This window comes from Triticum aestivum, chromosome 6A (assembly GCF_018294505.1).
Source record: "Triticum aestivum cultivar Chinese Spring chromosome 6A, IWGSC CS RefSeq v2.1, whole genome shotgun sequence".
NCBI classification, from domain to species: Eukaryota; Viridiplantae; Streptophyta; class Magnoliopsida; order Poales; family Poaceae; genus Triticum; species Triticum aestivum.
In genome coordinates, this window is record NC_057809.1 from 23,615,957 (window position 1) to 23,688,045 (window position 72,089).

Below are 72,089 nucleotides of genomic sequence, written 5' to 3' on the forward strand. Positions count from 1 at the left end.
TTTTTTTTAGGGTAAAGGTAAGGTACAGTTTGCACGTACTGAGACAAGCATACTGAGATTGAAGGGAACTGATCAGTCTAAGACAAAGTTTACTAGAGCTCTCGCTTGTGCAAGAAAATAGACACAGACGATCTTCACTGGTTTTCAGATCAGATTTTACTAAGCCATGCATAACTGCTTATTTATACTCCTGTTTAGGTACTGTATTATCTCTTACAAATGTCTATAGCTATGTAGATCGAATTGACAGATCTTATGGTATGTAACTCTAATGATTATGATCTACCATTAAAGGATGGTCCATCAAATCGAGGACTGTTTTCAATACATCTCACTGTTTCTTTTGTATTATGTATTTAGTGTACTACAATGGATAGGTAGATAGATTAGATCTTATACACCGCTAATTATAAAGTATATGAAGTCCTGTCCGCGGACTAGGACGAGCGATACGAGATTTGACGGGCATCAAATAAGGTTTTTTTAGACAAGGGCATCATAATAATAAGTAAGTTAAAGGAAATAGAACCCAGGACTTGAGGCATCGATATATACATACATATGTGAAGATGTGTGTGCAGATCGGGCAGGGAAATGATCAGATCTAGAAAAAGGACCTGTGTGAAGCTTGAAGGACAAAGCTATTCATTGGATTTATAGTCTGCGTATGCATCAAGAAACAGAGCTAGAACAGGAAGGAATCTATCAAACGAAAACGATAACAGCAGCTTGCCGCTGGCCACTTGCATAAGGGGATCATCAAACACAAATTGGGCCACAAAAGATGCTTAATTTAGTTGGTAAAAGCACAGAGTTTGCATCTACCTGCAGGAGATCCAAGATTCCAAGGTGCCGCCAGGGGGGGGGGGGGGGGTGTATGGAGCAGGTCGAAGAGTTTGCTAGCACTTATACAAGCATGATCTTTGTAGTGATTGGACTACATTTTCTCGTTCAATTTATTCTGCGACAATTAAGTAATTTAGCAGCTGGCTTGGTTAAGCCGTCGACGCTGCCTCTTGGAAATTAGCTGATCTGAGGGTAATATGAAAGTACGACTTGACCACGATCGGGCCAGGCCACTTGTAAAAATATGAATATATGCTCACACGTGGCCTGCGCTAAGATAAGAACTAGACTTGTAATATACAAAATGCAGGCCGGCATACACGACAACAAGACAAGTCAAAAATATCATCCGTCAGCTCTTACCGAGATATCCCCTAAAAAAAGGCTCTAACCAAGACAGAGAGTCTGTAGATAAGTTCTTTTTTTTCTGATAAATAATTTTTAAATTTTTTTTGCGAGAAAAATAGTGTTTTATTAACTAAAAAAATATAACATCAACAGGCTACAAAACCAGTTAAGATGAGTAACTTTCCATCTCTGCATAGTTTAAGATGTACATAGTCAAACATCAAATGTCCGACAAAAGAAAAGATAAAAACCCGAAAATATGGGCAACCGTAAAGCAATATAGGACCGGCACTATGTCATTCATATTGGGTAAAAACCTCTATAGCCAACCGCATACACATTGCATTGAACATGGGTTAGTACTCTGTTGGGTGTAGCGTAAACCACGTACAAAGACAATGCGTACAGCGAAAAATTACCTTCAAAACAGTAGAGTTTTTGCAACTAAAAATAATATCATTTATACATTGGTACAGCGATCATAATAAGACCGAAGCGACCATAATAAGATAGAAGCAACCATCATTGTTAATGTTTTCAACCTATTTGCAATTCCGTTCACCAAGTATCATAAATATTGATAACAACACAAAAATGAACTTGCACTAAAAGAAAAAGTGTTTGATTGTCTTGTCGCGATTACAGAAACTACAGTTCTCGCTTCATTGCCAATTGCGATGAGTGAGATTGTCTTTAGTTATTACGAGTCCCCTTATTAAGACATCACATATAAATCTTAACTTTTACTGAAATCTTTGACTTCCAAATTTGATTATTATTATCCATTAAAATCTTTGAGTGCGTAAGTGCATGGTACATAGAGTTGATTATGAAGGACATACCATAGTGAGATACAAGCAAAACACACCTGATCATTGTGTCGGGCTAATCAGATCCAAACGGGATAGAAGATTTTTCCATGACATAAGGCGGGGGCAAATCAAATCCCACCTAAATGATATATCTGACAGGATGAATTGAAAACATGCGGAAGAGTACCATTTTTATCATGTACAATGTGGTTCAAGGTTGGATACTATTCCCAAAAAGTGACGTCTCCTAGCCAATTATCCTTTCAGAGTTGTATCTCCAAGCTATCCTTTATCACTAAAGATCCAAAGAAAAAGGTGTTTCTTTTCCGCTATCAGACCAGCCCAAAGTGCGAGTCTTGAAGTTTTCAATATGCCTGAGACACAACTTTTTGCTCTAGATACTTATTGTGCAACAAAGTTGGTTAAATGTCATCCTGAGTAAATAGTTTGAACAACCATTTACTAAGTAAGAAATAATTCTTTTGCGGGAATACTTTTAATCTATTTAATTTCAATCATGGTGGTACAACGATCAGAAATAGTAAAAATTAAATCGAGAACCGTAGACCACCTAGCGACGATTACAAGTACTGAAGCGAGCCGAAGGCGCACCACCGTCATCTTCCCTCCCTTGCTGGAGCTAGGCGGAACTTATTGTAGTAGACAGTCGGGAAGTCGCCGTGCTAAGAACCATAGGACCAGCGCATCAGAACAACAACCGCCACCGATGAAGAGTAGCGTAGATCAAAATGATCCAACCTGAAGACACATTAACGTAGACGGACGAGTACTAGATCCGAGTAGATCCACCAAAGATAGACCTGCAGGAGACACATCTCCGCACGCCCACTGATGATGCTAGACGCACCACCGGGATGGGGCTAGGCGGGATTCTCTAAGTCGGACACAAGTAAAAAGTAATTCTTAACCTGAAGGTCATGAATGCCTAGACCACCTTAGAGCATCTCCACTAGCCCCCAGGACATCTTTTTAGACTCAATTTTAGGCTCGGCGCTTTTTACCGAAAAACGGCCCAGCCACGCCCCCAACGCCCCTCAGGGCATCAAAATAGCGTCGGCAAACTCAGGTGAAATCTGACACGTTGGGGGGTCTCTTGGGGGCGCCGGCGGAAGTTTCGAGTCTCACCACATGTTCTTTTTTTTGGCCCACTTAATCATTCTCCTCACAAACTTTTGCTTAGGGTGGGGTGTGACTGGGAAGATGCCCTTTTTATTTCGCCGGATTTCACCGGATAACCCCTAAGACACCAACTTTTTTGATTCGGTGATGTTTTTGGGGGTGCCAACGGCTAGAGATGCTCTTAGTCTTTCGGTCTACTAACCAGGCTCCTTTTGCTAAGCCTATACGGTTAGACCCATGGTCGGACCATCATCATGGTGTTTCCAGATGAGAGGGATAATATCATCATCGGGTATGAAATCATCCTCCTCAAGCACGAGTGGAAAGCTGTATCCATTTAGCTTGACAATAACCCCGACAGAGACCGAGGTAATTCCAACATTGCCGTTGTTTCGAAACATGTTTAGATTTAGCATATCCACCTGAATGTGTACAATGGCACGGCGGCGCAGGAAGATCAAGTCAACCTCGCGAGTTGCATGGTTGACGGATCCCACAAATCAAGAAAGTGGCGAATTGGTGATGAAACCTCGGTATCGTGTACCCAAAGTAGTTTCAACAGACTATATCGCGGCCTCAAATAGGATTCATATGGCCATTCACGGATACTCCTTTCGTTCCTAAATATAAGTCTTTTTAGAGATTTCAATATCGACTATATATGGATGTATATAGACATATTTTAAAGTATAGATTCACTCATTTTGTTTCGTATGTAATCATTATTGAAATCTCTCAAAGGACTTATATTTAGGAATGGAGAGAGTAGCAATTATGGACATTGTGAGATTTGACCTTGAATATCCAACGTCTGCAAATTCTCCATAGATGGGAAAGTGGCTAATTAGCATGAGGAACGACTTCTTTATTCTTGATTGCAATTAAACTCAATTGTTTTAGTGTGGGATATAGATGTATCCACAATTCATTTAGAGATTCTTGTTTAAAAGAATGAAAAAAGTTTAATAGAGAACTCCCCTTCCATGGAATTAAGACCGAGGCGATTTTAGCAACCTCAACCTCCACAACGCCGGCGATCACCAAACCTCCAGATATCATAATCGGACCAGTCGGAGAAGAAGTTGGTGACAGGTGCTCCTTAAAAACTTAGTTCGACAGGCATGCTCCTTAAAATACGAATCTGTAGATAAATTCCAGAGGGAGCAAATAATTGAGAATCTTCAGCGTTATGCAAGATAGCATAGGCCTTCCACAGTGTATCATTTCCATCGATGCAAAACTGTACTTTATCCTTACTCCGCACAAAGACCAGATTCATCCGAGAAGTGAGGCAAGCAATGATACACGCAAGTCGTTTTTCTAGACGAGCTCATCGCCTGCGAGAAATCGCGAATTGCACTGGGCTGTAACAGCGACGGGCGATCCATCCAGGCAACCGCATACCCTGCCTCGAACCTTTAAATCCATGCAGGCACATGCATTGTAGAGTTTCACATGTAGTTCATTCATACATAATTCTTTATCAGTTTATTTTATTTTTTTATTTTTTTTCAACACAATATAAATTTTTGGTATACATGTGGAACATTGTTTTGATAAATGTTGAACATTTTTTGAATCACAGATTTTTTTTTCAAAGACATGTTTTCAAGATTTTTGTCGAATACATGATAAACATTCATCAAATACACAGTGAACATTTTTTAATGGCACGAAACATTTTTCTCAACTACACAAATATAATTTTTACATTGTACAAACGCTTTCTAAAAATCTCATGAACATATATTTAAAAAGCACGAACATTTTTTAGATGTCGCATACACTTTTTTTATGCTACGAAATAAATTTTGAATTTCCTGAAAAATTATTCAATATTTTAATGTTATTACATTTTTTGTGAAACAACTGAACATGTTTTTTTAATTAAAAAACATTATTCAAATGCTATTAATTTTTTAGAGCTGCTTGAATATTGTTTACACTTCATGAACAATTTTAAATGTGGAATGAACTTTTTAAATTTTGGTAAACAAATTTCTTGAATATATCTATTTACAATTTTTCGAAAATATGAACAAAAATAAAAAAGGAGGTAAAAAGCCGATACACAACTACAAGACACACCCACACTATGATAATGGGCCGACCACTATAGCCTCGCTTGAGGCCAGGCTTGCCCCAATTTCCTATTTGACGCTTGCAGGCTATTCTACAAACAGGTTACAGCTTCTTGATCCTGGGCTCGGCTCATTTACATTTTCTTTATCTTTTCTTCAACTATCAAAAAATGGGCGTACATGAGATAACATACTTGCACACCTCACTTTTCATGCCTACTTACTCTTTTTTATCTTTTCTGTGCGTCAAAATGTAACTCTACAAAAGGGACTCTGGTTTCCTTTTTCTTTCGATATGGTTTGGATGGTTTTTCTATGGTTTATACACGGTTTTATTTCCTTTTTTCTTTTTCTATTTGTTTTTCCTTTTTAAATGCATGACTTTTTTTCAGATTGATGGATTTTTTTTTCAAATCCGTGAGCCTTTTCAGTTTTCCGCTAACTTTCTAGTGAATGTTTTTTGTAATTTTTATCAATGAACATTTTTTCAGAATCTATGAACTTTTTAATAATCCCTATTTTTTTGAAAATAGATGATTTTTTTTTCAAATTCTCAAACTTTATTCAAATCAATCACTTTTTCGAATCAATGAACTTTCTCAAATTTATGATTTTTTTAGAATTGACGAACATTTTCAAATCCATTTTTTTCAAATTTGATGATTTTTCTTCAAATCACGAACTTTTTTAAGAAATTCCTGAACATATTTTTTAATCAATGATCTTTTACAAATTTAAAAAAAATTCAATGGTGAAAGTGGTCAAAGGTTCAATGGTCAACTTTATTTGAATCTCTTCATCAACTGTCAAGGTACTACAAAGAACCCCAGAAGTAAATTATTCATTCAGATCCGTAGACCATCTAACAACAACTATTAGCACTGGAGGAAAGTCGAAGGCCACAAAGGACCATCCATCACCGGAGCACGGCAAAGCTTGTTGTAATTAACAATTGGAAAGTTGTCCTGCTAAGGCCCCATAGGGCCAACATACCAGAACAGTATCCACCACCAATGAACAGAAGCGTAGATCGGTTCTGCTAAATGGGCCAGCCCAAACAACCTATACGTAAGCGTTGCCGGGCCGAGCAAGCGCATAAGGCGCGGACGAGGTGCTCTGAAGCTAGTCTCCCCGATCCTATTCCACACACGTGCGTCCGCCGCTTTTTTTTTTGAGAATCTGGACCCTTTATTAAATCATAATGTTTCTAGGGATACAAATTATATCAGGCATAGCTACTGGCCACACATGGCGCCCAGATGGAAGAGAGAAAGCCGCCTTGGCAAGGGCGTGAGCCTCGCCATTGTATTGACGCTTCTCGTGGACGAAATCGATAGCTTGAAAGAGGGTTTGCTGGTGCTTGATCTCCCGCAAGACAGTGACATACCAGCATGAAACTTTAGGTGCTAGGTTCGCCACCACTTCTGCATAGTCGGTAGCCACAACTACTGAAGCTAGGTGTAAATCAAAGGCAAGCGATAGAGCTTCTTTGCATGCTTGCGCTTCTAGGGTAGCCGGATCGACGAGGCCATCAAACACCACGGTTGATGCTCCGAGGTAGCGACCATCCTTGTCTCTGCATATAACTGCTGCCACACCTCGAGCTCCGCTCCTAGCCAACCAGCCATCAACATTCATCTTTGCAGCGTGGCTTGCCGGAGGTAGCCAGGAGCCTCCGCCGCTTGGTTATAGTGTATTTCCGTTACTCGCGCACGCTCCTCCGACTGAGTGGGCCGGCCCATTTAGGAATTGTACTGTTTTTTATTCTGGTGTTCTTCTTTTTCTCTTCCTTTCATTTTCCATTTTTTGTTCTTTTTGTTCTTTTTTACTTTTATATGCACAAACTTTTTACAAATTAAAAAAAATTATCTAAATTTATGAACCTTTTTTAAAAAACACATGAACATTATTCAAAATCCTGAACTTTCTTTTGAATCCTACAATTTTCTTCAAAATACATGAATACATACAAATTCATGAAAAATTACAAAATTTATGAACCTTTTTTCATAACCAATGAACATTCAAATTTGTGATTTTTTTCGAAATTGTTGATCTTTTGTTTTGCAAATTTATGTACTTTTTACAATCCTTGAACATTTTGAAAACAATGCGATAAAATTTTCAAACTCGTGATTTAAAAAAACAGTGAACCTTTTCTGAATCCGTGATTTTTTTTACACTTGTGAACTATTTTCAAAATCTTCAAACATAACCTAAATATGTAAACTTCTAATCGAACCCATGGAAAATTTCAAATCCATGAACTTTGTTTCAAAATCCACATTTTTGTTTCAAAATCTATGAACTATTTTCGAATTCTAGAACTTTTTGTTTCTATCGATTATCTTTTATTTCAAATCCTCAAAATTAATTGCAATGCATACCCACCACCGACGCTACATACATTTTGGCAGGCCAAACTATCTCCTTTTTTATTTTTGGAATGTTCTAGATGCTTCCAATACCTGGTTATTATTATTATTTTTTTCTTTCTTTCCTTGTCTTAATTTTGGGTTTTTTTCTATTTTTATTTGTTTACCTCAATATTTTTATTGCTTTTTCTTGTCTTTCCTTTTTTTATTATTCTTTTTTTCTTTTCCGCTTACCTTTTTTTTTTGTCTCTTCTTCCTTTTCGGTTTGTGAACATCTTTGATATTCTTGAATATTTTCAGAAATTGAGAGCATTTGATTAAATCATGAACATTTTACAAATTCACAATGTTTTTTGAAATCGTGAGTTTCTTTTTTAAAATTAAGATCCTTCTTTAAATTCATTATATTCTTGGAATTCATGATCATTTCTTTACTCATTCACGAATATTTTTACGAAACTTGTGAATATTTCTTTGAATCAGCAAACATTTTCCGAATCAACGTATATTATTAGAATTTTTGGAACATTTTGTTATATTCGCGATATTTTTCATTTCTATTAACATTTTTAAAGGCATCTATAATTACTGAATCATGAAATTTTTAGAGAACATTGTTTGAATGGATGAACTTTTTTGAAATGTGGGAAAAAAATTTAAGTTCACGAACATGTTTTTTTGTGTGAACAATTTCTGATTACACAAACATTTGTTAAAATTCACGTACCATTTAGGAGTAGGCAATTATTTTCCAAATTATGATTGTTTTTATATGAGAGCATTTTTTTTCAAAATCATGAAGATTTTGAAATCTGTGAACAGTTTATGATTTCCTGAACTTGTTTCAAAATCATGAATATTTTTATAATTCATGAACATTTATAATTGCTCAAACACTTTTTCTTTAAACATTCGTATTTTTTGGAATTTGGATATTTTTTAAACTTGGAAGTTCTTTGAAATCATGAATTATTTTAAAGTAGAAAAAGCAAAACAAAAAGATCAAAACTGAAAAAAAAACAGGTGGCGTCCAGCCTCGCAAATGGGTGGTCCCAAAAAGACACGCGTGTGAGGGGATGCACATTTCATGACTGATGAAAGCAATTTCTTGTTTCTCTTCCCATCCTTAATAGAAAAGACATGCAATGCTCTTGCGTGTTCTTGGAAAAAAATACTTCTGAAGTTGCTGACACAGGTGCTGAGCAACTTAATTCTGAGAGTTCACTTCTCCGTATTATGAGTATAAATACCATTCATAAGAAAATTTTAAGTGTACATTTTGTAGTGTATGGTTTATCGTGTGTTATAAATATACTCTGATATAAACTACTGGTAACCGAAAATCACGAGCAAATACTGAAAACAATTGGTAACAGAAATTGTCATTCCTACATGTCTAATTTCCACACAATGAAGACGTGCTCTAGTGGTCAGGTGTGCAAAATCGAACCGAAAACTAAAAACAGAACCAAACAACCAAACCGAACCGAAATTTTGGTTTTTCCAGGTTTCAGTGTCAGTTTTGAAATATGAAAACCATTTGCATTTCAGTTTTTTCGGTTAGAAACCGAAAACCATTTGGTTAAACCGAATTAATCGAAATTGAGGATTTTTGGGTTCAAAAGCGTAATGGGTTGCTATAGTATAGTACTCCCTCCATCTCATAATGTAAGACGTTTTTTGACACTGATTAGCTTGATTGTTTTATCCAACGTCCCTTCTTTATCCTTTTCTGATTGTTTTTCCCTTCCTTAATGAAAATCAAAAGGGGAGAGCCCTTCTTTTATAAAAAACATAAAAAAAATACATGGTCTATGAGCTCAGAACATCTTGATTGTAAGCAACATAATGACACACTAATCAACCACAAATGATCCACACATAGATCTGGACGTGGCAGAACTATGAACAAACAATAACTGACCACACATGTATTCTGAATTGGCAAGAACCAGACTGAAGAAACTGAAAACACAGTGGTCTTGTTGCATCCAGAGCAGCAAAGACGGGTGCCAAAACTGAACATGCTTGTCTTCCAGCTGAAGAGCTTCTATTCTGACGGAACTTACCGCCCGGTAATGTCCCAATGACAGCGAAGAACGCTGGAGGCGGTGACAACCGGAAGAGGTAGAAGTGAATTGGCCAAGAAATACAAGAATGCCCGGCGAGACAAGAAAGAAAGCTCAGGGTGCCGTTAAGGAAGAAGAAAGAAGATACATTAAAGCTGCAGGTTGTGACTCAAAGATAAATCAGGTTGTGACCCATCGTGGTGCCCTTCCATTTCCGCCAGCAATAGCATGATGTTACACCACACTTCAGGGTCTGCCGGCACCGATGTCCAGGCCAGTGCAGAGCACTCACACCGGCTGTGCGTGATGCGCCGGAAACACTTGACTTCCTTGCTTCTCATCATATTGTCATCTGGGTTGATGTTCACCACGAAGATGTCGCCGTAGAGCCGCACCCCATGCATGGACATCGGCAACGAGTTTCGGTCCACCGACACTGCCGCCAGGTCCATTGTCACCGCAATGCTCCTCCCGTCTGGGCTGAACACCGGGCAGTGCACGTGACCGCGGTAGCCATCCAATCCATTTATCAGTTTGATCACCACCGTCGGGTCGTACGCCTTCACCAGGTACACGGAGAAAGACCCCGGGGCCATGCTGTTCTCCCCCGGCTTGTCACGCGTCGATGAGAAGGCGACCCAGTCCCCTCTAGGAGACCACTGGCAGTGGGTGTCTGTCCACGACCCTTTTGTCAGCCGCGTCACCCAACCTTCCTCGGATCCCTTGTCGTCTATCTTCAGCATTATGTATAGGTTCTTGTGCTCTTTATCGACAAACAGATTCTCGTGCTCTTTATCGACAAACAGATTCTTGTGCTCCTGCTTCTCCCTTATATTCCTCATCGGCCGAGATGTTGATTTACCCCCAAAAGACTGCTGCTGCAGTGAGTTGACCTTTTCTGCAAAAAAATCCCTTGTGGACTGGAAGACGAATTTGTTCCCATCTGGGCTGCTCGATGGGAACGCATTGTTGAACCCGCCATAGGTGAGTCTCTGGACCTGTCGCTGCACCGCGTCACCAGAGGCGTTACTAATGGCGTAGATCTCCAGCGACTTCCGAGCATTCAAGTAGGTGCTAGTGCTAGTGCTAATGCAAACGTAGAGGATGTCCTTGTCAGGGTTCTGGTTCCACACAGGGGAAAAGATGCTGTCCGGCTCTCTTGTCTCGTACACGATGCGCAACCCTTGGCTGTCAGCAATCCACACAGCTTTGAACTCTTTATCGATGAAGGCGAGCTTGGAGCCGTCCTTGGAGATGGCCGGGAACACACCAGACACCCGAAACAAACCAACGTCCTTCACCGGGGACTCCAGCCTGTGCAAATTCCTGGGGACGTGGTCTCCGTGTTGTACAAGGTCACTCCCACTCCTGCAGCGGTGGTATCCAATGCGGCCACCACAGTCCAGCACGAAGGGGTTGTAATGGTCGCTTTCCGGCCTCATCGTCTGGGTGATGTGCACCGGTGGCAGCCCATTCATATCGAAGATATCAATGTGCCGGTACTGTGTCATCATGCGGGCACTGCCGACTAGGGGCCAGCGGATGGTCGCCACAACTACCTTTGTCTCGTTGCTGGAGTCACCGCATTCGACATCTCTGAAGTCACTCGGACAGTCTTTTTAGTGCTGATGTTGTATCGAAACACGCCCCAAGTTGGGAAGGGGACGGGCTGTTGTGATCAACTTGAAGAAATGAACGTGGCCTTGATGTGACATCTCTGTTTGTCTAAAAGTCAGGGTGGACTTTGTGATCAACTTGAAGAAAAGAAATGGATGGAGAATAGAGCGACAAGCGAGATGGGCGGACTATTTTCTGTATGGCATAGCAAATTGAAAGGCGATTTGGGAGGCGATGGCATTAGTAGTGCTCAGGGGAGCGGATGATCGGCCGGCGCTGTCCTTTCCTAGTCCCCGTGCCAAGGGACTCGCGGCGGTCGGTGAGCTAGAGCCTAGAGCCCAGCGAGGAGGACGTGGGAGAGGACCTTCCAAGGGTGGTCACCGCTGAGTCTCGTCAGCGGGTCACCTCGGATTTCATTGCGGGAGACGGGCAAGCTTGCCGGCTAGGAAGGGGAGGTGACAATGGGACATCGGCGGCTTCGGAACTAGGGTTCCCTCCCTTTGTGCATTGCATCAAGGGTTCGGGGCTTCGGCCATGGGAGCGCCTATTGGGGCGTTGGGCCTACAGAGGAAAATTGAGCGTTAACCTTACCTACCGGCTAGTGATCTCGTGCGAATCAACCTATGGTTAAGATAGTTAGGTGAACAGTGGTATCCCTAGCGCATCAGGGTTCAAATCCTGGTGCTCGCATTTATTCTGGATTTATTTCAGAATTTCCGGCGATACACTTTCAGTGGGAGGAGACGTTCCTGTTGACTACGAGGCGCCTACGATGACTTCGTAAAATCTTAATATGATATGCTGCCTCAGTCTCTCGGAGATGCTCGTAGGAGTAGGGATGAGTGTATGCGCGTTTATATGAGCGCTTGCGTCTGTACTGGGTTAAAAGAAAGCTAGTGATCTTGAATTGTATATTACTTTTCTACAACGTTTATGAAATATTGGTATTTCAGCAGCCGGCCCATCACGGTACTTCACATGCAAGACAGGCACAGTAATGTGGCAGACCTACTCTCTCTTCTTCCACACAATAAATTCAATATTTTCTTTCACCTCTAATTTAAAGCATCCAAATCTTTTAAATCATAAAACTTTTTTAGGTTTTCTTTTTAGGGTTTTTATCAGTTATGCCATCGGTTGTGTCCCACTACTCAGTTTTGCCACTAGAAATTTCAACTGCTCAAAAATGCCATCGCTTCATTAGACACATGCTCAAAAACGCCACTAAACATCATTATTGTTATCTCAAATCTCTTTTGCCATGTTATAATGACATAAATACCTATGAACCAACATGTCAGCTCTTCCTCTATCTCACTACAATAAAGTATGGGTCCCACTTGATCCCAACAGCGTTCTTATTTTCCTATAAAATTATTTGCTTGGTTACTCCTAACAAGTGGGGCCACACATCATTATGAGATAGAGAGAACTGACATGTGGGTCTAGGCTTATTTTTGTCATAGAACATGGTCAACGGGTTTGACGTAAAAATAACAATGTCTAATGGCATTTTTGAGCAAACATCTAACAGAACGATGGCATTTTTGAGATATCTAATGGCATTTTTGAGCAAGCATCTCACGGATTGATGGCATTTTTGAGCAGTTGAAAATTCTAGTGGCAAAACTGAGTAGTGGGACACAACCGGTGGCATAACTGATAAAAACCCTTTTTTTTAATATTTGAACTCCTTGCACCAAAACCTTTAAACTGATACCAATATTAACCGCCTTATTCGGTTTGGTGTTCAGTTTACACCGAGCAAACTCGTCGAATGTGTTGCTTTGTGTTATGACACTCCGTTGCATTATATAGCAAAGCTCTGTGCCCCATTTGGGGCCATTTGACGGATGTTGAAAAACAACATGCTTTCAAATAAACTATGGTTTGAATGACTTTTGACATCGTATGTAAGTTGCAACACGTCTGGTCATTTATCGACATTTTTCAGAGAAAACTCCAGAAAAGCTAAACTTTTTGAAAACTCAAATAAATTGGCATGGTGCCTTGAATTGGTCATACAAGGCAACGAAAAAAATTGGGGACATTTAAGAAATGTAGAGAAACGAGGTGCTCCCGAACGAACCCTTCTCGCCTACCCGAACACTCTCTGTTGAATACATTATTTTTTTTAGAAATCTCAGGACTGACCTCAAATTTTGCAATCCGGTGGGCATGCACATGTTAGGTGTCCTTGCACGTCTGCCCATTTGTTGGCCTTTTTTCACCAGGAAAACTCTAGAAAATAAAAAATTTGTGAAACACTCAAACAACTTGGCATGCTGCTTTGAATTGGTCATACAAGGTCATGTAAAAAAAATTGGGGCCATTTCAAGGATGTCTAGATACAAATATGCTCTCAAACGGAGCCTTTTAGCCTACCCAGACACCTGTTAACACATCCTACTTCCGTACATCCTTAAATTGAACCCAACTTTGGCAGGAAGGTGGAGGTGGACATGCCCATGATGGGAATCCATGCTAGGGTTGAACGATTTCTGACACCATATGCAAGTTGCGACACGTCGGGCCATTTATCGACCTTTTTTCCCGGGAAAACTCCAGAAAATGCGAAAATTATTGAAAATCCAAACAACTTGGCATGATGCCTTGAACTGTTCATACGAGGCCATGAAAAAAGTTGAGGCCAGTTCAATGATGTCGAGAAACAACATGCTCTTAGATAGAGCCTTATGGCCTACCCGAACACACTCTGTTGAACACAATCTAGATTTATCATTCTTGAAATAACTCCAACTTTTGCAGGAAAAGGTGTGAATGCCCGTGGAATGCATCCATACCAGGTTTGAACGATTTTTGACACGTATGCAAGTTGCAATACGTCCGACCATTTATCTACCTTTTGTAACCAAGAACACTCTAGAAAATACAAAATTTCTCGAAAAGCAAAACAACATGGCATGGTGCCTTTAATTGGTCATATAAGTTAATGGGAAAAAATTGGGGTCATTTGGTGGAAGTTGAAAAAAATATGCTCTCAAACAGACCCTTCTGACCTAACCGAATACTTCTGTTGAATATGATCTATTTTTGGACATGATTGTAAAAAAACATCTCCATTTTCTTAAAATGCCCAGTTTTTAAAATTACTTCACAAATCTAAAAATTGTTTGCGTTTCATAAAACATACACGTTTGCTTAAAAAATGTTTGGCGTTCGAAGTTTAAAAAAAATATTCTGCGTGGGTGATATCCTTAAGGCTTTGTAGTGCTATAAAACCATGAACGCTCACTAGCTGAACTAGTTGTAGCACGTTTGTCCATTCAGGAGACCCTGTGTTTGTCAACAACGCTAATTAATCCCCTTTCCTGATTTTCAGTGGGGTGGGGCCGCCTCTCTCCTAATCTCCAATCAAAAAGCTCCACCTAATCACAGTCCATTGAATCTGTAAAACTACCCCGTGTGTGTAGCATTGCTCTTTTTTGCAGGGCTACAGTGTGCATCCACTGTTGAACGCTAGTTCATGGGCCGGCCCAGTTGGGCGGCCTCCTGTGCGTGGTGTCGTCTATTTGACGCTATCCCCCAAACTTACGAGAGCTCCTAATTAGCGATTGTCGCACTTGGTAAGCTATTCGGTGCTCAGATGGTGTAGTTTTTGGGCCGGTCTAGCAAACCGGCACTCACACGCGAGCGGCCGAGCAGGTGAGCGAGCGCGGGTGAGCGTATGAACGCATGGATTAGGATACGTTCTTGACCACTGAAAAATATCCCATGGGCTCATGAATTTTTTTAAACAATCATGATAAAAATAAAATCATAGAGTCAAAAAGTTCATGAATTTGATATAAAATCGCAGAGTTTCCCTTAATAACAGTATGGTATTTTTTCAATTTTTTAGTGAATTTTTAAAAAGGTCACGAGTTTGGAAACATTTCATTTAAAAAATTCATAAATTTGGGAAATGTAACGAATTTTTAAAAACTCTGTGAATGAAGAATATAAAACAAAAATAGAAAGAAATAAGGAAAAAAGAAAATCCACAGAAAAACGGCCAAACTGAAAAAATAAATCAGATCCATGTTTTTTTATATTAGCATTATATTTCAATAACAAGGAGGAAAGAAGGTTTATGGCACAACAGTTAAACTATCTCAGTGGTTAGCAGCATCACTTATAGAGGTGGATCATCTGGGGTCCAATCCCACAAATCACAAGTTGTACTTTTTGAACTATCCCAGTGGTTAGCAGCATCACTTCTAGAGGTGGATCATCTGCCTTCGAATCCCAATAATCACAAGTTGTACTTTTTGAAGTTTAATAAAAGAAAAAAACATAAATGGGCCAGGCCCGCCCAAGGTGCAAATAACACTGACGCCTAGGCGAACATATGGCCACTGTGATTTGAGAAATTTAGGTCCTCTTGTCTCTGGCTGCCATCTTGGCGCTGAGAGGTGGGTGTGTGTGTGTGTGGGGGGGGGGGGGGCGCCTTGGATCTTCAAGACCTCTATGTTCTACGTCTAGTGATCATCATAGTTTTGTGTGAAAATAAATTTTCTCTCGTTTCTTCTCACGATGCCATGAGGTTAGAGAGTTTTCTGCCCTCGTAGATCCAATTATTCGAATCTGATGAGTTTATGTTGTGTCAATCTTTTTTTTTGTTGATCTAATTCTTTATGGAGGTGAAATCTTTCATCGACATCATGATGAAGATATATCGATTTGATGACCTGCTCTTCTAGGGGATCATCCTCGGCCCAGTACATTCGTAGATCATGGCTTCACATCTTTTCGGATGGGCGACTCAAGACGCTTTGAAAAACCATTATTGATATAGTTCGTGTGGGTGAAAGAGTAACACTATTGTTGCTTCAGTCCAATTGCAGCATATTTACCGAAGTTTTTAGAGTATTTCTTTGAGAAGAGACTGATACCGCGAAAAAGTTGCTTTCAAGATATTTCGTGCGTGTTCGGATCCCCTCCACTCCTTCGAATCCTTGACTCCGCTCCCTGCTCCTGGATTGTTCGCTCCGCCCCCAAAAATCGGGAGTAGCTATCACGTTTGTTAACTAACTCCACTCCCTACACGACGGGGTGTGAGGTTCAGGTAGTTGTTGTGCGCTAGCGAGAGAATAGGATCAAGCGAACCCGTAAGTTTTGTGGGAGAGGCCCGGGAGTGGCATGCGGAGCTCGGTTGCAGCGACTCTGCCGGATTTAACTACAGTCTGCTCCACTCCGCTCTTCTGACTCTGCGGAGTAGTTGCGTTCGGCACCGCTCGCCCCGCTCCTGGAGCAGAGTTGTGGAGTGGAGTGAATCCGAACACACTCTTCATTGTAATTCTTAGTCATAGGAGTTAATTTGTCTTTTCTTAGATCTTTGTATTTTTCTTAGATCTTAGGTCCAAATAAGTGTATCTGTAATTGTTATGAGTACGAATAAAATTATAGGTGTTTAAAAAAACCGTGTACCATATGTCAAAGGTTCATATTACTCTTTATATGTTTTTCGTGGGTGTACCAAAGGGGAACCAGACTTGATGTTGTATTCCTAATCCTATTTGATTGACTAGCAAAAGAGCCCGTGCGTTGCAACGGGAGAGAAAACAGAACACACACTCTTAACTCAACAATCATCACTCAAGACCACAATAGGTCCATCTTCTTTATTTTTACAAGGCATCATATTTGTGTTGCCGTTTATCCTCCTTCTCACCCTCGCCAGTGATGGCCTCGGTATTCACACAAAATAAAAAAACGTGTTTGAATATGGTTAATTCTAAGGCGTCTCTCTCTCCCTCTCTCTCTCGCTATCTCTCACTCCCGCGATGAGAAATCTATTGTTTTCCCCTGTGACATTTTTTAGAGGTATGCATGTGTAGTTAGCGATGTTTTATTTTCCCTACATAATTGTAGTGGGGTGTTTATTTGCAATCCTGGTCGCCGCCGGTATGAAAGAAAAATGGATTTTGCGCCATAAATTATAAGTTTGCTTCCAAAACAATATTTTAAAAATATTTAAAGTTAAAATTAACGACATATTTAGATTTCACACATTTTTCTAATAAAATTTCATATATAATATGTTAAAATCGAAGTTACGGTTTAAAAGATACGGATAATTTAGAAAATCATTTGTTTGACTTAAATATATTCCAAAATAATATTTAAAATACTTAACAAGTAAAAATAATCTCATATTCATATTCTACATATTTTTCTAATCAAATTTTATATATAATATGTTCAAATCGGAGTTACGGTTTAAAAGATATGGATGATTTTAAAAAAGCATTTGTTTGACTTAGATATGATCTGTGGATGAATTACCTAAAACATCAGGGGGATTTTCAAAAAAGTAAAATAACGGTTCGAGTGTGACTTAAATCCAGACCGCGGATTGATTTCATCAAAACACAAAGACTTTTCTGAAAAATGCCATGACGGATGACCGAAACCCAATTTGCTTTATTATTATATGTAAAGAAAATATTTAAAATACTATAATATGACCAGGACGGGACGAGCAAGCAAGCCTCGTCCGACCAAGTGAGGGACCGAATAGGGAGGGGCTAGTTTCCTTTTAAATCCCCACACTGCATGCTATAATCTTTCCATGTAATAAGGCTGGTTGTAATGGGGAGTATCATATACTAGTATCATGCATATGATACTAGTGTATGATACTACCTCCCTAATGCATAGTATCACATATTAGTATCATGTAGTACTCTATTTATTGCCATGCATGACACAAAGTAGCATAGCATTTATTATGATACGGTATCATGATATGATACTCTACCCTTTTTTTTCCATTTAATACTATGACACCTCATCAAAATTGCCTAGTTGGCATGCATGATACTAGTTGTGATACTATCATTACGACCAGCCTAAGGCTCCATCTAATCTCAGCCCCCCTGATTTTAGGGGTGGGCCATCCTTAATTACCTATTAAACCTCATATAATCTCCGCCCCCTGATTTCAGGGGTGGGCCCTTTGTTTTTTCCTATTAAACAAATGTGATGTGTTCTGCACTTTCGGCTGGTCGGAAACCGCGCACTAGCGCGGGCACGCGCGTATTAATTAGTCATTTCTTAATCCGACTAGAAGAACGCCCATGCGTTGCAATGGGGCCACATTAACTTTAAGAGTTCAATATTAATCATGTTAATAATACATTTAATATTCTCATACATATCAAGTGACACTGGCGACCTTTTTTGTCAATTTAGCAACGGGCTCAGTTCCATCGGGCTCTTTATACATATCAGACAACTCGCTACTACTTAAACTACAACTTTGGCTATCAATATTTTTTTGTCAATTTAGCTCAGCAATAGTGCCTGGCTTAATAGACTGCTTTGCATTCACCCCCTCAGAAGACAAAGAGAACCAACTCAACATGTCAGAAGATTAACAGAAATTTCATTTGTATGGCATGAACATATAGCTGGAGCACCAACACATAGATCAGCAGAGAGCAGAGCACATCATGCACACACTCGGGCCATCTATATCATACACACACAACAACACACACACGCATCACGCTGGCATACACATACAGAAAAGCAGGCACACACGCATCATGCGCATTGGCCGGTGTGACACACGCAGAGCAACTACGTACGCACGGAGAGCAAGCTAGCAAGCACGCACGCGTCCAACCCCGCCGCTGCATGCGCTGGCAGAAGGTGAGACAGCAAGGGAGACTGCACATTGAAGCTGTCCATGCAAGGCTGGAGGTGCTGGGCCGGCCACGGCGGTGTCAGGACGGCGCTTGATTCATTCCCGGTGGCGTGGAGCTTGGGACGGCAACACGGCGATAGCTAGTGCTCGGGGATGGGGGTTTGGGGCGAGGGCAGTCGACCCGATGGCTGGCGAAGTTAACGGGGTCGGGCGGCTGGAAATTCGGCGGGTGGCGGCGGCACAGCGCGAGGATGTGACAGGCGAAAAACCTAGCGGGCGTTCAACTACCAATACCCACGCCTTTTTTAGAGGAATTGCTTGTGAAAATAACGTGCGACGATGACTTAGCGAGCGAATTCCCTTAAAAAAGACATAGCGAGCAGATTCCCTTAAAACTGATAGGAATGGATACGATTGATGACGTTGATAAATAGTGGTGAATGTTGGCCTAATTTACTATCATCATGCATGGAAACAAATCATCAAGAAAAAGAATACTTCCTATTACTACACTCATAGGAAGCTTCCTAATCTCTGCTGCCAAACAGTTTCTGCCCAAATAAGAAAGGAAAGTTGTGGACGTGATTCGGAAGGAAACAAACGTTATGAAAATTAATTGTGATTGATTCTTTTACATAAAGACATTACTAAATAATTTGCGTTAGTATGGAAAGTTCTGATCCGTTCAGTTTTTTTTTCGTTGTGTGAGAGGGTGAAGTGAAAATAAACCGATGAAGTGGGGGAGGCGACGAAAAAAATCTACGACGGTTAACCTACGAAAAAAACCGAACGAAAGTGGTGGGACGAAAAAAACTGGAAGCGAGACTACCAACTGCTAGGAATGGATACGATTGATGATGTTGATAAATAGTGGTGAATGTTGGCCTAATTTACTATCATCCTGCATGGAAACGAATTATCAAGAAAAAGAATACTTCCTATTACTACACTCATAGGAAGCTTCCTAATCTCTGCTATCAAACAGTTTCTGCCCAAATAAGGAAGGAAAGTTATGGACGTGATTTGGAAGGAAACAAACGTTATGAAAATTAATTGTGATTGATTCTTTTACATAAAGACATTACTAAATAATTTGCGTCAGTATGGAAAGTTCTGATCCGTTCAGTTTTTTTCGTTGTGTGAGAGGGTGAAGTGAAAATAAACCGATGAAGTGGGGGAGGCGACGAAAAAAATCTACGACGGTTAACCTACGAAAAAAAAGGACGAAAATGGTGGGACGAAAAAAAACCTGGAAGCGAGACTACCAACTGCTCCATTAAGAATAGAGACTAATGCACTGTGACGTGTTGTGCTTAAAAAAGCAAAGTACACGCAACTAGACTTTGTTTAATCCGGACATCTGGATCTGGTTCACGACAATTGGAGCCACAGATCGGCCGAGCTTCTCCTTATCCCCAAATTGAGTATCGTCGACCAAATCGACCAAGAGGATCATTCGTCTTACTGCGGTGTGGAGCTGCATCTTCAGTTCTTTGGTAGCTCCACACCGACCTAATCCTCTTTCCTGCTGCATCGACCAAGAGGTGAATGCAGGACTTCATTTTTTTCAAGGTTAATGCTTTTCCTTTTGGTATTTCTTCCTCTCATCTATCTGCTACTGAGTTTACCAGTGTTACCCGTTTGCCGATGCTCCATGAGCTTCATATCAAAATCTGGTTTGCATCCTGTGTAAACCTGGTTGTTTCTTCTAGCTGGCAGGACATGGACCGTGCAAGAGTGGCGCCTAGGCCCTTACCATTCCATTTATTAGAAGAAATCACGGATGGTTTCTCCGAGGAGCGAAAACTTGGTGCTGGTGCGTATGGAAGTGTTTACAAGGTAAGAATTTTCAGCCACCCAGCTTTTGTACAAAGTAGAAATCTATTGGGTTTGGTTTCACCTCGGTTATACAGACATCATTTGCTTCCACGGGGCTGGGATGGGGAGCGGCTGGCGAGGTGGAGCAGGACCAGTCTTGCTGATGCCTTCTGTGGCGCTGTCAATTACTGCCCTGCTGAAAACCCCAATAGATTTTCTTGCTGTTTTGGTTTCAGAGTTGAAATAATGTTAATCCCTCCGTTTCCAAATATAGTTCCTAAATATAAATCTTTTTAGAGATTTCAATAAAGACTACATACCGATCTATATAGACATATTTTAGAGGGTAGATTCACTCATTTTGCTTCATATATAGTTCGTATTGGAATCTCTAAAAAGACTTATATTTAAAAACAGAGGAAGTAGCTGTAGTGGAACAGCTTTAAGGGAATCTGATTCGATACAACTTGTGAGCTGAATGGTTGCATATATTTGTTTGCATTGAATAGTTTAATGAGTTGGAGCTCGAATCATGTTTGAGTCATAATTTCCCCCCCTTTTGGCTAGTTATGACTGGAATTTGCACAGTTCTTTTTAAACAACGCTAAATAGATAAGCCCGCCATAGCTGCACTATAGCCTTTCTTAGCTTTTGAAAATGTTGCTGCTAAATGCAATAGCCCCCTATTTTAAACAGAGATTATACTAACACGGGACGTGTAGTCTTCATGGCTGTTACCTTTTCATCCTTGGACTTGAAAATCATGGACTCGCTAGTGATAGCTTTCAGGCATTGTCTTTTACGTGTTGTACCTAAACAAGGTAATTGCATCTAAGAAAGATGTGATAACCTGATACAACTTGAATCATCAATTTCCAAACCCCCGTGTCGCTCCCAGGAGGGGCGGCTCGGACGGACTCCTAGAGCCGCCGCCTCCCCTTCCCCTCCGCCCCCGCTCCTCCCACCGCAGCAGCAGGATGCCGCCGGTTAAAGGCCGCGGCTGACGGCGGTGGCGGGCTCTCATCCCCGAGCGCAACTGGTAGCGGCAGGGGCCTCTTCCTCCTTGTGTGGAGGGATTTCCAGCCGGAGCTTTGGGGTGGCCCTGGACGGCACGACTAGTCCGGTGGAGATGGACGCTGGGGCGGCGGCCTCGGACTTATTCGGTGACCTTGGCGACCGTTGTGGCCGCGAGGGCGGCACGACACCTAGTTCAGGGGACTCAGTGCGGCTCAGCTCATAATCTCCGTGTGGTGCGGGTGGTGGCAGCAGTGTTCGCTAAGATATCCGACCTGCTATTGGGAGCCGGCGGGCGGCGGCGTGTGGGCCTGCCGTTCGGCCTAATAAAGGAGGTGGTCCTATGCTTCTTCTCGTACCAAGATGGTGTTCTGCTTGATGACTACTCTCATTGATCTCTCCGATAATGAGTTTCGGAAAGCTCCGCCGTTATCTCCATTGGGCACCTGATGCCTGTAGATTGTTGGATCAGATGAGATTTGGTCGTGTGCACCCATATTTCTTGCCGTGCTGCTTCAGGAGGGAGTGATGCGAAGCTTCACTCTCTGATGCCATCATGGGACCTATCGGCGTTTTGATTTCCATGGTGAAGACAGTGGCAGAGAATGTCATGGTAGCAGAGGTCTGAGATCTAGTAATGGCGGACTGAGTCTTTGGGGCGATGAGGACTTTGCTTGGTGTTTCTTGACTTATAGGAGTGGCATCGGCAAGCGGGGCGGCAACATAGGAGGAGTACAGAGTCATATCTTTCAGGGTCAAAATCCAAGGTCTCGCCTAAATTGGTTGTGCTTGACAATGGCCTTGTTGAAGACATTGTTTTGAGAGAGTGAACTTTCTTCAGGGTGAAAACCAAAGATCTTTAATCGGGCGGGGACGATGCTTGTGCATTGTTTCCTTCTTAGAGGCATCGCTTTTGGAGAATTTGGATTCCGGGTGCTGTCTTGGTAGTGGTCTGTTTTGCAGCTACAAGGTTTTGATCACCGTAGCAGGATCTTTTGTTTTTTCTTCTCTTTTTTGTTGGGTTGTGTGCATCCGTGATTTCTTTAGAATAATTCTTGTTGTAGAGACTGGGTGTAATTGATATCTTCGCAATATTAATATATCCCCATTGTCGTTTTTTTGGCTTATAGACCTTTTCATTTGTTGAATTGAGTCACTGCCTAAGGAGGCAAGCTAAGACTCTTATCTTCACTAACATACACTGCTAATCTATTTTTTCTTTTATTAATATTTCACCTTAACATTTTTCCTACAGTCATTAGGGACAGCTCACGAATAGATATTAATTGTATGTAGAATACATATTGTATGGCGAACGATTCAAAATTGGCCAGACTAAGACTTATGGCGTCTTTCCCATTTGACCTCACATAACAATGCAAATTTAGGCAAGTGTCACGGCATATTTATGATCAGGGCCATTTTTTGCTTTATACTATCTTCTAGATATGTTGCTGCAAGCAGAAAATGAAATGGCGTTGCGTGTTTAACAGGGACAGCATAAAAATGGGGAAATTATTGCCATCAAGAAGCTTCATTCTATGCCAGAACTTAATAACCAACAATTCCAAAAGGAATATCTTAATCTTGCAACTCTCCAGCATCAGAATATTGTGAGGTTACTTGGTTATTGCCATGAAACTCGTGGAGAATACATAGAGTTCAATGGAAGGACGATTTTTGCTGAAAACCAACACATGGCGCTGTGCTTTGAGTACATGTGCAACGGAAGTCTTGACAACTGTCTTCAAGGTATGAGGGTGCTCTATGTGTACTAAATGTAGCATGTTAAGAACCAATGACAATTTATATATTGATATTATTCACTTTTGTGATTGCTACAGATGAATCAAGTGGACATGATTGGAAGACACGCTATAAAATAATTAAAGGCATATGCAAGGGTTTGAAATACCTCCATGAGGAACTAAATCCTCCAGTTTACCATTTGGACTTGAAGCCGGCCAATATATTGCTGGATGAGCAAATGAACCCCAAAATTGCAGATTTTGGATTGTCGAAATTCTTTGGAGATGAACGAACACGTGTATCAGCCAGCGCCATTGGAACAATGTAAGCCAAATACTTCATATCAAATAAATTCAATAAGCTGGAAATTCTATGAATAAACTAGTAACATATGTGATATGTTGTGTGTGCAGTGGGTACCTGCCGCCGGAGTACATAAATTCTAGTCTTGTCTCAAATAAATTGGATGTATTTAGCTTAGGGGTAATAATCATAAAGACAATGACGGGACGCTTGGGCTACTCCCAAAGTGCTGAAATGCCTTCTGAAGAGTTCATTGATCTCGTAAGAAAAATTTCCTGACTTAATTCATCGTGATCGATTGTAATTTTTTTTGCAAAAAACATTATATTATCTACTACCATTTTGTGCCACCTACCCAAATTGCCAGGTACAAGAGAAGTGGAAAAATAGGATACAAGGGGCATCAACTGATGATATTGATTCATGCGCCGAACTTGTGAAGACATGCATCAAGATAGCTCTGAATTGTGTTGACGCCGATCGACACAAAAGGCCCAATATAGGAGACATTATCAGGGAGCTGGATGAGACCGAGATTATGACACAGTTTTCTCAAGCATTAACAATTGACACCGGGTCTACGTCGTTGGACGAGCAGGTGCGATTACTCAGGGTGCCATGTTTCAGTATTCATTTTCAAGAAAAGAAAGAATTTTCTATACTCCTTTGGTCTTTGTACTTTGTTCCTAACTTTGACTAATAATTTGATCGACTGTGAATCCAACAATATAATTTTTTGGCCACTAAAAGTATATTATCAGACTTTCAACTGTGAATCCAACAATATAACTTTTTGGCATATAAGTCATTGTACTAGAATTTTAATGTCGAACTATCCGTTTCGAAAAAACAAATGTCGAACTCAGACCCAAAATGTAAGTGTGACCTTTTATACGAAGATTGAGCGACTATGTTCTCGTATTGAGCCAAGGTGCTGCCTCTTAATTAACGGTTAGCCCGCCCTGCACCACAACAGGATGAGAGTGGATTCCTGGAGGTTCATCCTCACCAGCTTCGTTTTCCCTTCTTCGAGCTAAACAAGGCCATTTGCCCTCTCCTCTTAAGTAACAGCACAGAAGATAATGTTGCCTTCAGAATTCTCTCCGAGAACCACATGGAGGAACTTTCGGAGCTGAGCGGCGTTGTGCCACCAAGGTCCACCCAAACCTACTGGTTAGTGATGAAAAAGCAGCCTCCCGCGAACACGAGCGAGTTTGCTGTGACCCTGGAGAGCTGCATAGCGCACGAGGACATAGCAGACGGGGACGACCAGTTCTTACCGGAAGTCCTAGAACTAACTCAAGGCAACAAGGTGCATAAGGTGACATTAATGGCGGTCACCTCTGAGGTGAGAGGCTCATTAAGGCTTCATTCATTACAAACTTGAACTTGAGCTGTGACTAACGTTTCTTCCTTTCTTTAAACTCGCGGGGATCGCTCTTGGACTTGTTGTGGTGTGTCATGCAGCGGACGCGATCAGGAGTAACCAAGGTGGAAACTTTAATTTTCTCCCTACATCTTCCCTAGTAATTCCAACGAATTGCTTTACCAACCATGCATCATTTGTACGTTTAGGTCATATACCGGGTGGATGCTGCTGTGCCTGTGGATCATCATTTAACACAAATAGATGTGCATCCAACAGAGCCATGGTGAGTTCATGCTTCTAATTTAGTTCCTCCACATGTACATTCGCATTGGCCAGCTGATACATTGAAAATATTCTTCATTTTAACGATAACCATTTTTATAAAAAATATACATATATATGCACGTTAGTAATTAAATGGGATTGTTAATTATGTCGAGAAAAAAGTTCAATCAGAAATGATTTCTTTTGGCATGAGTAAGATATATAATCCAAACAATAAAATTCTTCTAATAAAGTCATTAACAAATTCATACACAAATATAGCTTGATATAGTATAGTATCTCTGAATTTGCCACTTTGGAGGAAATAAGGGCGGCTTTCTATTCTCCGACATGCAAGATATCTAGGGGTGAATGGACCATAACAGATTTTGATTGCACGATGTACTTTACCATATTTTTTTCGAGTCCTTTTACGGCACATCAAATAAATTTGGACCATTTATTTTTGTGATTCAATGGCCCAGATGCCGCAATACTACAGCAGAATTCAGGTAGTATATTAACGCGTGAGGTGTATTTTGGGACAGTACGATGTTATTCCCAATCTTTATCGCTCCGGCAGTGAGTATTTGACAAAAAGAAATTACCATATTTAGGGTTGCCGTCCCATTGAACTACCAAATTCAAAAAAGTGACCGAAACTCCAGTTTAGTACTAATTTTGTGACAAAAATTACTAAGTCGAGTTGATGACCATTTTTATGATTTTAAACCTATTTATGACATGTGGGACCCAAGTGTCAGGGCTGACATGGCGGCAAGGTCAACTCCTTTTATTTCGACAGATAGATTGACCGTTATTACATGTGGGTCCCACATGTCATCCTCTTTCTCTCTTAGGCATTTCAACGAACACCTGGTGTTCGTGCCCGCGTGGTGAAACGAAGCATTTGCGCGTTGTTGAGGACGCGGAGCTCGCCCTACCGCGTCGCTAGTGGCCTTGTCTACAAGCTTCCCGAGCGCCATGGCGTTGGCCGCCGCGAGCTCCGGCGCACCGCGCGCGGAGTGGCATGAGGAGGCGTCGACACAGAGGTGAAGCGGCAGGAGGAGCCTGGTCGCGCGCGCGTGGAGCTGCCTAGGCTGCCACATAGCCGGTCTAGCGGCAAACAGGGTACGACGCCAGAGCTAGACGCGTCGTGGACGCCGGCCGCCGAAGAGAGGAGGAGGAGGAGAGGATGTGCCCATGGGCGGCGCGGGCGAGCACTGGCCTGAGGGCGCCGGAGCCGGCTTCTTTCGTGCGGAGGAGGAGGAGAGCGCGGAGCATAGGAGAGGAGGTGCCCATGGGCGGCGCGGGCGAGCACTGGCCTGAGGGCGCCGAAGCCGGCTTCTTTCGTGCGGAGGTGGAGGAGGAGAGCGCGGAGCATAGGAAAGGAGGTGCCCATGGGCGGCGCGGACGAGCACTGGCCTGAGGGCGCCCGAGCCGGCTTCTTTCGTGCGGAGGAGGAGGTCTTTCGCATGGACGGACCACTCCGACGACGGGTTGGGTGGACGTGACGGCGGAGGAGCGGCGACACCCTGCCCGACCATGGGATGCTGCTCCGGATGATGGTGTAGGCCGCGTCCATGGTCGGACGATGCACCATGGGGAGAATTGATTTAACACCCCCCCCCCCCCCCCCCCCCCGCGGTTCGCTCACCTTGGATCTTATGCCCCTTTCTTCGTTTGCCTTTTTATGAGCCCCCCAGTTCTGTCTTGGTCTTGCTGATTCCCCCCTTTGGCATGTTCAATAAATATTCTAGTATATAACCATCAAATAGAAATAAGAATTGACAGAATTATCCTTAAGTTTTCAGGTTCTTGACACCCCTTTGCCGATCCAACATTTCCCTCTCAAATCCCCATGGCAATCTCCCTCAATCCATACCAATCTGTCCTTAAGCCAAATTCTGTACCGATCTATATCAGCAGTTTGATCAACCTAATACTACTCATCTTATTTAGTAGTACGGTGTACCTAAAAAAATCTCAATAAGATTTGCAGCGGAGCGGATAAGTACCGTTTGTAGATTTGAATGTTGATACGTGAGCCCGCCAAGGAATCTCTCTCCTCATCTCTTCTTTGTGCCTTTCTTCCTCTCTTTGCCCAAGCACGAGATCCTCCTCTAGTGCCTCCTTGCCAGAGCTCGAGAGATGCGATCCTCCTCTGCTGCCTCCTTGCCAGAGCCCGAGAGATGCGACGATGTGGCCCACTCCCTCCTCTCCTCCACACTTTCTGTAGGACGATCCAAATCCAGCTGTAGTAAGGACTAAGGATCAAATCCCACCTATAGAGACGTGGGATGACAGATGGTTTAGATAATTTAACACGACTCAAGTAATCTTTTCAAGTACTCCGTAGAACTACTTTCAATATATTTTCTAAGTATTCAAGTGTGACGCAGGATTTTGGCAAGTCATCGCCGTGGCGGTGTCTCAATCTGGAACTACGAGACCCAGGTATGTTGCTGAATAATATCAGCTTTCACTTGTACTCCCTCCGTTCTAAAATAAGTGACTCGACTTTGTACTAAAGCTAATACAAAGTTGAGTCACTTATTTTGAGACGGAGGGAGTAGTATTTACACGGTCAGTTGGAGAAGCACACATGCGATGTAAGAGCGGGTCTTATTAATGTTTTTTACAACATAATACTTCCTCCGTTCCGAAATGTAAGTCACTGGGAATATGTTCCGACCAGGTGAAAATGGGTAAATGTACCTTTATACCCCTAGTTCAAACTTTGAATCAGCCTGTCTTCTTTCTCAGCGTCTTCCACCTCCGCCCCCACCCTCCACCTCTGCATCCGCTCCCCGCCCTCCACCTCCACCTCCACCCCCGCCCACGCGCTCATCCTCTCCCACGCCCAGGGGCTCCTCCTGGCCCGCGCGCGCCCAAGTGGTGCTCTGCTGCCGCCCGCTGGTGGAGGCAAGTTAGTGCTCTGCTGCCGGCCGCTTGTTGTGGCGAGCTGTTGCTTTGCTGCCGCCTGCTGGTGGAGGCGAGCTGCCGCCTGCACGCACCAAGGGGCTGTACCTCCCCACGCACATGTGCTGCTGCCGCTGAAGTCATCGCCGCTGCACAAAAGTTCTCAATTTTTCTCGCCTAGGTTCATATCCTCACCCAGTACTCGCTCAGCATCTGAGTAAACAATTTGATGATCATAAACTTGCCGTAATCATCTGTCTTGAATAAATTGAATAACTGCATGCAGTACAATCTTGGAGTAATACTGAAATTTAACACTGAAACTGAACAAAGATATTGAACACTGAAAGATGGACGCTGAGTAGAACACGAATTAAGTTTTTCTACCGGTGGCGGGATGTACTGGTGAAGAATCTACCACAAACGTTGCTTTGAGATTGCTGTGGCTGGTAGACCCCACTATGCTTTTGTTTCTCCTTTTTAGCAATACGAATCTTATACAAACACATATACAAGGTTGGGCGAGGTCCACAGCAGTACCTTTTGTGAGGTGGCAGGGTGAGAGATTGAGCAGATGAACGAGCTGCATGCACGTACTAAATACTTGCACTTTATTTTCCATGCCATATTTTAAAAGGTTGATAACTTTTGAACTAAATATCCAGTTTTGAAATATTATATATTTTTGAATTCAGCGCGACAAGACCTTTAAAACAAGATCAATCTTGGATGCACTTTGGCTAGTTTGAATTTTACTGTTTCACTCATTTTAGAGAAAGCATTTCAGTCAATTTCACATTTCACTAGTTTCGAAAAACCTTCCAGTCAGTTTCACATTTCACTAGATTCAGAAAACACATTACAATCATTTACAAATGATAGATTTCATTCATTTTAGAAAACACATTACACTCATTTATGAAAGATAGATTTCATTCATTCACAAAACACATTACACTCACTAAATTGAAAAAACTATGTTTCACTTGTTTAAAAAAACCTTGTCCACCCATTACAAAAGATATATTTCAAAACTAATTTCACTGTGCGCTTGCGAAACTGATATTTCACTCTTATAAAAATTGATTTGAATCATTTCACTAAATATATTTCATCACATTTCTTATAAAAATGGGTTATTTCACATATTTCTTACGAAATAGGTTTGTTCTTGCTATTTCTTTTGAAATAGGTTTCTTTTGAATATTTGTTTACTCATCCTCACAAATTTAATTTTTCGATTTCAGTAAAATTATTTCACTGAAAAACACATTAATTTCACTCATTCCAGAAAACACATTACACTCATTCAATTGAAATACTATATTTCACTCATTTCAAAATACCTTTTTCACTCATTACAAAAGATATATTTCAAAACTAATTTCACTGTGCGCTTGCGAAACTGATATTTCACTCATATAAAAATTAATTTCAATCATTTCAATAAACATATTTCACACGTTTGGAAATATTTCACTCAAAAATTATATTGAAATACTATATTTCCTCCATTACAAAACTAATTTCACTCAATACAAGTTTAGCTCATTTCAAAATAAATTCACTAAAATGAAAAACAAATTTCCCACACGGAATTAATAGATTCAACGAAATAAGTGAGTTGAAACGTTGAAATTTAAACATGTTTCAAATATATCCAAGAATGATCTTGTTGTAAAGGTCTTGACCCTGGGAGTTCAAATATAATAAAAAAATTAAAAATAAAACAATAGATTAAAAGATATGCGTGATTGAAATTATCAAAGCGAAAACAAAATGCATGCGTGCTTCATAAGTACTTGTGTGTCAGCCAGAGATGGTCACGCATGCATGTCTCCTTCATCTGACATATGGTGGGTCCTAGTGCGAAAAATACATTGCATGCAAATCTAGAGAAAATGAGTGAAATACATCTCCCGTATATGAGTGCTTAATGTGATGTCATGTGCTGATTGGCTAGCTGGTTGCCGGTACATCCGGGCACCGGTAAAAAGAGCTTTGCGGAGTAGAACATGTACTGTCAATACTGATTTGGATTTGTACTATCAATAGAAAAAAATGAACATGTACTGCCAATTTAGAATAGGTTTTGACTTAGTTTCATCAGTACCCCAAATCAGTAGGAGTATGATTTAACGCGCAGAAATAATTGCTACTCTCATTTCAGGTAAAATTGAGTAGGAATAGAAGTATGAATATCAGGAAGGGTAGTGGTAAAACATAGAGCATGGCCTTTGAGAATTTTACCCCGGCCTTACTTTGAACTCTCTCATTTCTGTACTTCATTATTCCCATAAGAGGGTCACTTTCACCTATAACTTGACATGATCAAGTAAACTGTGCATATGTCTATTTTTATTTGAATCTTCAGAATGTCCAAACTTTTTAAACACTATGGTATGACTGAAAAATCTAAACTGTTTGATATAATTTGATGTAAATAAAATACTCAGCCATTCTTAGTATGCAAATCTGCAGTAGTGCTTCGAAAAAACACGATGGGAAATGATTCCAGTAGCAAAATTAATAGTAGGTTCATTTGCAAGTTAAATCCATTTTAAGTAAATTTGCAAAATTAACAGTAGGTTAATTTGCAAAATTAACAGTAATCCATTTTAAGTTACTCCATTAGCAGTAGCTTCATATGCCCTCATTCATTTCAGTAGTTTCAAACAATATGGAGGACACAAGAGGAGTAGCTTCATATGCAAATTAACAGTAGAAGGAAGAGAAACAAACATTCATTAACTGTAGCAGTCTACTCCAGCTCAAGCATTAATTCCAGCAAGCTACTCCAAAATTATGAGACACTACAGTTTGCACCAGTATTATTCAGTCCATGAATGATGCAAACAGAAGGGACATCTGAATTTGGCTTAATTATCTTAGCTGAATTTGACTGAATTATTCAGTCCGTGAATGATCCAGTAACAATACTAACAAAATCCATAACTGAAAGACTGAATTATGCACCAACATAATTCAGTCCATGCTAAAGTTTCAGATTTCTGCAGTTTTATCTGGACTGAATTACTCCAGTAAGTTGCAGCAAGCATAACATGGAACATAACTCCAGTAAGTTGCAGTTTTGTCTTGACTGGATTACTCTAGTACCTTCCATGGTGACCCAGGAAGTAGTAGAGTGGTGGTCTTCCCTCCTTGTGGCCTGCGCGCATGATGCATCAGGGAGGGCAGCGGCCTGCATGTCCATAGCTGCTGCTGTTGGTGGCCCTTCCATGGCGTCGCCCTGGTCATGGAGACGGGGTCAGAGAGAGAGAGAGAGAGAGAGAGAGAGAGAGACGACGGAGGGGGGGGGGGGGGGGGGGGGGGGGAGACGGTACATCCATGGACCATGGCTGCCTGAGCTTGCTGGCTAGGGATTCGGGTCCTCCGCTGCTGCGGTTGCGTGGTCGTGGAGGAGGACGGCACTGTGAGGTGAGGAAGAAGGCCCTGCTCCTCTGCTCCGGCGCGCTCCACATCAAGCGCCGCTGCGAAGCCGGTGTCGACGCACGCGAATACAGCCTCCGCAGCCCTGAAGCTCAAGATCAAGCTTTTGACCTACGGTACGGGGTGTGTGGTGGGAGGAAATGGGGTGCACGGTGGTGGGGAGAAAGGGAGGTGAGGAGAGGCCGGCGACGACGGCGAGGAGATGCCATCGACGACGAGTATCTGGAGGGGAGCGAGAGGTGGGGTTGGTGAGAGGGAACAAGAGAGTGAGCTCGAGTGGGTGAGAGCGGTGGTGGGAGGGCATTTCAGGAAAGTGAAAAATATTCGTAGGGTTACAACAATTGCACGTCAAACCCTTAAACGACTTACATTTCAGTACTGAGGGAGTACATCCTTTACTAGAAGAGGTACACTGTTAGGGGGAGAATCATCTAACCCATGTGTTGCATTATTTGTATTCATAGTCAACTTGAAGGAGCTCTGACTCCACTCGAATTTAACCAATCTGTTGCACCCTAGAGTCTCGGGGGGCTAATAAGAAGCCTTGCTTCAGAGTATGACACTCCACAGACCAAACGTGATGCACTAAATGGTGTCGGAGCCAGCCCATTTAGCAATCCAATAATTTCTAGTGAAAACGTCAAAGGCTAAATTGCCCCATTCATGCATGGCTCCATTACGTGGGTCTAAAGTTTAGTCCTAGATTGTTTTATAATATAAGTGTTTTTTACATTACACTAGTGTAAAAAACACTTATATTATGAGATGAGGGAGTAGTTTATAAGGAGTTAAACCTTTTTATAAGGGGCTGGTTTGTTTGTAGGTGCTGGGTGTATCGTCTTGATTTTTAAATATTTCATTTATTTTAGAAATAAATAGCAAGGCAAGATTTTTTTTGTGATGCCAGTCTTGGTAATGCTTATGTGTCAGACTGGTTTTAGTACCTCTTTCAAATGAACTGATCTGACCTCATTTATACGTCTGGGCGTGCAGGAAAGAGTGATGAGGTTGAAAAATCTGGCTCCCACAGACATGATGCGTAGCGTCAAGTTCATAGCGCGCAAGCGCTGGTTCATGGCAGGCGACTTTCACGGGTGGATCCATGTGCACTCGTTCGCGATGAACGACGAGGTGACGAAATTCAAGGGGCATGACGGCGTAGTCATTTCACTGGTGGTTCATCCAAGCGACCCTCTAGTGGTGTCATCCTCTGTCGATCGCCATATCAAGCTCTGGAACTGGGAGGCTGGCTGGAGGTGCGTCCGGAAACTCAAGGCGCACTTGAACAACGTGGAGAAAGTTGTGTTTAACCCCTGGGATAGCAACTGCTTGGCTAGCGTCGGCATGGACAACATGCTCAAGGTTAGTTAGTTACATACTCACTCCGCCCCATAATATAAGATATAAGATGTTGGTACAATCAATATAATACATTGGTTATAACAACATGTTATATCATTAGATAGAGGCAGTACTTAGTCGGCTTTTCTATATAAGATGTACGCATTTCTTTTCCAAAATCCACAGATCTGGAAAATTTCTTCACCACTTCCTGTCACCGTACTGGACTGCGACGAGCATCAGCTCACTGTTGATTATTTTCATCCGGGTGGCGACCGGCAGTACATTGTCACCGGATCCGTGTCCGGGAAAGCTCGAGTATATATGCAGTATACATGGATTTTTTCCTCTTCACCCCAATCAATATGCGTATCCTCAGTTCTCTTTTTTTCCCCACCAGATCTGGGATGTGAAGACAAATACGTGCATTCGACAAATCAGTGGGCTCCAAACTGATAACAGCCGATGCGTTGGTGTGGTACGTCCAGACTGTCCATTGCTAGTCATGACTTTACAGGGAAATGTTACTTCTTTGTACAACTTCGATACTGATTGGTAACGTCTCTCTCTCTCTCTCTCTCTCTCTCTCTCTCTCTCTCTCTCTCTCTCTCTCTCTCTCTCTCTCTCTCTCTCCACGGTTTCTCTGTCGACCACGTACATACGTGCGCAGGCTAAATAATAGTATTGGTTTGCAGCTACGAGAACTCGATTGACTTCAAACTTGGAGATGTCTTAAATTTCGCTTACGCGGAGGGCATAAAAAGGTTACCACCTCCCAAACGAACATCATCTAGTGGAATGCACAGTGTCGTGATGGTAAGGTTGTCTTACACTTCTTTCTTGTTATCAAACTTGTGCAGTGTCGTGATCGGATTTTTTGGAGGAATAGCAATGATGAAAATCAATTGATTTCCATCAAGTATCAAGACAAAACTGCAAAAGTTAAGTACGCATGGATGAAATGTAGACGGGGTTTGGGATGCCAGCACAACACAAGAGTCAAGCCGTTGATTTGTACTCAACAAAGATTTGTGTTATCTAAATATGAGCTCTTTTACGTTAATTGGAGAGTTATCATTTGTAATTTCATGTAACCCCCTCTTTGATTATTTTCCACCGTTGATTTTAACATATTAATTAAGGTTAATCAACAAAGGTATTATGCTCATGTTTTTTTAACAATCTTTGTCAATGTTGGGTCAATCACACGTATCTAGCCCAATCCATCTCGCGACAGGGAGGCACCGGTGTAGTGAGCTGGGAGACGGCGACGGCGCAAGGTCCTCGAGGCGACCATGCTGGCGCGAGGTCCTGGAGGTGAATCACAGGCTGGGCTTGGTCGTAGTGGTTGACCAACGGAGCAAGGTACTTCGGCCCCTTCCATCATCTCTTCCTTCCCTACCTCCCAGATCCAGGGTATCAATTTTGGGTGTTGCAAATTCAGCGCGTGTGGGATGCAAGTTGGAGACGCTCGGTCCAGCTTTGCTGTGAATATGATCTTGGTGGTTCCTCTTCTGATTGTTACGGTAACAAAAAAAATGTGACCAGTGTGGTAATATCATTTGGATTTCTCACCGGTTGGAGTGGTCGTTGTTCAAATCGTTCGCTACCGCTATCTTACTTCCATATGAAGTTCAGTAATTGCATCCTCGTTGTGTTATCTCGTCTTCAAAATATCGTATATTAGACAAAAGAAAAAGATAATGAGATCTGATATTATTATGAATGATGATTCAGTTAGGACTGGTCGTCGAAATTCAGATGGGTTTTGGCTGCGTGTGTAGATAGATATACGCTTGTCTGTTATAAGACACACAAGAGCGGGACCACAGGTTAGCTTTGGGCTTCATCTATAGAGCTTGTTTGACTCACCCTTCATATTAGGTCCTTCAGAAATAATACTATCTGGAAAACTCGTGTTCAGTTGGAATTATGGTTGAACCTATCTGTGTAGCATTATTTCAGTTACTCAAAAGCCCTTGAGAATTCTGAAGGGCGTAATCCGAGAAATCTAAAAATACAGCAAAACTCATGTTCATTTGGAAATATGACGATTTCGGTGTAACCGAACACCAGTACACCATGCCCAACAGGCATTGCATGGTTTTTTCCCTCCCTTCTTTTTTGGCCTCTCTTCTCTTATGCATGTACATATTTAATTAGAATTAATATATAGAAATTCAGTAGAACAAAAAAGTACTAGTACGCGATGCCGAACAGCAAAGCAGACCAGATCACCATGTTGGTTAGTCTTTCATACAGTTTAATTTGCCATGATGTCACCTATCTAAGGCTTATGAAGGTTAGTCTTTCATACATTTACTTTATTTACTCGCAAAAAATGTGCTTGTGGTCCTATTATCAAGTACTCCCTCCGTTCGTATCTAGACTAATCTAAGACAAGAATTTTGGGACGGAGAGTGTATTATTTTCTGCAACTATTTTGTTCTCTGCAACTAAGCATGATTAAGCATTTAGTTTTGACCTTTTCTACTATCTTTGTATATATGACGGAGTTATGAGAGAAATTTTAAACAATTGTACCGCTCGACAGAGCAAAGGATGCCATCACTAGTAGAAAAAAGGCCTATTGTCCCGGTTCGTAAGGGCATTTTGTTCCGGTTCCTGAACCGGGACTAAAGGGTCGGTACTAATTCCCTGTCCCTTTAGTCCCGGTTCAATCCAGAACCGGGACAGATGGACCTCCACGTGGCCTGTGCGCGGAGCCCAGGCAGGAGGGCCTTTGGTCCCGGTTGGTGGCACCAACCGGGACCAACAGGTATCCACGCGTCAGCATTTCTGTGGCTGGGGTTTTGTTTTTTTTTGAAAGGGGGGGGGGTTTGGGGTTTTGGGGGGTTAATTTAGGTGTTTCATATATTGTGTTAGCTAGCTATAATTAATAGAGAGAAGTGTCCTCTCTTATGTCCATGCTTGGTCGACGCTACGTACTATACATACGTATAGAGAGGACTAGACACGCTAGCTAGCTAGTAAGCAAACGAAGGAAATAGAAGATCGTCATGAACATATATGCATACAGAGAGAAGTGATATCGACCACCTCTGCTTCTCTGAGAGATTGGTCGAACAACAAGTTCTCGTATATCTATCCGACACTACCGGCTACATATATACAATAATTATATCTTATAAATATAATCTCCTAACATACGGACTCATGGTCCATATAGTATTCTCCGTCTTCAGCGATCACGTGGTCAAGAAAGAATACCGCCAATTCCTCTTGAATTGCTCGCATGCGAGCTGGTGCTAGGAGTTCAACCCGCTTCCGAAACATCTAATTTGAAGAAGGGGGTCAATACATATATATATGAATGAATAAAACTCAACACAAATGGTGGTAATAAAATAAAATTGTGAATGTTGTTATTTACGTACTTCATATTGTTCGTCAGAGTAGCCCCGCTCACAGGTCATGTGGCGGATGGACTCGCAAACGTAGTATGCACAGAAATCATTCCCTTGTTCCTGCCACAACCACTTTACAAGAAATAGAGGTCAATCAACTGATAAGCAAGAATGCCAAATGGTATTGATGAAACTAGCGCTAGAATCAATAGGAGATGCGCGGAACATGCTACTATAGTACTTACTTTCGGGTGTCTAAATTGCAGCTTCTTCGGGAGTCCTGGAGCTTTTTTGGTGGATTTTTTCCAAATCCTGCCAGACAAAGAAAACAATTACTTGATATATCAGGAAATGAACAAAGTTGCGGATATGGTGGATAATGATCGATTTAACTTACTTTTCGAGCATTTAAGTCATGTCCGCATAGTCCTGGGGATCTTTTCGTCTTGAGTCTAAGACGGTTACTAGTCCCTACTCAAACTTAATATCTAGGAGAATATAGTGGAAACTGCACACGCATGCATAACTCATCAATTACATTACTATAACCTTGACTAATATATAAGGGAAACCGAATACGCACAAGACAGTAACACTCACTTGAAGTTGTAAGGAAAGAGTATTATATCTTTGTTTTCGTTTATTACCAACGATCATAGCAAGTTGGCCTCGGTATCTGCGGCATGAAATTTAACCTCAGTTGCATCTATGAGATATGTGTTAATGAACCCAATATCATCGACTTGTCTTTTATTCAATTCGGCGATCTTCAATCTGCATAATATAGTGAGGATAATTATAAATACATGCAATGAAAGAGCTGAGCTATATAGAGAGACTTAATGATAGAAGTAGTACTACTTACAGACAGTAGCAGGTGACCGTTGCTTTATCGAGGGCCAATTGATTGAAAACTGAAAGAACTCCTCAAATGGAACAGACAACAGTTCAATTCCAACGAGGTCATGCTCCTTTTTAACTCTCACATACAAAGTACGTACTCCTCCCCCCAGACTCTCTGCAGATTTTCAAGTACCAATCATGCAATCTTCGCATCATCGTTGATAGAGATCTTTCATCTTTGATGAGAGGCTTTCCGTACTCATATTTTTGTATCTACACCTCCATGAAATCATAATGTACATCGTCGGGCAGGTAATCGCCAAGATTGCTATAACCGGGCACCATCCTTGGATCATTAGCGACGATGTCGCTAGGCACCTTGAGCGGGGGGCACGATTGCTTCGCTTGTTCGCCGAGCTGGGCAATTTGTTTCCCAGCTCGTCATTCTTTCAGCCTTTGATCACTGACAGTACTTCCCGACCGCTCTGCTTCGGCAAATTCCTTTCCAATAATGCGCTCATAGTTTCCTTTCGGCGGAGACTTGGGTGGTTTTGTCAGGGCAGCCAGAGTGCGCTTCGCTTTCACCGGATCTACCTTCTCCTCCGGAGGTGGATGTTTCTTTGCTTTTACCCCTTCAAAGAAGTTCCTCACTTCTTCTCGCGCGATCTCGGCGTTCTCCTCCGGGGTCCTCTCGTATGGTAACTTCTCTGGAGTCTTCAGAGAAGGACCGAATCTGTATGTCCTCCCGCCTCTGGCTGTACTGCTAGACGCCGGCAGAGCAGACGGAGCGGTTGTCTTTTTTACTTACTTACGAGGCGGAGGAGAAGGACTACGACGCGCCGGAGTAGCCGGAGCAGCGGCAGGTCTCTTCCGCCCTTGCTGACGAGGCGGAGAAGGAGGAGGCTGGCTGCTCGGGCGCGCCGGCGCGGGCGAAGAAGGAGGCGGAGTGCCGCCACACGCCGGAGAAGGAGCCGGCCGAGTGCCCTGATCGTCACTCGCCGGAGGAGGAGGCGGTGGAGGAGGCGGAGTGCCCTGACTCACCGGAGGAGGAGGAGGCGGAGGCGTCCAGTTCGGAAGGTTGATGAGCTCCTTCCACCATAGGCATGGAGTCTTCAGAGCAGAACCCAGCCGAGTCTCCCCTTCACCGGTAGGGTGGTCAAGCTAGAGGTCCTCAAATCCCTCCGTTATTTCATCCACCATCACCCTAGCATATCCTTCGGGAATCGGCCGGCAGTGAAAAGTTGCGCCGGGTTCAGTAGGAAAAACAGAGCCAACAGCCGCCTTGACCTTCATATTAATCCATTGCGTCATAAGGTGGCAATTTTGAGACTCCGTGATAGCATCCACGGGATAGCTGGCAGGAGCCGTCAAGACATGCTTCGGCTGAAGCAGCTCGGTGGAAGCCACGCTGCTTCTCCGCTGAGATGGCGGGGTAGCTTCGGGGGAAGCTTCGGCAGTTCGTTTGCTGTGATTTGCTTCTCGTTCCTCTATCGCTTGTACCCTTGCTTGCAGCGCCTGCATTTGGGTCTGCTGCACTTTTTTCCTCCTCTCCTAGCAGTTGTAACCGCCTGCGTATGGAAACCCAACCTTCCACGGAATGGAGCCTGCCATGCCTCATGTCCGTCCAGGGTGCTCAGCATTCCCGAGGGCCATTGTGAGCTCGTCGTTCTCTCTGTCTGGAACGAACGTCCCTTGCTGCGCTGCTTCGATATACTGTTGAAGCTTCTTGACTGGTATGTCCATTTGATCATTCGTCCAAATGCACTTCCCTGATACAGGGTCCAAGGTTCCGTCAGCCCCGAAGAACCAAGTCCGGCAATGGTCTGGCCAGTTAATTGTCTCTGGTTCGATCCCTTTATCAACCAGATCATTCTCAGTCTTGGCCCACTTAGGCCGGGCTACGAGGTAGCCACCTGACCCCATGCGATGGTGATGCTTCTTCTTCGCAGCATTTTGCTTGTTTGTCGCCGACATCTTCTTACTCTTTTTCGATGTCTTGTGGGCCACAAATGTGGGCCAGTGATCTCTGATCTTCTCATATCTGCCCTTGAATTCTGGTGTCTCTTTATTTTTGACAAACTTATTCAGCTCTTTCTTCCACCTCCTGAATAGTTTTGCCATCCTCTTAAGAGCAAAAGACTTGATTAATTGCTCTTTAACTGGCTTCTCTGGATCATCCTCTTGCGGTAGGGTGAAATTAGACTTCAGCTCAGTCCAAAGATCATTTTTCTGCATATCATTAACATAAGACACCTCAGGGTCTTCTGTAGCCGGCTTTAACCATTGCTGGATGCTGATCGGGATCTTGTCCCTAACCAAAACCCCGCACTGAGCGACAAATGCGCTCTTTGTCCGGAGGGGTTCAATCGGTTGGCCGTCGGGCGCGATTGCTATGATCTCAAACTTTTCATCCGAGCTCAACTTTTTCTTCGGTCCTCGTCTCTTTACCGAAGTTGTGCTCGATCCGGAGGGCTAGAAAAAAGAACAAAGACTTAATTAATATGTGTACATACCAAAACAATGAATGCATCAATTAGCTAGTCAGCAGAAGCTTAACTAATATATATACCTGGCCGGACTCAGTTCGGTCACCGGAGACGTCATCACGGTCTCCTTCTTGCACCGGCATTGGGTCACCGGAGCCGTCCTCATGGTCTCCTTCTTGCACCGGCATTAGGTCACTGGATCCATCATAATCATAGCCAGCTGCTTCCAGACCATCGGTGTCGTTGAGAACAACGAGCAGACGGCATCGAAGCCCGCGTCACTTGTGGGACGTGGATGTAGTGTCCGACACCGAGAAAGTATCGTGGGTGTGAGATACATGTGGCCGTCGGTGTCGGACACTACATCCACGTCCCACAAGTGACGCGGGCGTCGAAGCCCGCGTCACTTGTGGGACGTGGATGTAGTGTCCGACACCGACGGCCACATGTATCTCACATCGACGATACTTGCTATTTAGGGTTTCCTCTACCGCTCGGCGACCCTGACCCTCGACGACCCTCGTTCCCGATAAAAAAAGAGGAAGAAGAAGAAAAAAAAGAGGAGAAGAAAGATTCTGAGGAGCGGTCGCACCTGTTTATAAGCGCTGCCCCGCCCTCTTCATTGAACTCCTCAGAACTGGAGACCTTTGGGCATAATCTCACACCGCTATGCCTGTGGGCCTGATGGGCCTTCTACGGGCCTGAATCCTGGCCCATGGATGGGCTTCTAGTCGTATTCAGGCCGTGGTGGCCCAGTAGGTGGCATTTTTTTACTATTTGTTTTTTCATTTCTACTTAGAACTAAATACTTATAGTTTTTAGTGATTTTTTTCTTTTAGGTCACAAAAATTATAAACTTTCTGTTAGTGCCATTAGTTTTAAAATTTGAATAGTTTAAATTTGAATTTTTTAAAATTTGTGTGAATCACTAGTTTATGAATAACTTTACAATAAAAATTGATTTTTGAGTCATTCTTTTTCCTGCTATTTTTAGTTTTTTTTGTTTTCTTTGTTGCTTTATTTATTTTATTTTGTTTCTACTTACAACAAAATACTTATTGTTGCTATTTTTATTTTTTTTCAGTTTTTTTGTTTTGTTTTCTGTATTATTTATTTTCTTTTGTTTTTTGCTTTATTTTTTAATTCTTTTCGCTTTGAGGTCAGCAAAATTATAAACTTTCTGTTGGTGCCATTAGTTTTAGAAAAATTATAAACTTTCTGTTAGTGCCATTAGTTTTCAAATTTGAATTCTTTGAAATTTGTGTGAATCACAAGTTTGTGATTAACCTTACTAAAAAAATGAACATGGATGCACCTATAGAGAAAATTCGACCTAAATTCATAGTTTTCAAATGAACTCTGAAAAAGTTGGCATAACATACTCGTGTGTTACAAAGTTGGCATGGTATCATCATAATAGTTGCGGGAGAAAGTCTTCACTTTTTCTTCGCTTGTGTCATTTGCTTATTGCGCTGTAACCATGGATAATCTTCATCGTTTATCAGGATGCTTGGGTCAGCCTTGACATTGAAGGGAGGAATTTCATGAAACTTTTCATAATCTTCAGACATGTCTGTCTTGCCCTCCACTCCCAGGATATCCCTTTTTCCTGAAAGAATTATGTGGCGCTTTGGCTCATCGTATGATGTATTCGCTTCCTTATCTTTTTTCTCTTGGTTTGGTAGACATGTCCTTCACATAGATAATCTGTGCCACATCATTGGCTAGAACAAACGGTTCATCAGTGTACCCAAGATTTTTCAGATCCACTGTTGTCATTCCGTACTGTGGGTTTACCTGTACCCCGCCGCCTGACAGATTGACCCATTTGTACTTAAACAAAGAGACCTTAATTAAAATCATGTCCGTAGTTAAGTTCCCATATGTCCACTATGTAACCATAATATGTGTCCTTTCCGCTCTCGGTTGCTGCATCAAAGCGGACACCGCTGTTTTGGTTGGTGCTCTTTTGATCTTGGGCGATCGTGTAAAATGTATTCCCATTTATCTCGTATCCTTTGTAAGTCAATACAGTCAAAGATGGTCCCCTGGACAACAAGTACAGCTCATCATAAACAGTGTTGTCACCTCTGAGATGTGTTTCCAACCAACTGCTAAAAGGCCTGATGTGTTGACATGTAATCCAGTCGTCGCACTGCTCCGGGTGTTTGGAACGCAGACTGTTCTTGTGTTTATCGACATACGGGGTCACCAAGGTAGAGTTCTGTAGAACTGTGTAGTGTGCTTGAGATCAAGAATATCCGTCCCTACATATTATTGAGTCACTTCCAATAGTGCCTTTTCCAGTCAGTCTCCCCTCATACCGCTATTTAGGGAGACCTATCTTCTTAAGGCGAGGAATGAAGTCAACACAAAACCCAATAACATCCTCTGTTTGATGGCCCATGGAGATGCTTCCTTCTGGCCTAGCGTGGTTACGGATATATTTCTTTAGGACTCCCATGAACCTCTCAAAGGGGAACATATTGTGTAGAAATACGGGCCCCAAGATGACAATCTCGTCGACTAGATGAACTAGGACGTGCGTCATGATATTAAAGAAGGATGGTGGGAACACCAGCTTAAAACTGACAAGGCATTGCGCCACATCACTCCTTAGCCTTGGTACGATTTCTGGATCGATCACCTTCTGAGAGATTGCATTGAGGAATGTACATAGCTTCACAATGGCTAATCGGAAGTTTTCCGGTAGAAGCCCCCTCAATGCAACCGGAAGCAGTTGCGTCATAATCACGTGGCAGTCATGAGACTTTGGGTTCTGAAACTTTTTCTCTGGCATATTTATTATTCCCTTTATATTCGACGAGAAGCCAGTCGTGACCTTCATACTGAGCAGGCATTCAAAGAAGATTTCTTTCTCTTCTTTCGTAAGAGCATAGCCGGCAGGACCTTTATACTGCTTCGGAGACATGCCGTCTTTTTCGTGCAAATGTTGCAGGTCCTCCTGTGCCTCAGGTGTATCTTTTGTCTTCCCATACAAGCCCAAGAAGCCTAGCAGGTTCACGCAAAGGTTCTTCGTCACGTGCATCACGTCGATTGAAGAGCGGACCTCTAGGTCTTTCCAGTAGGGTAGGTCCCAAAATATAGATTTCTTCTTTCACATGGGTGCGTGTCCCTCAGCGTCATTCGGAACAGCTAGTCCGCCGCGACCCTTTCCAAAGGTTACGTGTAAATCATTGACCATAGCAAGTACGTGATCACCGGTACGCATGGCGGGCTTCTTCCGGTGATCTACCTCGCCTTTGAAATGCTTGCCTTTCTTTCGACATTGATGGTTGGTCGGAAGAAATCAACGATGGCCCAGGTACACATTCTTCCTGCATTTGTCCAGGTATATACTTTCAGTGTCATCTAAACAGTGCGTGCATGCGTGGTATCCTTTGTTTGTCTTTCCTGAAAGGTTACTGAGAGCGGGCCAATCGTTGATGGTCACGAACAGCAACGCCTTTAGGTTAAATTCCTCCTGTATGTGCTCATCCCACGTATGTACACTGTTTCCATTCCACAGCTGTAAAATTTCATCAACTAATGGCCTTAGGTACACATCAATGTCGTTGCCGGGTTGCTTAGGGCCTTGGATGAGAACTGGCATCATAATGAACTTCCGCTTCATGCACATCCAAGGACGAAGGTTATACATACATAGAGTCACGGGCCAAGTGCTGTGATTGCTGCTCTGCTCCCCGAAAGGATTAATGCCATCCGCGCTTAAAGCAAACCATACATTCCTTGGGTCCTTTGCAAACTCATTCCAGTACTTTCTCTCGATTTTTCTCCACTGCGACCCGTCAGCGGGTGCTCTCAACTTCCCGTCTTTCTTCTGGTCCTCACTGTGCCATCGCATCAACTTGGCATGCTCTTCGTTTCTGAACAGACGTTTCAACCGTGGTATTATAGGAGCATACCACATCACCTTCGCAGGAACCCTCTTCCTGGGGGCTCGCCGTCAACATCACCAGGGTCATCTCGTCTGATCTTATAACGCAATGCACTGCATACTGGGCATGCGTTCAGATCCTTGTATGCACCGCGGTAGAGGATGCAGTCATTAGGGCATGCATGTATCTTCTCCACCTATAATCCTAGAGGGCATACGATCTTCTTTGTTGCGTATGTACTGTCGGGAAATTCGTTATCCTTTGGAAGCTTCTTCTTCAACATTTTCAGTAGCTTCTCAAATCCTTTGTCAGCCACAACATTCTCTGCCTTCCACTGCAGCAATTCCAGTACGGTACCGAGCTTTGTGTTGCCATCTTCGCAATTGGGGTACAACCCTTTTTTGTGATCCTCTAACATGCGATCGAACTTCAGCTTCTCCTTTTGACTTTCGCATTGCGTCCTTGCATCGACAATGACCCGGTGGAGATCATCATTATCGGGCACATCGTCTGGTTCCTCTTGATCTTCAGCAGCTTCACCCGTTGCAGCATCATTGGGCACATCGTCTGGTTCCTCTTCATCTTCACCAGCTCCCCCCGTTGCAGCATCACCATATTCAGGGGGCACATAGTTGTCATCGTACTCTTCTTCTTCGGCGTCTTCCATCATAACCCCTATTTCTCCGTGCCTCGTCCAAACATTATAGTGTGGCATGAAACCCTTTTAAAGCAGGTGGGAGTGAAGGATTTTCCGGTTAGAGTAAGACCTTGTATTCCCACATTCAGTGCATGGACAAATTCTACTTGTTTGCCTCAGCCGCATCGAGAAACTCATGCACGCCCTTAATGTACTCGGAGGTGTGTCTGTCACCGTACATCCATTGCCGATTCATCCGCGTGCATTATATATAATTAAGTGTCCAAATTAATCGAAGGTCATCATCACATTAAAACCAAAGTGCATACATAGTTCTCATCTAACAACATATAGCTCTCCAGAGCATCTAATTAATTAAACCATACATTGAAACTATGTAAAACATTTCAGTGCGAAAACAAATGCGATCATAATCGCAACCAAGGTAACAATTGATCCAACGGCATAATGATACCAAGCCTCGGTAGGAATGGCATATTTTCTAATCTTTCTAATCTCCAAGCGCATTGCATCCATCTTGATCTTGTGATCATCGACGACATCCACAACATGCAACTCCAATATCATCTTCTCCTGCTCAATTTTTTTATTTTTTCCTTCAACAAATTGTTTTCTTCTTCAACTAAATTTAACCTCTCGACAATAGCGTCGGTTGGCATTTCCGATTCACATACATCCTACATAAATAAAATCTATGTCACGTTGGTCGGCATAATTTTCATAAACAATAAATGAACCGATAGTTATAAAGATAATATATATACCACATCCGAATCATAGACAGGACGAGGGCCGACGGGGGCAGATACCAAAACCATCGCACTATATAAGATGCAATAATAAAATTAAGAAAATAATACAAGTATCTATGTACACATACAAGTAAGAATATTTTTCCTTTCAGAAAGAAGATAAGAACAAGAGGCTCACCACGGTGGTGCTGGCGATGAGCTCGGCGCGGGTGATCGACGGCGGTGAAGACGGGGACGGGGCGTGACGGACCGCTAAACCTAGACAAATATTGAGGAAAATGGAGCTTGGAGGTCGAGCTTGGAGAGGAGAAAGCTTAAGTAGTGTGGCTCGGGCATTCCATCGAACACCTTGTGTGCATAGGAGGTGAGCTAGAACACCACCAAGCCCTCTCCCCCTCGGCCAGAAAAAAACAGAGCTGTGTGCTCTGCTTTTACGCAAGGGGTATATATAGGCACCTCATTGGTCCTGGTTGGTGGCATGAACCGGGACTAAAGGGGAGCCTTTGGTCCCGGTTCAAGCCACCAACCGGGACCAATGGTGGTGGGCCAGGAGCGAGGCCCATTGGTCCCGGTTCGTCCCACCAACCGGGACCAAAAGGTCCAGATGAACCGGGACCAATGGCCCACGTGGCCCGGCCGACCCCTGGTCTCACGAACCGGGTCCAATGCCCCCATTGGTCCCGGTTCTGGACTGAACCGGGACTAATGGGCTGACCTGACTTGGACCAAAGCCCTGTTTCCTACTAGTGCATAGTTCTGATTTTATCATTTCCTTTGCACCCGCTCTTAATCGATTATGCCTACCTGCACATCACATACAACTACTTAGGATTGATTTAGTGCACGAGACTGGTTTTTCAGCACCCGGTGTCTAGGCACCCAGTTATCACCACCATCCGTGCAGAAACTTAGCACGTAGAGATTTTCGCCAGGTCCTGTACCAGAAGTTTGATTAGCAGGCCTAGGAGAGCTACCCATGGGAGCCTGGCAATATTTAAAATGAAATTTGTACCTGTACTAACACTGTTCATTTGTAGGTGGATTCCACCTCGCCTATTACCGACAAGTGTACGGGCTGCTCTCAAAAAATGGACACTTCTTCTTCGGTACAACCCCCCTATACACATCAACGGTCCAGATTAAAAGATACCCTTTCGTGAGAATAAGTGAGTAGGGGTAGGATGGGAAATTAAGGTGGGGGAGGCGTACCGCGGCGTAGCGAGGCGCGTGTCCGTACGGCCCGCTGTACGCCCGTACGTGGGCGGTGTACGCCGCGTGAGGAGGAGGGCGGGCCCACACGTACTAAACCTAATCCATTAATTCGGCGCGGATTATGCGAATCCATTAACGCCGGCGCAGTGAGACGTCCCGTCGCCGGCGTCGGTCCGCGGGCGGCACGGATTCACATGCCACCGCCTGCCGCGCGCCTGCGCACGCCACCGCTTGACCGCCCACGCACGCCGCCCTCGCGTACCAGGCATTAATCGCCGGCGCCGATGCACACGCCGCCGCCTGACCTTCTGCGCCCTTGACCGCTCGGCTGCCCACCGACATTGATCGCCGGCACCCCACCCCACCCACCACTACGCCCTATAAAGAGCGCCCCGCGCCCTCCATCGGCTCGCACACCACCCTCGCCTCGCCTCTCCTTCTTCCCCTGTCGCCGGCGTCGCCCTCTTGCGCCCTTCACCACCTCGCGCGCCGTACCTCTCCCTCTCGTCGGCGATGGCACGCCCCAACTTGACGCTCGAGGAGGCGGAGGAGCTCGCCCACTTCATCATCCCCGCCGCGCCCGACGTGCGCCTGCCGGCGAGGTGGCGCCTGAGCGTCGACGACGTTCCTGTGGCGCCGGTGCCTGAGGTTGGCACCCACCTCCTCGCCCACGCCGTCGGCCTGTACAGGGCTCGCCTGTCGCCGGAGGAGCTCGCCGACCCCTAGTATGCCCCCAACAACCCCGGCTGGGCGGACCGCCTCGCCGACGATCACCTGCGCCGCCTCCACGCCTATGCCAGCCCGCGCCCGCCCATGAAGCACAACCGCGCGCGGCGGCATCAGCTCTGGGACGGGCGCACCGTCGAGGAGGTGGTCGCGCCGTACCGCGCGCAGGCGGTCACCGGCGCCGTGCCGGCTCCGCCGGGGTACGGCTTTGAGCTGTACCACCGCGGCGAGGCGCACTCGACCCGCGCCCGCCTCGACTTCGGCGCCATGCACCCGCCCGCGCCCCGCGGAGGCCCAGGCGGTGACCGCGGTGCTGTCCTCCTCGGCCCCGGCGATCGCCGTACGGTGGGCTGGAACGGCGCAGGGTCCAGCCGTACCGCGGGCAGGAACGGCGCAGGGTCCAGCCGCGCCCCTCCGCCCGAGCCACAGCAGCTGCCAGAGCCGGCATTGGTGGCGGAGTACAGGCGGCTGGCGGCAGAGGCCAGCGACCCGGGCGACATGCCGGGCTACCTGACGGCTCTTCGGGAGTCGGAGAACATGCCGCAGCCGCCGCCGCTCGTTCAGGAGTACATTCAGGTCGCCCCGAGCACCGTCCACCCGGAGGACTTTCCCGGGTATCACGCCGCGCTCGAGGACTCGACGGTCGTGCCCGTGATGCCCCTCGACGACAGCAGCAGCAACAGCAGCGACGACAGCGACAACGGCGATGACCTCTATGACGAAGCAGACTTCGGCGACGTGGAGGACGAGTAGTTTAGGGTTTATTTCAAAATGTCATTTAGTAATGTTTAATTATTTTCATAATGTTCTTTAGTTAAGTTTTATTTCTAGTACTATGTAAAATATCTATGAAAACTATAATGAAATATCGAGTGTTTGAATGGATGGTTTTTAAATGTTGTTGAACAATCAAGTGTTTGAATCGATACTGTTATTTTTAGTTTTAAAAAGAGTTGTATTGTAAAAAAAAGAGAAAAGAATTAAACTTGAATTGAAAAAACCTATGAAAACTAGAAAAGTAAATAAAACCAAACAATAAAAAATTGACATAATATTGGCAAAACAAGTTAGAAGATTTTTTTAAAAAATCTATTGTATTATAAAAAATAAAAATCAGAAAAGAAGTAAACTTGAATTGAAAAAAACCTATGAAAACTAGAAAAGTAAATATAAAACCAAACAATAAAAAATTGACATAATATTCGCAAAACAAGTTAGAAGATTTTTTTTAAAAGAACACTGCCATGGAGCCGAGCGAGGCTTAGTAAGTCGCTCCCGATCAAGCCGATCGGCGAAAGGGAACGCTTTTCGGCCCCGCAAGGCCCACGGGCCCAACCAGGCGGCGTTGTGAAAGTAGGCGGTCTATTTCTTCGGATCACGTCGGTGTAGGGCGGGGCGCGCTATTTAAACTGGTGCGGGCGAGCTCCGGCAGGCATGGTGGGACTAAAGATAGAGCTCGCCTGTCACGGCGCTGCGTGTGGACCGCCTAGGTGGGCCGATTTCTGTGGGCCACTGTAAGGCGCGCGTGCGAGCGGCCTGTCGTGGCGCTGCGCGTTGACTGGCAAGGTGGGCCGATTTCATTAGGCCTAGTAGGCCGCTGGAAGGCACGCCTGCGAGCGATCGAGGGCGCTGGGGCGGGGTTGGTACGATGGATGGTTTCGTTTAGTCCCACCTCGCCCGCCGAAGGAGGCCCAGACCGGCTTATATAGGCGGATTCATGCACCCTAGCAGATAAGATAGATAGTAATAATGTGATTTGACTTTGCACTGCCCGGGCAGCTCTGCCGCAGCTGACCGGACAGTGTTACACTGTTCGGGCAGCTGCGGTAGTGTATTGTAAATTCAGATCACATCATTATTATGTATCTTATTTTTGATAGTTTAGCACTTTACGCAAAGTTTGTTTTATTAATACATAAAGTTTTGTAATATTTTTGTCCGGTCAGCGTTTTACTTGTTTCAAATTCATGCATCATATTCATTTAAAGAATGTCGAAAAATAACTCGTTTTTGGACAGAGCCTTTGCTCCTACCCGAACGGTCTACGGAGAACAAGGTCAATTTTTTGACATCTTCAGAATGGCCAGAAATTTTGCATGTGAGTTAGTATGCCCACTCCCACACAGAATCCAAAAATTTATGGTATTTCCATACGAAGAGCACGCTGCGTCACGTCCGGTCAGCATTTAAAGTGTTTCGACCGAAAGAATTATGGAAAATTCATAAAATGGCAAAAAGCCATGAAACTTGTCATGCATCCTATTCATGATGGTACAAGACCGTGGAAAAATTGGGTTCATTTGAAGGATGTCGAAAAATACCTCGTTTTCGGACAAGGCGTTTGCTCCACTACCCGAACGGTCTATGGAGAAGAAGATCAATTTTTTGACATCTTCAGAATTGCCTGAAATTTTGCATGTGAGTTAGTATGCCCACTCCCACACAGAATCCAAAAATTTATGGTATTTCGATATGAAGAGCACGTTGCATCACGTCCGGTCAGCATTTAAAGTGTTTCGACCGAAAAAATTATAGAAAATTCATAAAATGGCAAAAAGCCACGAAACTTGTCACGCATCCTATTCATGATGGTACAAGACCGTGGAAAAAAATTGGGTTCATTTGAGGGATATCGAAAAATACCTCGTTTTTCGGATAGGGCCTTTGCTCCTCTACCCGAACGGTCTACGGAGAAGAAGATCAAGTTTTTGACATCTTCAGAATGGCCTAAAATTTTGCATGTGAGTTAGTATGCCCACTCCCACACAGAATCCAAAAATTTAAGGTATTTCGATACGAAGAGCACGTTCCATCACGTCCGGTCAGCATTTAAAGTGTTTCGACCGAAAGAATTATAGAAAATTCATAAAATGGCAAAAAGCCACGAAACTTGTCATGCATCCTATTCATGATGATACAAGACTGTGGAAAAAAATTGGGTTCATTTGAAGGATGTCAAAAAATACCTCGTTTTCGGACAGGGCCTTTGCTCCTACCCGAACGGTCTACGGATAAGAAGGTCAATTTTTTGACATCTTCAGAATGGCCTGAAGTTTTGCATGTGAGTTAGTATGCCCACTCCCACACAGAATCCAAAAATTTATGGTATTTCGATACGAAGAGCACGTTGCGTCATGTCCGGTCACCATTTAAAGTGTTTCGACCGAAACAATTATAGAAAATTCATAAAATGGCAAAAAGCCACGAAACTTGTTATGCATCCTATTCATGATGGTACAAGACTATGGAAAAAAATTGGGTTTATTTGAGGGATGTCGGAAAATATCTTGTTTTCATACAGGGCCTTTGCTCCTACCCGAACGGTCTATGGAGAAGGAGGTCAATTTTTTAACATCTTGAGAATGGCCTGAAATTTTGCATGTGAGTTAGTATGCCCACTCACATACGAAGAGCACTCCCACACAGAATAACCATACGCAATTTGAAGGATGTAACAAAATTCTCCGTCGGGACGTACAAATATAAAATAATGTGTCTAAAAAGTACTATATTTCTGAATATTAAAAAAGAGAATAAAAATTCCTGTAGTGTTGACGGATTTACCACATAAGATTAAATAGTTATATTAAAAAGAGTACTTAATACAGAATTTATTTCGTATTTAAATTATACATAAGAAAACTTTACTATTGTTATTTCTGCGTGAATTGACGAGCTGATATTAAAAAATAAGATAGTAATAATGTCAGTTGACTTTAGTTGAAGTCATATGACATTATTACTATCTTATTTAGTAAATCGCTCAAAGGCGGCTATATAAGCCAGTCCTGGCGTCCCTCGGCGCGCGAGGTGGGACTAAAAAAGTGTCCCTTCCACCTCCCCGCGGCGTGAATCGTAGAAGCCAAAAAAATAATGATTAAAAAAATAAGCCCGCCTGTGCTGGCAAGCCGCAAGTGCGCCTAATCGGTCCGGCCCGATCAAGCCGGGTGGCGAAAGGGCCGGCCTTTCGGCCCAGCTATGCCTGGCAGCATAGGCCAACGGGGCAGCGGCGGGGCGGGGCAGGGATCAGAGGAGTTCTGAAAGGGTTGTGTGAGTTGGGCATATAAGGCGGCCGCGGCGTCGTTCGGCGGGCGAGGTGGGACTAAACTTTAGTCCTCACCACTGCCGACCCTGCCCCCGCACTAGGCGCACACTCAATGGGCCAGCCCACGCGCGCCGTCGTGCACAGTCACTGGGCCGACCATCGCGCGGCGTCGTTCGGCGGGCGAGGTGGGATTAGTTTTGTTATTTACTTATTGTTTAAAAAATGTTAATTATTTATTTGTTATAAATGTTTTATAATTTATGTAATGTTCATTATTTATTTGTTATTTGTTTTGCATTAATGGCTACAGTTGTTTTCATAATAGTGAAGTGTTTTTTGTTATAATTTATAGTTAATAATAATTTGGAAAATACTCTTCTTAAAAAAAGTACTTGATATGGAATTTATTAAATAGTTATGTTAAAAACAATACTTCATATAGAATTTATTATGTAATTATATTAAGAAACTCCTCAATATAGAACTAGTTAATATAAAAAATGTCACCTCAATTTTATTACTTACTTTATAAGTAAGAATAATAAGTTGTTTATTATAAATTATAAGTAGTAATAATCAATTATTGGAAAATAATTGATTATGACTTTTTGGTTACTGCCTAACATTTTTGAGTTTATTAAAAAAATATAATGAGCTAGTTGAAGGAAATATGCCCTAGAGGCAATAATAAACTTATTATTTATTTCCTTATATCATGATAAATGTTTATTATTAATGATAGAATTGTATTAACCGGAAACATAATACATGTGTGAATACATAGACAAACTTGGTGTCACTAGTATGCCTCTACTTGACTAGCTCGTTAATCAAAGATGGTTATGTTTCCTAACCATGAACAAAGAGTTGTTATTTGATTAACGGGATTACATCATTAGGTGAATGATCTGATTGACATGACCCATTCCATTAGCTTAGCACCCGATCGTTTAGTATGTTGATATTGCTTTCTTCATGACTTATACATGTTCCTATGACTATGAGATTATGCAACTCCCGTTTGCCGGAGGAACACTTTGTGTGCTACCAAACGTCACAACGTAAATGGGTGATTATAAAGGAGCTCTACAGGTGTTTCCAAAGGTAGATGTTGGGTTGGCGTATTTCGAGATTAGGATTTGTCACTCCGATTGTCGGAGAGGTATCTCTGGGCCCTCTCGGTAATGCACATCAATTAAGCCTTGCAAGCATTGCAACTAATGAGTTAGTTGCGGGATGATGTATTACGGAACGAGTAAAGAGACTTGCCGGTAACGAGATTGAACTAGGTATTGGATACCGACGATCGAATCTCAGGCAAGTAACATACCGATGACAAAGGGAACAACGTATGTTGTTATGCGGTCTGACCGATAAAGATCTTCGTAGAATATGTAGGAGCCAATATGGGCATCCAGGTCCCGCTATTGGTTATTGACCGGAGACGTGTCTCGGTCATGTCTACATTGTTCTCGAACCATAGGGTCCGCATGCTTAAGGTTTCGATGACAGTTATATTATGAGTTTATGAGTTTTGATGTACCGAAGGAGTTCGGAGTCCCGGATGAGATCGGGGACATGACGAGGAGTCTCGAAATGGTCGAGACGTAAAGATCGATATATTGGACGCCTATATTCGGACTTCGGAAAGGTTCCGAGTGATTCGGGTATTTTTCGGAGTACCGGAGAGTTACGGGAATTCGCCGGGAGAAGCATTGGGCCTTATTGGGCCATACGGGAAAGAGAGAGGGGCTGCCTAGGGCAGGCCGCGCGCCCCCCCAAGGCCTAGCCCGAATTGGACTAAGGGGAGGGGCTGCGCCCCTTCCTTGTTTCCTACTCCTACTACATGGAAGGACTCCTAGTTGGACTAGGAAAGGGGGGATCCTACTCCCGGTGGGAGTAGGACTCCCCTAGGGCGCGCCATAGAGAGGGCCGGTCCTCCCCTCCTCCACTCCTTTATATACGGGGGCAGGGGGCACCCCATAGACACACAAGTTGATCCACGTGATCGTTCCTTAGCCGTGTGCGGTGCCCCCTGCCACCATATTTCACCTCGGTCATATTGTAGCGGTGCTTAGGCGAAGCCCTGCGACAGTAGAACATCAAGATCGTCACCATGCTGTTGTGCTGACGGAACTCATCCCCGAAGCTTTGCTGGATCGGAGCCCGGGGAGCGTCATCGAGCCGTACGTGTGCTAAGAACTCGGAGGTGCCGGAGTAACGGTGTTTGGATCGGTCGGATCGGGAAGACGTACGACTACCTCTACGTTGCGTCAACGCTTCCGCAGTCGGTCTGCGTGGGTACGTAGACAACACTCTCCCCTCTCGTTGCTATGCATCACCATGATCTTGAGTGTGCGTAGGAAATTTTTTGAAATTACTACGAAACCCAACACTAGTTGCTATATTAAAAGCAGTACTTAAGGTAAAACGTATTGTAACCCCAGACCGACACCTCAGATTTGTAGTGTGAGTATGTGCCAACATGGACGAAACGCACACAACTTTTGCATGCGTGTGTCAGTAACCCCACGGTCTCGCATGTCAGATTACGATGGAATCGGAGTACGAACGGAAGTTGCGTCATGTCGGGAGACCTTTTCTGGGTATTTCCTCGGAGAAAAACGTAGAAAATGCATCGACTGTCGAAATGCACCCCAATTTTGCAGGCGTGCTTGTGTGCCATACTCTAGCGTGTGAAAAACAAATCTAGACGTTTCATGGCTTTGCGAAAGGGAACACCTACTGAATGCATGTCACGCCCCAAACCGACACCTCAGATTTATATTGTGAGTATGTGCCAACATGGACGAAATGCACACAACTTTTGTATGCGTGTGTCAGTGACCCCCACGGTCTCGCATGTCAGATTATGACGGAATCGGAGTACGAACGAAAGTTGCGTCACGTCGGGAGACCTTTTCTGGGTATTTCCTTGGAGAAAAACATAGAAAATGCATCGACTTTCGAAACGCACCCCAATTTTGCAGGCGTGCTTCCATGCCATCATGTTGCGTGTCAAAAAAACATGGTGGCGTTTCATGGAAAAATAAAAAGAATTAAAAACAAAAATATAAAATGTCCCATATTGCGGACGGACTCACTTACGAAGATTAATGTGAATTATTGCTGTGACACTGCATGATTATGGAGTGCTAGAGCATAATTTATGTTAACCTCCTTAAGTGATACCGACACAGTAGAGCACTTGACATTGCAAACAGACTACGGTATTTAAACAGGTGAATTAGCATGACGAGAAGCAATGTGGGACTAAACATTAGCATGTTCGACGGTGGCCGCCGTCGCTATAGGTTGGGCGCGATAGGTTCGGTGGTATCGGGCCTGGGCCCATTCGGCGAACGAATTACTTTTTCCTTTTCCATCGCCGTATACCGCCACGCACGGCGGAACCCTATCTACACCACTCGCCCCCGTACGCCGCCCCGTGCCCCCAGTCGCCATACCACGATCGCCCTCAGGCGCGCAACGACCTCGCCGCACGTGCAGCGCCGTCCATCGCCGTCCACAGTCAACGGCGCTCGTTGACACAGACTGCCCCATGCCCGCAGGCGCAGATCGCCGACGCTGGGCTGCCTGCTTTCGGCTCCGCCACAGCCGTTGTTCGGCGGATGTCGCCCGGATTAAGGTCACGTTTCCCGCCTCGAACAATTTCTGTCGATGCTATTGCGTAATCATATGTATTAATAGGAAAAAATTAACATGCAGTATGGACATCGATGGTGTGATTCCATGTTCCATAGAGAAGTGGATAAGTCTCGTTAAAAAATTTACCACCGCTCAACGGTTTAGGTTCTACGAAACAGGCTTGGAAGAGATGTTGATCATTCCGTCAGTATAAATGAGAGATTTTTTGCTGCATTTTATGATGTTAGGTTATAACCCAAACAGGAAAAAAATTCATGATACATAAACATAGTGGCAGTAAAGGCCTTATTTCACTTAGACCGGACGATGTGTTTTCAATATTTGGGTTTAAGAATGAAGGTGAGAATGTTTTTGGCATTCTTGCGACAGAAGGAAAGGAGTTAATAAAGAAAATTACTATTCATTACATTCACAAAAAAATGGTCACATAATGATAGGTGACTTGATTCAAAAAATTGTGAGGAATAAATCCGCCGATGATGAATTTCTTCGGATGGCTGTTCTTGTTTTGCTGGGGACCATTATTGCACCCATGTCGGTTGTCTCCATACCAAAGGAGTACTGCGTGTTGGTGCATGACGTGAAGCGGATAAGCACGTTGAATTTTAACGTGTTCACTTTGCGAACTTGTTTGACGGAGATTGGTAAACTCAAGCAGGACCGCCGTGTGAGGCAATGGCCATGTGGCAACCTAGCCCTACTCCAGGTATGCTATTAATTAATGCTATTTCATATTCCTTAAATTTATGCGTTCGTAACTTATTTTGTCATTTGTTTTGTAGTACTTATATTGGGAGAAGGTGCAGCCAACCACCGGCCCGAAAAATGACCCGTTGTTGTTGTAAGTTCCCCTAATGAAAAAATGGACTGAATCTAAAGTGGAGAAACGAGACAAGTACGACCTGGAAAATGGTCGTGGTCATGGATTGGTAATATTATAATGCTTATTTACTAGTACATTGATTATGCATTGAGAATGTTATGTACTCATGTTGTCATTGCATACTCATTTTGCAGATTGATGACTGCATTACGAAGGAGTATAGAATGAAAAAACTTGCAGATGAACAAGCTGAAAGCAGTAAGAAACATAGTAGCTGAAAGTCATCCGTTACGGGAAATAAAAAAGTGGACAATGTGTCCGAGGTCCCTGCTAATCTAAAGCCTTTTATGGACCAGGTTATGAATGATATGAAGGAAATTCGTAAGGAATTGTTTCGTATGCCGGAGTTATGCGCACAGGTAAAAATGTAACAACTCTGATATGCACTTTATTAAACTCGATAAATTAATGAAAAGATATAACATGTGACTGAGCTTACTTTTGCAGAGTCTATTAGAGAAAATGAATAAAACAGGTGTACAATACAAACCGGGCACAATGGCAGAGGAGGAAGAAAATCTATATGGACAGAATAGTGAGTCCAGATATGAAAACAAGTATCCTAAAAAAGAATTTCAGTATGATGACAAACACACACCTAATGGCCGAAATGGCAGTGGGCATTATGATTTGGATTCTGAAGAAGGGGATTCGTTCAAATTCAGTACTGGTCACTTGAGTAGCTTTAAAGATGAGAAGGATGATCCTATAGATGTCCCAGAGCAGTCAGAAAAAAAAGAAGCATCATCTCTAAAAATCGATGAAATAGAAGCTACAAGATGGCAAGTCCCTCAAAATGAGCAAGAAGTGTCACAGACCTTGTCAGATGGTAATAGCGAGGTAGAAGAGAAAAAAGAGGTGATTCCAGAGAAGCGAAAGCGGTGTGCGTCAAAGTACATGAAATCTCCTTATGTTAAAAAGACTCCGAGAAAACGTGCGAAACATTCCGCGAAAACGAGTAAGTTGAACATGCTATGAATATATTTTTGGAAATTATGTATTACAAATTTGTACTTTAACTTTATTGACTTGTCTTGTAGAACTGTTTAATGAAACAACCCCTCAATTTGATCATTCTGTGGATGATATGGTGCGTGCCGATGTGCAGTACGTGAAAGCGTACGAGCACTCACCAAAACATAAGAACCATGAAATATTCAATAATGGTAAAGATGATGGACTTTCTGCGGCAAGAGTTTGCCAGATACTTAACCATGCATGGATATCCGGTGATGTATATATTTTTATTGTCATGCTTATGTCATGCGTTAAGTATGTTGCAACCATGTTAAATTTAGTCATTTATTTCAGGTAATTGACACTTATGCGACGTACATATCAGATTCAAGTATCGTCAAAGACTTATACCCACAGATAGATCTTACTGGTTATTGAACACTTGGTCAAACTCAGTAAGACGAGGGAAGTCGGTAGGCGATCCAGAAGGTTTAGCACATGCAAATGAACCTCTCAACAGATGCATGACAGAATATTTTACAAAACCGAAGGTACCGTTTGTATTGCAGAATTGTATTTTCATTACTATCTTATGTGAAAGCCAAGCTTACTAACAATATTTAAGTTATGAAATAGGCTTATTTTTGAAAGTGCTATTATGCTCCCGAACACAAATGCTCATGTTATCTGAAATGTTTGTTCCCTCTAAGATTCACACTACCACTCGTATTTCTGCATGTATGTGGCATAGTATATTAATAAGCACAGTTCAAGTGGCCCATGCCGATCAGATAATTATTGCAGCCCCTGCCGTTACAGCTACATCCGGTCTAGAATCCTCTCACATTCTGAGCCGGCTCCCATATAGTCACGGGCCGTCACATTAAGCGAGGCCAATCACGTTCCGAGCCAGATGCTTTCTGCTACAAGCTACACGTTGCATTTTAATGAGAAACTCATCACTTAGGCCCCATTTGACAACCCAGACAATTTTTACAGTGGTTATGCTTTCTGCTAGTAATTTCCTTGGCCTGAATGGAAACAGTTGTAAAATCATACACTGGTAAACATTTTACATTCCCTGTTTGGATATGAGGGGTAACTGCTGAACTTGCCGCTGGGAGAGAAAAACCGAATGCAATTTGGCAGAAAAAGATCATAGGTAAACTGGAGAAGAAAATATCCACACAAAAAAAACTGCAATATCCAAAATGTTGAATCAACCATTCTTGGTCATAAACATGGTCATTTCTCTGTAGAAAAACTATGAGCTAAATAAAACTATTTCAACCAGTTCCGCAATCACAAAAAGCTGAATTGACAATGCATCTCTGAAATTTAACAACAATCTATGTTCATGCCAACCATATTTCCCAATTGAACTTATGAGCTACTCCCTCCGTCCGGAAATACTTGTCGGAGAAATGGATAAGAATAGATGTATCTAGAACTTAAATGCGTCTAGATACATCCATCTGTACGACAAGTATTTCCGGGCGGAGGGAGTAGTAATTAAGAACACCGATGAATCATAAAATCACAAAATGAAAGCCTGAAATCATGAGCTGAGGAGAGCCTGATTCCAAGAAGTTCCAAAATAGCAAAACGAAAGAGTAAACACATCAGGCGAGAAGTGGTTCATTGCTTTTATTCTTGTGACCTTCCAACATGTTTCCTGCAATTTAAACATATAACATAACTCAACGAACAAGGCGATATTAAACAAGGCGAGCTTACATCTACATAATCAAGAGCTACGATTAAGAGTGAAAAGCTGAATTAACAAGCATGAATGATAAATGATATTTAGAGCATGTTCTCAAGGGATTTCAGCGGCGTAATCGTAAGTTGAGCACAAAATAATCTACAATATATTAGCTTAAGCTACAATAGTGTAGACTATTTAAAGAACATTGACAATGTCATTAAGCTACAACATGTTTAGCCTCCGAAAATAGGGAATGCTTGAGCACAAAAGAAAACTAGTTGGATGATGAAAGAAAGAAGATAAAACAAGACACTAGCTGGCAAAGGAATTCAATGCAACGCACCCGCATGACATATCGAGCCGCCCAGATACCACGCTCACCTGTGCTCGTGACCAGAACAACCGCCTCCTACAAATCACAACCTATTAAGAAATCAATACAAAACATTACCGATCAACCTATGCATTACCTGGTGCTTTAGTCCTGGGTACCGTGCCACCCATCATATGTATAAATCAGAAAACACCCACTCAAAGCTTTCAAATTGTCTCAACAGTCAACACCGACGAAAACATCAGCGTGAGGGCACTCATACCAACAAGGCCTCATGTTCAAACCGTCTCAACACGAACCCCGAAATGTGGCCATGTTGTTGTGATGAGATAAGCTTACTAAAAAATTAACCATTAAACAATAAAAGATCTATATATAATCTGACTTACCGAACATCCACACACAAATTTTGTACACATTTCATTCTCTCCGCATTCAACCTCCTCTTCCCATATCTTATTTGCAGATCCTTTCGCCCAGGAATAGAGGTTGTAGAAATCATACGTCTCTCCCAGCAAGTCGAAACTTGTCCCAAGCGTCGGTACAATGGCATTTTCAGAATGGTTCTCCACAAAACCAATCGGCCCTTTCTCGAAGGCAGACACGTGGGAGGGGCAAGGTGCCAAGGTGGCCTGTTTGGTGCCGCTGCTCCAATCCTCACCTTGAATTTTTTTTCAAATGTTGGCACTGCACAAATTTAGTTAAATTAACCTATCAAACCACATAGTTTGCACACACAGCACAACACAACATCCGCTACAAAAATAAGCCCTAATACATGCACAATTGTTTTAAGCCGGTTGGCAGTCCTAAAACCTAGAATCTCGTCAATCTAAACTACTAGTAGAAGATATGTGCTTTGCACATATAGGACTATATGATCACGTCATGACATTGAATTCATAAGTAAAATTTCCAGATGAAGCATAAATTTTGGAATGATGAATTCTAGAATGCATGAAGACAAAAATAGAAAGTATAAAATATAGATACCATGACTTTCTTAATTCACAAGAATCAAGTGCATTTGAATTTGGAATGATGTACTTCTACAACTGTTCAAGGGAGTGAATACGCATTCAATACACAAAAGACAATTTGTAAGATCTCTAAATTGTGTAGAAAAACTCATGCAAAAAATCCTATGAAAATATTACGTTCTAATCTAAGATGCCTTCGACATTAAAATCCACGGTGGTACTATAAACACAAAAATGCGATTGCTTCATCATTGGTTCGATTAACAATCCCTAATGGAAGGAGTGGTTCCAATCCTCGTATTCTTATTGGATTTATTTTCCTATAAAGCTAGCTGGATGTACTGATCGGAGGATCTCATCGATGTAAACAACAATATCTCAAAAATGACATAAGTGACATAGCGGTGATTCCAGCACAAGAGGAGTACCACTGCAGTTTCTACAATAAGTTTTGATGAAGAATACTAGGCCCACTTGTAAAACATGATATAGCGTTGCACTGCAGTTTATGCATCAGGGAATTTCTTGTACTCATGGTCGTCTGACAAATTATATAGGTTCAGTATCATCCATGTCTAAATTACAGAGACTATCCCCCTAAGCGAAGCCAGATGAATCATTATGACATTTCTCTGCAACAAATTCAGGATTATTTGTCTTCAGCAACGCACCTCTTTGTCAGACAAGTCCAGTCAGGTGCTTGCAGATTCATCTTGCCGGTGGACAGTTTGGAGACCTGGAGTGAGCCCTCCCCTCTCACCGACCGGCCTATTTCTTCCTCATGGATCTGCGTGTCCCCGCTGATGGCTGCTGCATGCGCGTGATCCACTGATCCGACCCATGAACTGAGCCCGTCGCCCCTTACGCCATCAGATCTGTCAAAGTTCTGTGATGTACCAGCCATTGTCCTCTGATCTTGGCAACCGAATCAGAGCAGGGCCCTCCAAACGACACGAACGTGTGTTCTCCACTCCTGGCTTGGCCTGCAAATTATCAGTGCAAACAATTAAACATTTTTTATGTACTGCACATAGATTATGTTGTGCTTACATACAGTGAAATTAGAACAAGGCATAGCTGTACAAATTGGCTAACTACTTTTTTCCAACGCTTCACTAACCCGTAATCCACACTTGTAAGTTGCTTATGTTCACCATTTCGTGACTAATTTGTACAAATCATAACGTATTCGTCGATTCAGACCCCCCCCCCCCCCGGCGCTCGTGGCTTCATCTCCAACACCTGCGGCCAGCACCCATGTCTCTTCTTCACAGATCTGCGGGCCGTCGCTTCATCCACTTCCCGCAGAGAGCCCGCCGTCCCAAAAGCCGGCAGATCCATCAGCGCTGCACTTTCATCCACCTCCTTCGTTAAAATGGGTCTGGTGCAGACAGGAAACAATTAGACAAAAATGAAGAAGGATCGAGGACCGATGAATATTAGATCAACAATTTTTTTCTTACTGACGGGCTGCATTAGGAATTCCGCTGGCAATGAAGCGTCGATCTAATCAGTGAATACGTCAACAAAATCGATAGGTTTGGCGCATACCTTTTCTCTGGTTGCATGAGGAACTCCATGAGCCAGATATCGGGATCCTCCTTCGCATGCCAGCAGGGATCCTTGGCACGGCGACCTCGCCTGTGGCGGGGGGCGGGAAACGGATCGAATGCAGCCGAATAGCAGCCAATCCACGCACTGCCACGGATCCGACGGCAGACCGAAACTGTTTTTCCTGTTCCACGGATCAGGACGGCGGCGGGCGTCCCGAGCCACGGAACAACTCCTACGGGGTAACGGTGGCCGGCATTCCGCCGTTTCCTGGCCCACAGCTCAACTCCCCATGATAAGTATCCTCTATTTCCCGTCATTATCTGGTCTCTCGTATATCGTTGCGCCACTAAATGCCCCGCATCTCAAGACATGAACGAGCCGCCCTGATAGCGAGCACATGTGCGCTCGTGTGCAGAAACACCGCGCCCGCTTATTTTGCTTTAAATAAGGATAAAAACCATTGGATTACATGTGTTTTGCACATTAGAAAGAAATAGTTTCAAATTCTTGATTCTTTGAGGGGGGAAGAAAATATCTCTCAAGCTACCAGGAAATTCCTTGAAAATTTTGTAAGTTTCGTATTCATGTGTGTACAATTAACCATATAATTTGTTTACCGTATCTAGTCAACATGTTCATATTTTTTTTGTCAGAGAGAGCAACTTGCAGGAGATATTCAAGATGCAAATGATAGTGCTATTATGTCGTTCCCGGATGTATCCGCATGGCCTATAGTCCCCTACGACATGCCTTAACAAGAAGATGGGTGAGTTACATGTAGTATGTGCTTTTGAAATACATTAAATGATCAAGTGCTATCTTACGTAACGTGCTTTCAAAATTGCACTTATGTTTTTTTAACACAGGAACTCATGTGGACTGTTTGTCCTTCGCTGTTTCCAATACTGGGACGGAGAAAATTTTATTACTGCTATTTCTCAGGTGGGTACATTTTAAGTATGAAAAATTAGTACATTATAACATATATAAGTGATGAAAATAATATTATTTTTATTACTTTTCAGGAATCTATTGATAGTTCGAGAGAAAGAATGATAGCTGGAATTATTATGTCCCCCGAAAATAAGCTTCCAGAAGTGAAGAACAGAGTAATTTGACTTGCGAAGAGGAAACAAAAATAAAAATATCATACGACAATTCTACGTGATTGTCGAAATATTATTTGGTCATGACTGAGGATTGTGTGTGGATGCTTTATTTTTTTATGTGAGTTTCAAATATTTTTAGCATGTCAAGTTTATGTACCCTGGCAAATTTATTAAAAATACATTTTAATCATTTCTTATTTAATTATTTAATTTTTAATTTATGTTCAATGAGTGTTCTCATGAATATACAATTTGAGGTTTTAAAATACTCCGATGATATATGACAACGATCTCACAGGCGAGCGCCGCCCGCGCCGCACGTTCGCCGCTACATGGCGCATATGGGTCGCGTCAACTGGCCAGCGGGCCTGCGCTGCGCGTCGCCCCAGGGTTGGCCGTTGCCGGCCCCGAGGTTGATTCTACATCGGCCCGCGTGTGCCCCTCGGCGCCCGAGGGCGGCGTCAGCCTCGGGATCGCCCTCCGTGGCGCCTACTGGATCCTCCTCGTACGTGCGCCCCTCTGCGGCCGAGGGCGGGGTCAGCCTCGGGATCGCCCTCTGCGTCGGCTCCTGAATCCTCCTCGTACGTACCGCCTCTTTGCGGCCGCTGGCGCAACTCGCGGGCCAGCCGCGCCTGTTAATGTTATTTTTTTAAATTAAAGCAACCGGCGGCTGTCAGCGCCTCTGATCGCCCAACATGCATTATTTATACACAAAATGATATATTTGTACGAAAAATGTATAATGCATATCATATTATAACGTAAAATTTATATGTCGCATGTCATATTAAGAACAACGAGTATAGTACCAACAAATATGACATAAGTAAACACCGATTACAAGTCTCCGGTATCGATGTAACGAAACAAATATGTAAGTACTATTCTTTAAGACAACCAAATAAATCGTCAACTGTAATCAAAAGTTGTTCTTTTTATTCAAACATTTCTTTGCTATGATCATCATGCCATGTTCCTGCGTAGAAAAATGGTAATATACGTCAAAATTTTGTAAAGTATTAACTAAACAAGAAAAGAACGTTAATGAAATGGTGTGCACATACTTTGGATTCTGAGGACAATTGTTTTTGAAATGACATTTTTCTCTGCATAAACCGCATAGACGGACAGGAGGTTTCTCATCACAACCTTTGGGTCTACCGTTTGTAGTCACGCCAGATTCCTTACCATGGCCTTTGTTATTCTGCCCTTTCGGTGCTTCTTTCGTATTGATTTTTTCTGGATCACCAACAAAAACATGATTTTGATTCGGCACAAAAGCATCATCATGTGCAACTCTATGCTGTCTCACATAATCTTCCTCCTGAACATCCTTATTTGCTATCACATCATCTAGAGCAGCCTTCAGTTTATCAAATAGAAATGGTTTATGACATGCCGCATGATTTGCTTCCGCAGACAAAATAGTCAACGCAATGTACTTAGTTCTCTCCTCAGTACCTGCCCATCCCCATGCGAACAGATCGCTAGTGCGTTTCACGGGCAGTCCACCTGTAGCATTTTTGCCGAATTTTCGCAGCACTAAGCATCTAGGTAAGTCCTGCACGTTCAACCTGGCTAAAACATAAAGAACATGCTTGCATGGAAGACCTTTACGTTTCATACTATCACAACTGCACTTCACTATTTCTTCTGAATTACTAGGTGTATAGTCCACTTTGAATCTCAGTTGCCTGTTATTTTTCCATGCCACTATGAATCTCCTACTGACAGCTCCACTCAGTCTATCTATGATCTCAAGATCCGCTGCCTTCTTCATTTCTTTCTGCAAGAGGTAAAAATTCACCGCAGTGAAGTCACGGGCAGCGGCTTTTTCAATGCATTTGAACTCGTCGAGTAGTGGTACAGGGTGTGTCTGTGTGGACATGCAGTCGTCGTGTGACTTGTTCTCACGGAGCCGAACAATTCACTTCTCATAATGCACAACCATATCAACAATTGTCATGCCAGAGTCAAGATGCATATGAAGGCAAGAGTTCAGACTCTCGCTCCTCTGGTTACTCCGCATACCAAGGAAGAACCCACCGGTGAGATATGATGCAGCCCAAAGCCTTTTCTTTCGGTACATCCTACGCAACCATGTTTCAGTTTTCTCCGACTCCCATTTAGCTCTAAAAGCTGCCCATCTCGCCTCAAACTCATCATGTGTAGTGACATAATGAATAAGAGACCTGAACTCCTTAAGGGACTTGTGGTGGAGGTGTTTCTGCATGTTTTTCTCAATATGCCACGAACAAAGTCGATGCCACACGTCAGTAAGGACCTTCCTGACGGCCCTTATCATGGCTGCGTCTCCGTCAGTAATTACAGACCTCGGCTTCTTCTGACAATGAGCTCTTAAGAAGGTATCCAACACCCAAACATATGTATCCTCCGTCTCATCTAACACAACTGCACAACCGAACACAGTGGTGCAACGATGATTGTTTAGACCAACAAAAGGTATGAATGACATTCCGTACCTATTCATCTTGTAAGTGCTATCGAAGACGATTACATCACCAAAGTCAAGGTAATCCCGACGTGACTGAGAATCACACCAGAACATGTTCTTCAGCTTTCCTTCTGCGTCAACAGTGTGCTCAAAGAAAAAGTCTGGATCCCTTGTCTTTCTCGTCATCATGATACCAATCGCAGTGTCCGCATCATCCTTTGCTAGCAACTTCATTTTCTCCCTAGAACACATGTTATAAAGCTTCCTCCTCCCGAAACCAGCCAGTGCATATGATCCATACCTACTAACGAAGTTGTCGTAAATCCAATGTTTTTTGAGCCCAGCACCTGCCATTGCTAGATCTCGAGCTTCTGGTATTCCTTTATCTGATTATGAGATCGAAGATATATAACTTCATCTGTTCTAGCAAGAGTGTGACTATGATCATCGCTGAAACTGCTGACATACCAAATGGAGCGCTCTCTGTCAACCTTCACAGTTACATGGGCCTCGCAATAGCACCGAGTCTTCGCTCTCAGCCTACGCTTCTTCCCTTCCATGGTACAAAACTTGGCCTGTCGTTTCCCAGACCTTGAAAAGAGAAACCTCCTCAACCGCCTACGTGCGTCGATACCCTTACTATATTTCAAGTTGTTCTTCCTAATGCTGAAGCCACGCTTTTTCGCATAGTCGTTATAGAAATCATATGCCTCCTCGTCTGTCCTGAACGTCGTGGACATCACCGTCCAATGCCTGTCCAGTGATTTTTGCTGGTATTCATCGTATCCAGTATCAAAATTGCACTCATCACCATTGGCATCATCATAGTTTTCGCACGCGTCACCATCCTCTTCCTGAAAAAAAATACAAACAGCCGTATATGTCAGTAAATAGTTGTATAAGGACTATCATATGTATTCACTTTCCACTACTTACTTTGCTCGAGCTGTCATTATAAGATGCATCGATATCGTTTTCGTCATTGGCATCATCGAAAAAATTCCACTGATAGTATCCTTCCACTTCCATCTGCGCAAATTGTAAATATGATATGTAAGACTTGATGCGTATTTAATTTCACTTTAAAATAACCTACATGGCTTTCGATTTCAGCATATGAATCATCTACATCCGTATCCTCATTGTCATCATCCCCTCCTATTTGTGCACAGTCAAACATGTTATTGTCATCGCGGATGCTTGTATTTAATATGGTTGAGAACATGCAGACTACTTACATTGCCACTGTAAGACTCATCCAAACTCATATAATTTTCGCCGTCATGTTCGTCTTCATCCAATGACAATGATCCGTCGTCGCTACCGCCATCATCACCGTCATATCCTATTTCAAGCTCAATCTATACACGTTCATATATAATAAAATATACATTCAAACATCACGTAACATCTTCTCAATTAAAATCCGTTCTTAAATTACTATGCCAGCGCCTCGCGTACCTCGTTGCCTTCGTCAGACATGAGGCGGTTGTCGCCGGATACGAGCTGCCAGCGGCGGAGGCGTCTGCCCGACTGAGGCGGTTGTCGGCGTAGCGCACAACGCGTATGCTTTTTTTCGTCGGCCAGGTAATGCCGGAGATGACGGCGGCGGCGGCGGGCGCGAGAGGAGGTGGGTGAGGCGTCTTGAAGATAGGGTTCGCCGATCGTTTTTTTAATCACTCGGGCGTACGCAGCGGGCGCGGGCGGACGTGCATGCGGACGTGGGCACCTTGGGAGGGGGGTGGGGGGGGGGGGGGTTGTACCGAAGACCACCTCAAAAATGGAAAAGACGTCTCGCCTTGCAGCCCGTCGTCGTCCTCAACCCCACCCCACCCAGCCTCACAGAACACACACTCCACCCAAACACCCGTCATAGCTGACAATGGAATCCACTGAAATGCGCGGAGATGACATGGTACCAGGACGCGTCGAACTCAACCGCGGCCATGCATCGTCGATAGAAGGAATAGAGGAGCCCTGCCGCCGCTCATGATATCGACATCCTGGCGTCAATCGTCACCGATCTGGATTTTGAGGCAAGCTCCAGGTTAGTGTCCACATACTTCATCGTATCCGGTGGCAATATACCTCGATTCTCACTTAAGTTCTGCTATAAATCCGATCCCCCCTTTTCCAGATCTGAAGTGGTAGATGGTAGCTCCTGCGATCCGTTTTCGTGTGGCGTCTGAGCCGAGCCGGCGATGCACGCGACTTCGACCACGACGACTTGAAGACTGGTCCATACCAGGCGCTTGGATGTTGGATTGGAAACGCAGTTTTGTAGCTGAGGAGACGTCCTACATTCAAATCTGGGTTGGAGATTCCGAAAGTTAGGATTCAAGCTGTCAACGCATATGCAATGTATGGCACAGTGCTTAATCGCTGCTGTTCTAACTGGCGTCTGCGTGTTTGGAAGATTTATTTTCTTTATGAATCAATCCGTCGCACTGCTCTAATTAATCTTGTTGTTCTGACTGTTCGTTCAAATAGGAACCGATCCTGTTCTGAACTTACGGCGAGGGCAACGCCAAGTGAGCTCTATTGAAAGATGCCTTCTGAACTCCGAAGGAAAGCACGCGGCTGACACTTTTGCTCCCGTGGTAGGCATGTCGTTTGACTCTTGCCAAGAAGCGTACGAGCAGTATAACCTATTTGCTTGGGAGAATGGTTTCGGTATTCGGCATGGAAAATCGAGATGGGGAAAAGGACGTTACCAGCTGATGCACGAAATTGTGTGCCAGTGCCAGGTTAGTTCCACAGCTTCCTAATTGAAGTTACAGTAGATGTATGCTTTTTGTGCCGGTCCATTTGCTTCATTGTGTCATTTACGTTGTGATTTTTGAATGGAGGGCTTGCAGATTGTTAGGCATCTCTTTTAAATGTACATTTCATTACACAAAGTCTAGGGATATTGGCTTAGACAAGTGGCCAGTGCCTTACTGTAATTACAGGCAGGACAGGTCCACGTCCACCAGCATTGTAGTCTCTTGCAAAAGGCAAATTTTAACATGCTCTTCGGCTTAACTAGCCTAACCCGTGCGGCGGCACGCCGTGCTTGGTCATTACTTGCGAATGTATGTAGTCCATTACATAATCGTCTATTTTCTAATTGAAGCAAGTCAAAACGGTATATAGAAACATTAGAGGCACTAAGAGCATCTCCAACAGACGCCCTACAAAGCCGCGCGCAAAAAAACTTTTACAGCGCCAAAATAATGTTTTAGCGCGCCGGATAACTGGACATCTCCAGCAGACGCCCAAAAATATACTGCCCAGCTACATCTCTAACAGACGCCCAAAATTAATCTCTCGCGCCCGTACCCATCTCACCGCCCGTGGCATGCTCGCCGGCATGGTCATGGCCACGCGCCGCCCCCGTGGCCTGCTCGCCGCCGTGGGCGTGCCCTGCAGCCGCCGTGGCCGTGGCCCGCAGCCGCCATGGCCATGGGCGTGCTCCTCCCTAGGTAGGCCTGCCGTGGCCGTGGCCTGCTCGCCCTGCCGCCGCCGTGGCCGTGGCCGCGCCCGTGCCCCGCCGCCCGTGGCCGCGCCCTCGCCCCGCCGCCCGGGACCGCGGCCTGCTCGCCGCGCCCGCATCCCGCCCCGCCGCCCGTGGCCGCGCCCCGCCCCGCCGCCCGGGACCGAGGCCTGCTCGCCGCGCCCGCGCCCCGCCCCGCCGCCCGTGGCCGCGGCCTGCTCGCCCCGCCGCCCCGCCGTGGCCGTGGCCTGCTCGCCCCGCCGCCCCTGCTCGCCCCACCGCCCCGCTCGCCCCGCCGCCCTGCCGTCGCCGTCGCCTGCTCACCGCGCCGCCCTTGCTCGCCCCGACCTGCCGCCCCTGCTCGCCCCGCCGCCCCGCCGTGGCCGCGCCCACGCCCCGCCGCCCGTGGCCGCGCTCCTCCGGCCCACGCCGCCGTCGTGGCCGTGGCCGGCTGGCGGGCTGGCGTGCGCACGCGAGGAGGCCGGCGGCGGGCGCACGCGAGGAGGCTGGCAGGCGGGCGGGCGCACGCGAGGAGGCTGGCGGGCGGGCGCGCGCATGCGTGGGATGTTCGGCGCGCTGAAGCTCACGCCCCAAATATACGGCTTCGGGTCCAGTTTCTTCGTGCGCGCTGAACATTTTTTAGGGCGTGCTCTATTATACAGCGTCCGCTGGAGTGTTATTTCTAGCTCCGCGTGCGCTAAACTTGCGATTTTTTAGGCGCGAGGCTGATATTGGGCGCCTGTTGAAGATGCTCTAAAGATGCAAATTTATTAAAATCTTGCAAATGGATGGGTACAAAGAGAGCAATTAAAAGTGGCACACTCATGAAACAAACTAATTGTTAATTCTATATACAGTCCATTCTATATAGAGACACAAACACAACGCGTAAGTAAGCTAAAAGAAATCTCTGATGGGTTACATCATCCTGGTATATCCTCCTGCAGGATTGGCATCCACGATAAAGTGGTACAGAGATTTTGCAAATTCTTGTACACATCCAACAAGAGGATGCGCGCTTGTGTACCTGATGACAAGATCATCGATGTCTGGGCGTTGAGGGTACATATGGAGTGGCAATATATCAAACAAGTTGTTGCATATTTTTGCTAGGATTATTGTTTGTCTTGTAAGCTCGTTTTGCTGTGTAGCTACTTGCTGACGGGCCATATTGAACTGCCATTGCTTTGTCTATGCTCTGTAAACAGTTTTTCCTTTGTAACTTCAAGAGCATAGTAATTATGATCATTGACGGAAATATTATAATCTGCACAGATACATTCTAAAGCCATTTCAGCTGCCTTTTCTTTTAGTTAATCTTCTGTATTTGCTGGTTCTCCTTCGTATGTTATGGAGGATTCTCTGAAACTATCCTTTTGAAAATCTTCTAAAGCCATTTCAGCTGCTCTTTCTTTTGCTTCTTGTTAATCTTCTGCTTAGTCCACACCTTACCACTTTTATTCCAAACCCACTGACTTGGAAAATCAAGGTATGTTAAAGACCTAGCAGACACATGCTTTTGGTTGGCAGCAAACCATTCAGTAAGCATAGTTTTAGCAGCCGAAGGATCATCCAAAACATTTCCTAGGTTATCAGTCTAGGTGGGAAAAACAACCCGCTAGCCTCCCGGGTCGCTTCCAGCGACTCCGGAGGCGCCGCCGCAGCTACCTTTGGAGGCCCTTCCACGCAGCCCCGTTTACCTTGCCGCCGCCGGAGGAGGCCGGCCGCCCGGCGGACGGCGGCGGCGGGGTGTCCCAGCCCCTTTTTTCTATTATTTCCCCAGGTGATTGCCTTCCGATCTGGCTGTCGTTGTCCCATGCCGCTCGCTTCCTGATCTGTCCATGGCATGGTGTCTCCCGATCTGGCCGTCGTCGTCCCATGTTGCTAGTTTCCCGATCTTTTCAGATCTGGCAGCTAATTGGTGATTCAGGCTGTGATCTGGATGATCTCTATGGCTTGGAGTATGATCAGGGGAAGCACACGGGGCTGGTGCATGGAGGCATATGCATACACATGCGTGGACATGCATGGACATGGTCGGCGGCCGCCCAGGTTGCCGGCTAGCTACAACCCATGGTGCTGGCTGTTGGTGTCCACCTAGGACTATGTCATGGGAGATTGGATCTGGGACAGCGGCGGCCTCGCCGTGGATTATGGCCTCCATCAAAAGTTTATGAGAGTTTCATCCCTGCAGATGTGATGGCTGACTTCGGCGGCGAAATGCAAACTGTGGATGATGTCTTGATGCAGAGGGATTGTTGTGCGGTGGCGGCGGGCATATCGCCTGTAGCTACTGGGATCGTGGAAAAGTGGTGGCGACAACACATGAATGACCTCGATGGTGGTGCTACTTGAGCACCCAGTCTAGAGCTCCGAGGTGAAAGCCTTGGTCTCGCCCGTGTTGGGTATACCTGACAATGGCGATGTTTTTACATCGTTACCTTGTTGAAGGCATTGTTTGGAATGCTCGGACTGATTCTTCGGGGTGAAAAACTAGATTCTAGTCTTGGATGGCTGGATCCGGTGACGGTGACACTTGAGTGTCGCTCCCTTCCTTAAGGCATTGCCGTTGAAGAACGTCGCCGTCTGTGTGGTGTCATGAGATTGTCAGTGCATATATGGTCATTGTTATAGTTTGCCAATCGTGATCTGATCGCTTTGGGGCTTTTTTCTTTTTTCCTTGCCTACGCATAGCTTTGGTTTAGTATGACTTCGCTATTGGTCGGTTTGTTTTGTGTGCGTGCGTTAGTGTTGGCTGTGTGCATCTTAGCTATGCAGAGGCCGGATGTATACTCATTTGTTTGTATCCTCTTGATGCTTCACTTTGAGTCAATAAAATCCACCCTTTATCGGAAAAAAATCAGTCTCGGCAAATATGACCCTGTTCATATTAGGTATATGCACAATCAATCTCTCAATGAAAGGTTGACGACCATGAATATTATACGCAAACAGTCTCCAAAATGCCTCACAAGCAGAAAGGTACCTACACTACCAGAATTTAGGCAGTTGCCGACGGTCCCCGTCGGCATATATTGGCATACCCCGACGGCCCAACTAAAGCCGTCGGCGTAGAAAGGCCGTCGGCGTATAACCATCTATGCCGACGGGGGCCGTCGGCATAGATAAGCCGTCGGTGTTTCTCCGAATATACCGACGGGGACCGTCGGCATAGAGCAGGCCGTCGGCATATCACGTGGGCCCGTCTACCCGGGCGGCGACGGCAGTTTGACGGCGTCAGGCTACGCCGACGGGCTAACGGTGGCCGTCGGCATAGCTACGCCGACGGCCTAGCCGTCGGCATAGCTTCGCCGACGTCATCGATCTGCCGCGCCGCCACGTCATGGATCCGCGTCGTTCGCCGGTCCCGTGTGGTGGCATTTCTATGCCGACGGCTAGGCCGTCGGCATAGGCCTGGCCCATGGTTTTTGCCACGTCATTGATCCCCGCCCTACGCCACGTCATCGATCCAGGGCTCTACCGTTCCGTGGCCGTAGCTATGCCGACGGCTAGGCCATAGGCATAGATTTCTAATAATATTTTTATATTTTTTGTATTTTCTCTTATTATTTTTTATTTTTTTCCAATACTAATTTCATTAACTTAAATGTACAGAAAACATATATCGATTGCCCCCCACACGGGCCTTCTTCCGTCGTGTCACGGAGAGGTTAGACGGGATGGGCCGGGTACCTGTGGGGGGTAGCAATGCCACCAGGTGTTGCGGTGGGCCCTCCTACGGTTGTGGAAACGTGGTGGCAGGCGTAGGCACGCGGCTCCGGGGTGTGCCCCCTCCCCCCTCAC

General features: G+C 44.0%; 1 protein-coding gene across 3 annotated transcripts; it reads left to right on the top strand.

Annotated features, from left to right (window-relative positions):
* Window positions 1–20,302: 20,302 nt before the first annotated feature.
* On the top strand, window positions 20,303–35,187 carry LOC123130076 (uncharacterized). 3 transcript variants are annotated; one of them, XM_044550033.1, is made up of 16 exons: window positions 20,312–20,514; window positions 20,662–20,781; window positions 23,268–23,526; window positions 23,619–23,847; window positions 23,937–24,087; window positions 24,194–24,424; window positions 24,803–25,174; window positions 25,294–25,317; window positions 25,402–25,478; window positions 27,862–27,916; window positions 32,825–33,193; window positions 33,359–33,490; window positions 33,573–33,650; window positions 34,410–34,489; window positions 34,934–35,004; window positions 35,138–35,187. In XM_044550033.1, exons 1-16 carry the CDS (start codon window positions 20,491–20,493, stop codon window positions 35,185–35,187), a joined length of 2,322 nt encoding a protein of 773 aa, XP_044405968.1. In that variant the 5' UTR covers window positions 20,312–20,490. The 3 variants fall into 3 exon arrangements, with proteins under 3 accessions (XP_044405967.1, XP_044405968.1, XP_044405966.1); XM_044550032.1 differs by lacking the exons at window positions 34,410–34,489; window positions 34,934–35,004; window positions 35,138–35,187 and adding exons at window positions 33,868–33,936; window positions 34,033–34,283 and having other exon boundaries at window positions 20,303–20,514; window positions 20,655–20,781; window positions 33,573–33,727; XM_044550031.1 differs by lacking the exons at window positions 34,410–34,489; window positions 34,934–35,004; window positions 35,138–35,187 and adding exons at window positions 33,868–33,936; window positions 34,033–34,283 and having other exon boundaries at window positions 33,573–33,727.
* Window positions 35,188–72,089: the final 36,902 nt, after the last annotated feature.

Bases quoted from the DNA above. Each gene is read 5' to 3' on its own strand.
- LOC123130076 (XM_044550033.1), top strand. From the start codon at position 20,491: ATGCAGGACTTCATTTTTTTCAAG. The intron at 24,425-24,802 runs GTGCGATTACTC...GCACCACAACAG, and splicing joins CTACGTCGTTGGACGAGCAG to GATGAGAGTGGATTCCTGGA. The intron at 33,491-33,572 runs GTATATATGCAG...TTTCCCCACCAG, and splicing joins CCGTGTCCGGGAAAGCTCGA to ATCTGGGATGTGAAGACAAA.